General features: G+C 43.9%; 1 protein-coding gene across 3 annotated transcripts; it reads left to right on the plus strand.

Annotated features, from left to right (window-relative positions):
• The first annotated feature begins 3593 nt into the window (after window positions 1-3593).
• On the plus strand, window positions 3594-47455 carry LOC147447944 (ricin B-like lectin EULS3). Of its 3 annotated transcripts, XM_086523843.1 has the most exons (4): window positions 3596-4476; window positions 42956-43078; window positions 44488-44540; window positions 47000-47142. In XM_086523843.1, exons 1-4 carry the CDS (start codon window positions 3742-3744, stop codon window positions 47007-47009), a joined length of 921 nt encoding a protein of 306 aa, XP_086379969.1. In that variant the 5' UTR covers window positions 3596-3741; the 3' UTR covers window positions 47010-47142. The 3 variants fall into 3 exon arrangements, with proteins under 3 accessions (XP_086379968.1, XP_086379969.1, XP_086379967.1); XM_086523841.1 differs by lacking the exon at window positions 44488-44540 and having other exon boundaries at window positions 3599-4476; window positions 47000-47455; XM_086523842.1 differs by lacking the exons at window positions 42956-43078; window positions 44488-44540 and having other exon boundaries at window positions 3594-4476; window positions 47000-47455.
• The last annotated feature ends 24634 nt before the right edge of the window (window positions 47456-72089 follow it).

The raw sequence follows: 72089 nt of genomic DNA on the forward strand, positions 1-72089 counted from the left end.
CTAACACACTTCATTAGCTCTCACAGATCTACTTCCTACTTACTGTACTTTGCATTACACAGAACTAACAACCTTAATACTAATTCCTTATGGAAAAAGAAAAAACACAGTACCTTTGAAAACTCCATTAACAAAGAAATACACAGTAGCAACATAAAATCCTTCTTCTCAACACACACACCCTCCTTCCTTACCTTTCCTACAATTGAAATTGCACCACAAAAGAAGCGCAGAGTGCCATTCAAGCTTAGTGTATGGCATTCCCCGACAGTGGCGCCAAAAATGTGTGCGTATGTCGCACGTGTCAATGCAAGGAACTTGCCGATACACTGTGTGCGAGTCACAAATGGCTCCAAGCACACAACAAGACTAAACTAGTAAGCTCAAAGATGGCGATGGTGTGTCACTCACAGCTCTAGGATTCCTGTCGTGGAGGATTCCTCACCGCGAAGAAGAGGGAGACGCCGCTACGCCGCGCTCAACCGCCTCGCCGCCGTCGTGCCGCTGCAATGCTTGATCGCACACACTCTCTCTCTCTCTCTCTCACACACACACACATACACACACACACACACAAGGAGATGAAGAAGAAGAAGATGGAGATGGAGCAAGAGCACTCTTCAATTGCACAAATGAGAGAATGAGTGAATTTTAGGTTTAGTTGACTTTTATATGAGCTTGCCCCATTCACACTTGGGCGCCCATGCTTAGCCAACTAATCCCTTGAATGTTCCAATTAGAGTGCGTCTCTCATCGACGATCACTCTTACCCTTTTCCTATTGGACCGACAAGCCCGTGACTTGACTCTACCAAGTAAATAATACAACGTCCGTCGTAGGTTACAACGTCCGTCGTAGGTGATAGTGTGTCCGTGAGCCGTGAGGGTTAACAATTAAATCTACTAATTTATCATTGGACCCCTTGGGTGGCCAAGCACTAGGCTTTAGGCACATCATGAGGAGGAATTTAACAAGTGTCCCTTTTGTTTTCTCTGTACCAAGCTTGCCTTGTGTGAGTGTGTATGTGTGTGTTCTCTCTCATCCACCCTCTTGTAGGGGTCACTCCCTCATTGTAGGGATAGATGTTGACTTTTGCACACCTTACCCTCAAGCACCTTAGTCAACAAGCATAACAAAGCACCTCAAGCTTGTGTGGTGTTTCCACAAGCACCTCAAGCACCCTAAGCTTAGGCCGGGTTCCCACCTCGAGCTCAGCCCTAACTTACCTAAGGTCAAAGGACCTTTTAACACTAACCTTTGGAGGTCTTTAATGAAGCTAACCCTAAGGTCTTTAAGCTCCATTAGCTAGCCTTGCTCTTTGACAAAGCATCTCTCATTTGGACCCCTTTACCATTGGCCTCGTGTTGAGATAGATTAAAAAGCACATGTCTATATTCTAACCCTTGTTTCCGTTTATTCTCCCACATTGATTGATCAATTTAATATGAGAAAAGCATTTGGGTTAGATATTAGATTTTATGACATGACATATAGAGAGGCAGAGCCATGGTGTGTGTGTGTGTGTGTGTGTGTGTGTGTGTGTGTGTGTGTGAGAGAGAGAGAGAGAGAGAGAGAGAGAGAGAGAGAGAGAGAGAGAGAGAGAGAGAGAGAATGCCCATAACCTCAACTGGAAGAGATCTAGACTCAAGAAGTAGGAGCATATATGGTGTTTGTGTCTTAACTTTGAAAGTTTGTAAGAAAACACTTTTGGACATTCTCAAACTCTTTCCAAGTAGACTTTGAGATGATCCTGCCCCACACTTCAACTCCATAAAGAAGAACCGGTGTCACCAATGCATCAAAAAGGTACTTCGGAAGAATCCAACACTTGATGTTTCCCGCATTACACATGTTCTCAAATGCATAATATGTTCTCTTTCCCGCTTCTAAACGACGCATAGCACATTCATGCCACTTGTGATTGGACGGAACCTCAAGACCAAGGTACTTAAAGCTCTCAACAACTTCAAGTGTCTCATGGTTGTACACAATGCATGGCTTCTCCTTATGGTTGGTTTTCACAAGCATAACCTTTGTTTTGAATTCATTAACAATCAACCCACTATGCAAGCAAAAGTTCTCAAGGACAACCATAAGCTTTTGTGCATCTTCTAAAGTGTGTGCTAGAAGCACTACATCATCCGCATACAACAAAAGCATGATTACCCCATTGCAAATAGTGACCTCTCTGATGCCTTCTTCTTGCATAAAGTCAAGTACCATTTGTTCCTATTGATCGATGCATAGAACAAAGAGAGTTGGTGACAACGAACATCCTTGTTTAACCCCAATAGTGCTTATTTCTGAAATCCCTCTTCCCATGCGCAATTGACATACCACCTTCTCATAGATTCGAAAAACCGCAAGCATAAACTCACTTGGAACTTGGAGTTCTTCCATCCTTCTCCACAAATTGTTTCATGGAATCATATCAAAGGCTTTCTTAAAGTCCACAAAACAACAATACAATCGCTTGCCTTTCAAACGACTTTCCTCCATGAGAACACGAAGAGTGACAAGATGATCAATGGTGCTATGGCATTGACAAAAACCCGCTTGTCCTTTTGCACACTTTTCATTCGCTTCAACCCAATCACTCAATTTCATCTCCATTATACACCCAAACAACTTTGCAATAAGAGACCCAATCATTATAGTCCGGTAGTTGTTTACATTCTTTACATCCCCTCGTTTATGCAAAGGCTTGACCCAATTAGTACTCCAATCATAAGGAGAGAGAGAGAGAGAGAGAGAGACGTGCATCATGTCTGCCTACATTCCAAGTATGTGCTTACCTTTCTCTAAGGTTATGACCATCCATCGGGCCCTTCAATGTGATTTGATGGACTTTATTCAAAAAAATGTTAGAGAGGGTTGGGCAAGGTGCTAGCCCTCTCAATCTTTATCTTGAAATAAATGTGCTGTTGAAACTAGTGTCTGTGCAGAATCAATTGCTATGGAGTTGGTTTGCTAATGATGAAGTGGATGGAAACATTTCTTGCCCTCCTTTCTTTGCGTTTGAGCACCCAATTGATTGTCCTATAATACAAGATGAAACAATTAAACCTCACGCAACAATGCCCAAACCTCATAGGATGAGAGAGAGAGAGAGAGAGAGAGAGAGAGAGCGAGCATTCCAACTATCTGCTCACTTACCTTTCTCTAAGGCTGGGTTCAGATGAGGGTGAAGGCCCTCCCTGCACTTTTGTGCCTCCACTCGCTTGGTTCACATGATACGACAACAAAACAAAAAATTAAAATTTTCAGAATTTTGACAGCCAATCAACAATGGTGTAGTGGAAAAGCTCTTGGCTCCAAGGGTGTGGTCATGGTTCAACTCGCACGACTGCAATTCACGCTGAAAAGTAGGTGGAAAGCTTGGACTTCCAGTCGGCCAAGGTTTTGGTAGGCTCGAAAGTCGGCTTCTCTTTTTGGTCCTATTTGTGATGGCCACATCGCAAGAACCCCCGTTCCTAAATTTCTGCCGCTGTCCCGTATGAACCATCCATAGGACCCTTCAATGTGATTTAAGTCATAGTTGCGAACAAGTATCTTGATTTGGAGAATAATCCTACGCATCGTTCTCAATGTGTCCTCAATGATTTCGTGCGGCGTGAGCTTCAAAGCTCAAACTCCCGGTTTTCACGTGTCAGCTTCGACTATTCTGCGATTCTGCCCCCAGTTCCATAGGCCAGACTTCTGCCGTTTCGAGCAACCAAGTTGCCTCATCTGATATCAGCTATGTTTGGCCATGGCCCTGGCGATCGTCATCCTCCAGAGGGGTTTCCCTATCATCATCGGCAAGAGCAAAGCACCACGATGCAAGGCAGGTATCAAGATCCTCCACCTCATCTCCACCATTTCCCTCCTCAGTACGACCCCTCTGCATTCAGTCATTATCCTCCTGCACAAGGACCCCCCTTTTGGCCTCACGATACCCCTCCGCCGCCCCCTGATGGACGTCCTCCTGGGTTTGCACCTCCATTCCCATCTTTTTACCCCCCTCAACATGAATCCTCTGGCAGCTACTCACCCGCTCCCCCTCCTGCCCACTCCTCTCCCTATCCTCCTCATTATGTCCCCCATTCATCTTCTTTTGGAGAGCATATGCAGCACCAACAAGGGCATACACAACCGCACTTCTACTCCTCCGTATCGCAGCACCATCGTTCCTCAGAATTCAGGCAGGTCTCCTCTTTTGGAGAGCAAGATGGGAGCCGTTCAGTAGATGCACTCAACCATGTTTCCCGTAACAATGTTTCCTTTCCACACCACGCCAGAGCCATTGAGGTGGACAAGCCCTTGATTCTACAGCGGGAGGCTGTGCTGGCAGATGAGATTTCACCGCCTGCCAATGTCGAGCTTCCAAACGGTCAGCTTGTGAGGGTTTTCTGCAAACATGATAGAGGCTTCAATCTAGCTGTGAAGGACAACAGAGTCGTAATGGTTGAAGCAGATACACAAGATGAGTTCCAGGTAGTAGATCTTTTTAGATACAATGTTGTCTGATTGTGATGAGCATGTAAATGCTCTCACAAGCATAGAAGAGTATATGATCTTGAAATGCTGTGCATATATATGTGTGAATGGGGTATGTTGATGGAGATTTTGCATGTGTTGCTACACACCAGAGTAATATAGCGACACACTAGAGTTGTGGGTTTGTATGTGCAGTTGTGTCTTTATTTGCATCTCTTCAAAGGCTTTTTGGTGTGTGTGTGTTGCAGATGTAACCACTCATGGGGTACATATATTCTGTGGCTTTGTGTATAGAAACGTGGACACATTGTCTTAGCGGCACCATCTGACGTCTTGTGCGTCTCTATGTGTATGTGTGTGTGTGAGCGCGCACGTTTCCCCTCAATGTCAATAGCACTAGGCACAATATCGTAATCAAGTAGGGCTTATAGCCTCGCCTCATTGTCATGAAGCTCCAGTGACTCCCTCGTGTGTGTGCGATATGAGGATAGATTACGCCCTGCAGTTATTCGACCATTATCCTCTTTTGTCGTCTTTGTACTTTTTGGGCAGTCTCTTTGTGATTGGCCTCTTCCTAGGAAACATTTGTTGCATGTTAACAATGCCCATCTTACTCATGAGGTTTTTCGACACATGGTTGCCGACATTATTCCCTTTGGGACACATGCATATTGATCTGGATGCTGCCTGGTATCGCTTTATCATGAGGGTACAAAGTGTTATTTGTGACTATGACACGCATTATATGCAGCGTACTTAGGGGGATGGTGTTGATGCGAAACAGGTTTGTCAATGAATGCAAGAATTTGTTGATTTGCGGCCCCTGTTTGACTCTGAAATGGCGGAGTTATGTGTAGTTTATGTGCGTATTCAACAAAATGATAAGTGAAAAATTGCTAAATGACAAACACTCGCATGTCAATAGGCTTTTATGGATAAAGGCTGCGCTTTGAAGCAATTTTTTAAGTATCTGCATCATACAAGGGTCTCACAATTAATTAAGTGGGTTATGCTTCCCTTGGGTGCTTTGGCTTCTTCAAAGCAGGAACTTGCTTATGTTGTGGTTTCACATTATCGACAGGTGTTTGCTGTTCATCTCAGCCATCTTTGGCTGCTTGCGAAGTGTGTCAATTGTTGCTTTCTTATGTTCATCTGATCCTGTCTTCGGAGGATGCACAATGCCTTGAGGATCCTTTTTACTGATTCTGAATTGCATGGTGCATTGCTTGCATTGGGTTGTCGGCGATCTCCCCGTTGGGACAGACTTATTGTGGAATTCTTCCTCTCCTTTCAGGATGCCCTTAAACAACCCCTGCTTTTCATGTTAAATGCGGCATTGGAGAAACAGGATCTGCCATGATCATGGAAAGAGTGTTTACTTAAGTTGTTGTCCAAGCAAGCGGTTTGCGAGCAATTCTTTCATTGGCGGCCCATAACTTTGATGCTGGTGGTTTACGAGATATTGGCTGAAATGTTGGTGCATTGCATTAAGAACCATCTATTTACAGGACTTCATTAGGCTCAATATGGTTTCATTCCTCGTTGTCAAGTCATGGACAATTTGGCTAATGTTATGATCGGCATGGAGTATGCTAAGTACACGAAAGCAGGATGTGCTGGTCAGGCAAGTTGATATTATAAAAGCCTTTGACATTGTGCAATGGGACTTCATAGTTGCCACGATGAGGTGTCGTGTTTGGTCTTAGATTGGCCAATGGTTTATTTCTTGTATGCTTGTAGTATGTCTTTGAGGATCTTGAAAGGTAAATTAACAGAATCGTGGCCACTTGGATGTTTGGTTAGGCAATGTTGTTCTCCTTAGCGCTTCGCTGTTGTCACTCACTCCTTGTTGATGTATCTTGATCATTTGACCTCTACTCATTGTGAGGCATAAACAACGAGTGATCCGCATAAGCCTGTCCAATGAAGGTATGACCCGAGGGTAACTGTAAACCATGAAGACGCTCCGCAAACATCGATGGCACGAGAATCGAGATGGATACAAAATGAAAAGTGCATGCCATAAGGGTGGCTTTTATAGCCATGGAGGTGCAGCCCTTGAGGCTTGAAAGCTTCAAAGTTTAAAAATATGGCTGTTGGAGAGAAACTGATAAATAGAAACGGTCAGTTTTTAAAATTTGAAAAATGTTGACCCTTGACCGATCGTCCTCTATTGTCCCCGAGACGTTCACGTTGCGATCCCAACTGATATTTTGATTGTCGTCCGTTCCAGCACGTCCCCACCCGTCCCCGTCCCAGATACGTGCGTCCCTCGTCTCTAGGGGTTGTCCCCTGCGTCCCCTGTTACTATGCAACAGAGTGATGTTCGAGTGATTATGGAAGCTTTGAAATTGTGGTTGGTCTTAAAGTCAACTTTCATAAATCGAAGCTTTTGCCACTTCATTCGTGTGATTGCATACTCTATTGTGGCCAGGTGAGAGTGTTCCTCCATGTGATCACCAGGCATTTGGGATATCCAATTGAATGGAGTGTCACTCCCACGCAAAAACTGGCTTGGGTTATGCAACGCTTGAATGTCAAATCACATTACTGGAAGCTACCTGCTTGGCCACTGCATGTTCGTCTACGAATCATTCAGAGTATCTCAATAGCATATGTTCAATTCTTTTTGCCAGCCATTTTGTCTCATTTGTGGCGAACTCAGGCACACAAAAAAGGCTTGCGTTTGATGTTGATGGCAAAGCTTTGTACACCCAAACGTTTGGGTGGTTTAAATATCTTGGACTTGCGTAGGCATGTTCTTGCTAGGAAGGCTATGCTATTGCCTATACCTGCGTAACAATCTCAGTTTTGGACTCTTACGTTTGTACACTGGACTCAGCATGTTGTTACGCTTTCATTTGGTCACTGGTAATCATCTATTTGGGAGGTTGTATTAGGTAAGATGGACGGGCATTTTTCCGGATGTCCGCTTTCTTCCACCTTGCTCTGTGCTTGAAAAGAGGTTACGATTCATCTATCGTGAAATGCTCGGAGGGAAGGAAATTCGCTTTGTCTAGAGAGTCTTCATTGGAGCCGGGCTTTCTCTCTTTGGTTGATCGCTCGCCTCGCCAGGCGTACTTCCTCTCTTGTTGTGGCATTTGGGTTGAGGATGTGGTGGATGCAGCTGGTTTCACTTTGGAGTTTCCCTTTGCCGCTCATCGATTTGGATTGGGCATGCATTATTGCCAATTCTGGAGAGAATTGCAATAAATGTTGGTTTTCTTTTTATCCATTTCTCCTTTGCCCGATGGTGATCGCATGTCTGACTGGAATCTTCGGGAATGCCCTTTCAGGATAACATTGCTGGTCGAATTTATACTCTTCTTCTGCCTCAACCTTGGCTTGTTGATCATTGTAACGCTCTTTGACACATGCATAAATCTGATATCTAGTGGAGGAAGCTTCTATCCTCCCTATGGAAAATCCATTTGCCTTTGAAGGAGCGATTGTTTCTTTGGCGTTGTTTGCTTGGTGTGCTCCGGTGGGTACTTTTCTTAGGACGCGTCATATCCGCCCTTCATCTGTCAGGTGCACATCTAACCCTATGTGTACGTGGACAAGCTACTTCATGGCAGTTCAATTAGCTTAGGAAGTGTTATGGCACTTTTGTGAGTCTGTTCGCAGACCGTGCATGTCCAGACACTTAGAGTATATACATATCCTCTAGTTGCACACAACATGATCATCAGATTTCCATCAGAATCCATCAAGAGCATTTTTACAGTGCATAGACCTATTTTCCCTATTTTAGCCAATTTTCACTTATTATTTTTAAGTGACTTTTGTTGGGAAACTGGGTAGGGCAATTTAGCAAGCCAGTATATAAGAAACCCTAGCGCTAGCACTTTCTGGTAGAGGAGGCAGCAGGGACCAGACATCCGGCAATGCACTTTCTCAACAAGACCCCCTGGCATGATCACGTAGCGTTTTCAACCAAAGAAAAAGCCAGCGTTTTCAGCTTTGCAGATCAGCCGAGTGTTTTGCATTTGCAGCAGCCTGGCGACAACAGGATACAACAGATCACTAGCGTTTTTGCAGCAGGTCAGGAATTAGTCCTAGCGTTTTTGCATTTGTAGAACATTCTAGTATTTTGCAGATTTGCGGCGATAGATTCAGCCATAGTTTTCAGCACATAGACCCCGCAGTAGAAGTCCCAAACCTCGCAGATCTCACCTCTCCGCAGCAGATTCTCACCGCACGGTCAAATCCATCTAAGTTTGCAGATTCAGCCCGGAAAACGCAGATTTCAGCATCTGCGTTTTCAGCGCGTCGTCGTCCTCATCGTCGTTGACATTGTCGGCAAGTCCAAAACATATTTGTGCAATCAATAGTAGACCACTCTCGCCATAGAGAGTGGGGCCTTTGGAGGAGGGTTTAACAACATTCTGGTGTCGTATTCTTCTCTCTATATCTCTCGGTCTCAGCACCTTCACTCACAGTGTTATCCCACTTTGTTTGTGATCACTTGCACTCTCTCACTAAAGGAACGTAAGGCTCTCCCTTGTGTAAGTAAAAGGAACCCTTGAGCACAGTTTGGAGCACTCAGCTTGAGCAAAGTTTAACATTTACTTCTGCAGCACCTTACATTGGTATCAGAGCTTTGGCAGTGTCTGTATCACTTAAGGAAAGAACCACATAATTTTTTTTTGCTTGGTGCGATCGCACGTAACCCAAGTCCACTTGGGCGTGTCGATTCCTAATCGTGTTTTTGAAGAGTGACAAAAAACCCCAAGAAAGAAGGGCTTGTCCAACATCCCCTTGTTTCTCTTTTCACTCATTGAGAGCGGACCGTGCACTTAGCAGCCGGCCAATTGACGTGAGGTGGGAAAAAGCAACCTTGGTGTGAGCGCAAGGCCGCAAAGGGGTGCGCCCGCGAGAAAGAGGAGCTTGGCTAAGAGAAGATCCTTCTCTAACACAGATTGCAAGCTAAAGGAGAACCTCAAGTGTAAGGTGCAGCGGAATGAATGTTGTATTTTCTCAAGATTAGTGATCTTTATTGCTCAAGGTTCCTTTTAGTTCTTAGGGAAAGAGAGAGCTTTCCGTCTTATGGAGAATGCTATGATCACGAACAAAGTGAGTGGATATTGTGCGTGCAAGTGAATGAGAGTGAGAGAAGGAGAGAGAAGAGATACGACACCCGAGAGGTTGTAAAACCCTCTTCCCAAGGTCCCACTCTCGTCCGCGAGAGCGGTCTACTTTGATTGTACGAAGGTGTACAATGTGTAGGCAATGGACTGATGCAATGGGACTATGCCGATGACGACGACGGTGATGACGACGACTTAGCGTGAATTTGTGATCTTCTATTGGCTGAATTCGAGGTTGTCTTGGTGGCTGAAAATGACTGTTTTCTTGCTGTTTAATGGTTGAATCTGGTGGTTGTGTCGGGGTTCATCCTAGAGACAAAAACGCTGAAGTCTTGTACCTGCTAGGCTGCGTTTTAGGGCAGATTTGCACCTGCTGAAAACGCTGCAAGGGGCTGATGTATCAGGCTGGAAAAACGCTACCAAAATGCTGAACTATGCTGGCTGTCTAGTGTTAGTAAAAACGCTGATGGCTGATGTGTTGCTGAGGTTGAAATCTGTGATGATGCTGCTGGTCTGCAATCCCAAAAACGCTGGTCCTTTGGGGCTGCTGCTGCAGGTCAAAAACGCTAAGGGCTGATGCCTGTGGGTCGCGGGAAAATACCAAGGATGGGGCTGATTTGTAAGGGACACAAACGTTGGGAAGTGGAGGTTGTGGGCGATGACTGCAAGAGGGAAAACTCCAGAGATGGGGGCTTGCCCGGCGAGGATGGGGATTTAAACGCTGGGGGTGCTGGGGGGTACTGCTGAGAAGTTGCCTGTTGAGCGGGAAGCTCCTACTGCCTCTTCTGCCAGAAAGTGCTAACTTGGGTTTGCTTATATATTAACTTAGCAAAATTGCCCTACCTACTTTTGTTGGAAAGTCACTTAAAAATAATAAGTGAAATAACCAAAAATAGGAAAATAGGCTAAATGCACTGGAAAATTCCCCTGACTGAATCTGATGGATCTTAAAGTGAATACTAATGACCATGCTGTGTGCAACCGGAGGATATGCATCTACACTAAGTGACTGGGCATGCACGGTCTACGAATAGACTCACAAAAGTGCCAGATCACTGCTAATCTAGACTTGACTGAGCTGACTGAACCCTGCTGTGGTGTAGCTTGTCCACGGACACATAGGGTTGGGATGTGTCACGTGACATCCCCTCCTTTTCAAAGTGAGGTACTGGTACCGAATTGTATGGCGTCGAGGGAGATCGCCAACAGCATCCGGAATCCTGGAAGGGACTCTTCGCCTGCCCACTCTGATGTGTGGGTTGTGCGGTACTTGAACTTCATAAAGGTCTGCAACGCTTGCTTCTGTGGGCCGTGCCGAAAGTGACTCAAAGTCTTCTGTGGCTCCTTTGATGCTTCAACTTTGTCTAGAGTCGTGCTTTTTTTGTCTTCAAGAATCTCCATAGCTGAAAATTCCTGAAACCATGTCCAACACAAAACCATGAACATACCCATTTCATGTAAAGTGAAGGAAAAAACTCTTGTCTTCTCTAAAGACTGTGTATGCAATGTAGATGAACATAGAGACGGAGTGACAACCCGTTCATCAAACACATGCAAACAATGCACTCGAATCTTTTCTGTTTGATTGAAATCAATCAACTGTGGCAAATCACAATGGAAATGCCCATGCTTGGTGCTCATACAATCATGTGCTCTTTCGGAAACCGTGTCATGCCAAGGAAGAGACATGGAATGTGACTTCCTTACATACAAATTTTTCAGCTTTTCATGAACAATCCGCATACATTCGTGCTCATCCATGAGAGAAACGTGCTCAACATACAATATGTCATGCCTAGAAAAAGGGATCACATAACGATGTTGACTAAAATACAGGAAACCTTACGAATGAAACACTCGAACAATGCGTGCGTATCAATCATGCGAACACATAATACTTCCTGTGAAGGTTCTTTGGACCAAGGCTCGAGAGCCAAGATCGCTTCTTCGGGATCTATCGAATCTTCTTGTGGGGGATCTGTGGACCTCGACTCGAAAGCCAAGACTGGTTCTTCATGATTGATCGAATCTACAACGAGGTTAGCTTCGCTAGGAAAAGCATCCACTAACACATCATCCTTGTGAACAATCACATCATCTTCATGCAACTCATCATGCTTGTGAGAAATCACATCTTGATCATGCAAATCATCATGCTTGTCATTGGCATCCAAATTGTCACAAAACGGGAGCGTACACGAGCACTTAGAAATCTGAAAAATAAAATACTTTGCAAAAGGGAGAGAAGGGAGAAGACCGACATAGTATTGGGGACCAGAAGATGGGTTGGTCCCCCCTTGTTAAGAGTATTCTTTTATTCAAGGAGAATTCTTATACAAGCACGAGAACCCGAGGAAACCCCTCCGTTCTGTAATCTTAGACCCGTAGGTCGTGATTTCCCGTAAAGGGCTTGGGCACACGGCCGTTCCTTCCCGTAAGGGACTTAGGCGCGAAGGCGTACTTTCCCGTAAGGGACATAAGCGTGAAGCCGTACTTTCCCGTAAGGGACTTGGGCGTGAAGCCGTACTTCCCGTGTAGGGCCTTCCCGTAAGACGGGAGATTCCTGCAAAGCAAACCACACAAGGCAACAATTCTCAATGCGTATCAACACCTTATACCTGTCGCTCCTTGCTCGGAGAATCGACCTCTGTACTCAGTCGTAACACTTGCAAATTCCGTCGCCAGCCGCTCCAGAATCCCAGCGCTAGTGCTTCTTGCTGCTTCCGGCTTGCTGAGAAACTGAACACTGGCTGTCTTTTTATAAGCCCTGGCACTCGGCAGGAATAGAGGCCCAAAAAGCAGAGCCTGGTGCTTTCTAGAGAGAGGAGAGAGAAATCGCAGCTTTCAGCCCATTGCGTACGTTTTAGCATTGGCTTTTTTTTATAAGAGCCTTGCTTGCTTTATTTTATTAATAAAGCCCTGATCACTTAAAAAGTGACCTGCCACTTAATAAAATAAATTGTGAACGTGTTCAAACTTTAAAAACTCACTTAGTTAATGAAATCAATGCTACACGAACACATTCCAGGCGTCCTCGGGTGCAAAACACGACACAGATGCAATGCAGACACAGACTCCTCGCGGGAAAACATCTGTCCTCCCGCGATTGTTCCTGCTTTTCGTAAAAAGCTTCATTGAACCCATCTTTATTCTTGTGCTTGCGTTCTTACGCGTATTTTCTTACTCAGTTCGGATTTCCTCCTTAGCCTACGGGATGCCCCCTTACTGATGCACCCGTCACCCATCATGTGACGCATCAGGGGCACTCGCAACCCGGCCCTTTCCACCGAACTTACGGAAACTCCTTCGCGATGTTTATCGTCACCCATCAAATGACACATCAGAGTTTGTCCGTTCTTGATGGCAGTTCCTGTAGCTACAATCTTTTAACAGTTCTTAGTGCACATAATAAAATATCCTAAAAAAGAGATTAATTATTAAAAATAAGAAAATAGTCCAATTAGCAATATCCCTCTGGCTTCTAAACAGTTGACCTCAACTGCAGTGCTTGGACATATACCTCCAGTATCTCGGGATAAGCTGCTAATTCCTCCTGCGTCATCCACTGAGCATCTAAATTCGAATAGTTCTTAAACTTAACCAAATACTTCCGTGTTATCTTTCCAGACTTGAGGGGCCGCTCCTGATGATTTACTATCTGCTCCGGTTGGAGTATTTCTTCTGTTTCCTCAACCTCAGGAGGTTCCTCAACACTTGGCTGACTCGGAGGCGGTCCCACATATGGCCGGAGTAAACTGACATGGAAGGCATTATGGATCCTCCAATTAGGCGGTAGCGCTAATCGGAAGGTGACATCATTCACTTGCTCAGTGATCTTGAACGGCCCATAATAACGGGTAGAAAGTTTTACCACCTTCCCCTTATGAGACGCTTGTTTCTTAAGTCTTGCCTTCTCAAACTTGAGTAAGACTAACTGTCCGACTGTTAAGTCTAGATTCCTCCTGTGCTTGTCTGCAGCTTTCTTATGCTTTTCCTAAGAGCGTAGAATAGCTCTCCTAACTTGCCCGTAGGCTGTGTCCAAGTCCCGGACAAATTCATCTGCTGCAAAGATCTTATCCTTAGTTAAAAGGATCGGTGGAAGCAAAGGCTTACCATAGAGAATCTCAAAAGGTGCTTTCCCCGTCGATGAGTGTATGGTATTGTTATACGCATACTCGACAAGAGGCAAATATTTCTCCCAGTTAGATTGCCGGTCTGACACATAAGCTTTTAACATATCCAATACTGTCGAATTGGCTCTCACTTTGCCCGTCCGTTTGAGGATGGTAGGCAGATGAAAAATTCAACTTCGTACCAAGATTATCCATCAAGGCACGCCAAAAATTTCCTGTCATGCGAGGATCTCGATCACTCACAATAGACTTAGGCATTCCATGATGCTTAAAGATCTTTGCTAGAAAGACCCTAGCCATATGATCTGCTTTGATCGTTTTCTTGACTGGTATGAAGTGTGCTTGCTTGCTAAACCTGTCCACAATGGTCCAGATCGCGTCATTTCCAGTCTGAGTTCTAGGGAGGTCCATGATAAAGTCCATGGCAATACTTTCCCAAGGTTCATTAGGCACAGTCAAAGGTTGTAGCAACCCAGGCGTCTTATGCCGATCATACTTCACTTTTTGGCAAACCAAGCATTCCCTGACATACTTATCAATGTCTGCTTTAAGGCTAGACCAAAAGAAATATCTTTCCATTGCTAAGGTCGTAGGGAGAATACCCCGATGACCCGCATAAGGCGAAGCGTGTGCTTCATCCATGATCTTCTTTCTTAACGGTTCCGCCACACATATGGCTTGATGGTGGTAGAGATAACCGTCCCGGATGGAATAGGGAAACTCATTCTCTCCACGATGTAGCTTTCCCCAAACGGTGGAGAAGTCTGGATCATTCGGATACAAATCCGGTAGTGCTTCTATCTTGATGATACACCGAAGTGATAGCGTTCACCCTTGGCCGCCTAGACAATTCGTCCGCGACCACATTCTTACTCCCAGCCGTGTGAAGGATTTGGAAGTGAAACATAGACAAAAAGTTTGCCCATCTCATCTGCTTCTCAGATAGTTTCCTTTGCGTAAGAAAATAGCGCAAACTCTGGTGATCAGTCTTGATCACAAAATCCGCTCCTAGAAGATAGTGCTTCCAGTTGGATAAGGCGTGAATCACAATCGTGAGTTCCTTTTCGTAGATTGATGCATGCAACTCTGCATCCTTAAGCCGTCTGCTTTCGTAGGCCACTGCATGGCCTTCTTGGTTTAGCACTGCTCCGATGCAATCGCCTGAAGCATCGCAGTGAACCTCAAATGGTTTCCTTAAGTCAGCCACTATCAGAATAGGTCCATGGCTTAGCAAGTACTTGAGCCGATCAAAAGCTCCTTGTGTTCTCGATCCCCATCTGAAAGGAATCTTCTTCTTTGTCAAATCATGAAGTGGTCTTGCTACATGAGCAAATCCTCGGACAAACCTTCGATAATACGAACATAATCCTAGGAAGCTACGTACATCATGTACCGTAGTGGGAATAGGCCAATCTTCTACCACTCGGATCTTGGCAGGATCCATACTCACTTGATTGTGAGAGACTATATGGCCGAGATAGTGCATCTCTGAGAGAAAGAACTCGCTCTTCTTTGCATTCGCATGCAACTCATGCTTTCGCAATTCTTGAAACACCAAGTCTAAGTGCTTCCGATGTTCCTCTTCTGACTTAGAGAAGATGAGTATGTCGTCAAAGAATACTTCCGTAAAAGCTCGATACGGGCTGAAAATGCGGTCCATCATGCGATTGAACGTCGCAAGAGCATTGGTCAAGCCGAAAGGCATTACCAAAAATTCATATAGTCCAAAGGTTGTGCGGAAAGCAGTCTTATGGACATCCTTAGGGGCGATCCGTATCTGATGGTACCGACTCTTTAAGTCTATGTGACTGAAGACACTTGCACCGTGCAACTTATCAAGTATATCATCAATCCGAGGGATCGGAAAGCGATTCTTGACTGTGATCTTGTTTAAAGACCTATAGTCTATGCACATTCGAAACGTGCCATCTTTCTTCTGCACCAGTAGAACTGGAGAGCAGTAGGGTGAAGCACTTGGCCGTACTAACCCTTTCTCTAGAAGCTCGTTGACTTGCTTCAAAATTTCCTCTTGCTGAGCAAGACTTACCCGATAAGGGGGTTGATTGGGAGGCGAGCTACACGGTATGAGATCTATGCGGTGATCTTCTTGGCGTATCGGAGGGAGTTCATCAGGAAGTGTTTCCGTGAAAAAATCTTTGTACTTTTCAATAAATTGAAGACGATTAATTTCCAGACTAGAGAGAGAGTCCCTACTAGTTTTATCCTTCTCACGTGCAAAAATCAAGTAAGCAGAAACACACGTCTTCATTTCTTTCTTAATGGAGATATGGCTTACAATTGGGAACTGCCAATCTTCTGCATCAGCATGAATCTTTATTTTCTTACCCCCATGATCAAAAGTGAGGGTCTTTTCCACATAATCGGGAATAGGTGTCATGTGGAAGTGCCATGGCATACCCAAGATGATATCACATCCCTCGATGGGTGCCATCAAAAATGATTCGCGGTCCTTGTACTCGCCAATCCGAAGACTAAGCTGTCCTTGCACGGGAGTTGCATTGGTTGTCAACCCCTCGAATGCCGATCCGGATGTAACCGGTGTGCCAAATTGAGCCGGTGTGAGGCACAATACCTCGTAGAGGCTTGTTATTGCCGTTGCTGATTTAGCGGGCAATCCGGTGTCATATGTCCTTTCTCGCCACAGTTGAAGCATCTTCCTTCCTCTATGAAGGTTTGAAGTTGAGTAGGAGAAAGATACTTAGTTCGCTTGCCATTGCCCTCTGGCTTCTTAGAATGATCATAGTCCCTAGATGGAGGACGTTTTCTTCCTTGGCTCCCTTGGTCATCGTAGACCCCTCTTTGTCTTGCATGGTAAGTGCTATGCTCCATTTTTCTGGGCTTCCCAGTTGAGTGCAAATCCTCTGCAATGATTGCTGACTCCATCATCCTTTGAAGAGTATCATGCGGATACACCTTCATACTCTTTCGAAGCTGCGGTTGGAGACCCGCTTCGAACTTTCTTTTCTTTTCCTCGTCGGCAATCTTCATGAAGGGAGTGACCTTCAGAAGAACCGACCAATACTTGTCCACATAAGTCGTTACTCTTTCATGTTCCTTCTGGGCAAGCCAGTCCCATTCCTTCAGTATGTCCTGCTTGAAGTCAGGTGGAAGAAATTGTTCATAAAATTCAGATTTGAAGCTCTCCCAAGTTCTGGCCTGAGAACCTTCCAGAATCTTGGCTAGCCACCAATTACTTGCCGTTTCCTTGAGGTGCATCCCCACATGGCGTAATTTGGATCTTTCTGTAAAGTGCCTATTGGTAAAGGCAACTTCAAACTGTCTGATGAAGGACAATGCTTTGGAGATGTCTCTCCGTCCGTTGTAGGTTTCGAACTTGATGTCCTTGTCGCCCGATTTGAAGACTCTCATGCGATGTTGAGACTTGCGACAATGCTTCTTGAATCGAGGCTTATCTTTAGGTTGATGTAGGGTAGTAGCAATAGTAACGGCTTCCTTCTTCTAACGAGATGATCGAGAAGTAGAAGTATAATCTGGAGAGTAAGATGGAGATGAGATAGAGATGTTCTTGCTCTCGTCTAGCAGAGAGAGCGCTTTTTCCTGGCCTTTCCTTGAAGTAGGCCGTTCATTCTGATCCGAAGATCCTTTGTGGACCTCGGCACGTTCTTCTTCTCTTGCCTCCTGTGGTCTCACGCCAACAGTGTTGTCTAGATGCTTGGTTGCATCAGTTCCATTCGTTTTCTTCATTCCGCCCAAAAGCTTTTGGACGTCTGGCAACAGTAAGATTTGTTGCAAATCCGCAAGCTGAGCTTGCACTTGTTGAAGCTCCTCTTCAATGCTTCTCCCTTGGCCCGACATGGTTCTTCCCGTTCTTCCCGGAATCGTGCTTCTTTGTAGAGAAAGAGAGGAGTCCGAGCTCTGATACCACTGTCACAAAACGGGAGCGTACACGAGCACTTAGAAATCTGAAAAATAAAATACTTTGCAAAAGGGAGAAGACCGACACAGTATTGGGGACTAGAAGATGGGCTGGTCCCCTCCCCCGTTAAGAGTATTCTTTTATTCAGGGAGAATTCTTATACAAGCACGAGAACCCGAGGAAACCCCTCCGTTCTGTAATCTTAGACCCGTAGGTCGTGATTTCCCGTAAAGGGCTTGGACACACGGCCGTTCCTTTCCGTAAGGGACTTAGGCACGAAGCTGTACTTTCCCGTAAGGGACTTAGGCGTGAAGCCGTACTTTCCCGTAAGGGACTTGGGCGTGAAGCCGTACTTCCCGTGTGGGGCCTTCCCGTAAGACGGGAGATTCCTGCAAAGCAAACCACACAAGGCAACAATTCTCAATGCGTATCAACACCTTATACCTGTCGCTCCTTGCTCGGAGAAACGACCTCCGTACTCAATCGTCACGCGAACACTTGCAAATTCCGTCGCCAACCTCTGCTCCAGAATCCCAGCGCTAGTGCTTCCTGCTGCTTTCGGCTTGCTGAGAAACTGAACGTTGGCTGTCCTTTTATAAGCCCTGGCACCCGGCGGGAATAGAGGCCCAAAAAGCAGAGCCTGGCGCTTTCTAGAGAGAGGAGAGAGAAATCGCAAATTTCAGCCCCCTGCGTAAGTTTTAGCACTGGCTTTTTTTTATAAGAGCCTTGCTTGCTTTATTTTATTAATAAAGGCCTGGTCACTTCATAAAATAAAGTGTGAACCTGTTCAAACTTTAAAAACTCACTTAGTTAATGAAATCAATGCTACACGAACACATTCCAGGCGTCCTCGGGTGCAGAACACGACACCGATGCAATGCAGACACAGACTCCTCGCGGGAAAACATATGTTCTCCTGCGACTGTTCCTGCTTTTCGTAAAAAGCTTCATTGAATCCATCTTTATTCTTGTGCTTGCGTTCTTATGCGTATTTTCTTACTCAGTTCGGATTTCCTCCTTAGCCTATGGGATGCCCCCTTACTGATGCACCTGTCACCCATCATGTGACGCATCAGGGGCACTCGTAACTTGGCCCTTTCCACTGAACTTACGGAAACTCCTTCGCGATGTTTATCGTCACCCATCAAATGACACATCAGAGTTTGTCCGTTCTTGATGGCAGTTCCTGTAGCTACAATCTTTTAACAGTTCTTAGTGCACATAATAAAATATCCTAAAAAAGAGATTAATCATTAAAAATAAGAAAATAGTCCAATTAGCAACACAAATCATCATGCTTATCATTGTTATTCAAATCATCATGCTTAGCAATATCATTCAAATCATCATGCTTATCTTTGTCATCATGCAAATCATTGTGCTTATCATTGTCAATCAAAACATCATGCAAGTCATTGTCAATCAAATCATCATCATGCTTCACACAATCATGCAAAATCGTGTGATTCATGCTTTCGAGAAGAAGAGACTGAGAGAGTCTCCTTTTCCCAAATCTCTTGCATTGGTGCCTGAACTTGAGAAAAGAGTCGCAACATCTCTTGCAGTCGTGCTTTGTTCTCGTGATAAAATTCTGCTTGGCTTGCTTGGTTCTTTGCTTGTCTGCGTTCCATTTCTGCTTTTCTTTCTTTGAATTCATGATCCAATTTCGCTTCTCTTGCTTTGTTCTCTCGATCAAATTCTGCTTCTCTTGCTTTGGCTTCCAAGCGTGCTTGCTCGCGCTCACGTGCTATGGCTGCCATTCTTTCTTGGTACTTACGCTCGATGGTTGCGATTCTTTCTTCGCTTTCTAACTTCTTGTCCATCATCCTCTTGTCGAAAGCCTCCATAGGAGTTAGTGCAATCCTTGTCGTAGATGGGGAAGGGTCAGAAAAACCTCTTGGTGGGGAAAATTCTTCTTCGCCTCTCTCATGCTCATCACCTCCAAGCGAAGTATCCATTCCGCTTTGAGTGATGACCAATCTGCAATCGTGGGTTCTTGTGGGTTCTTGGGGTCTTGGGTTCTTAAGTCCGCAAGGAACTTGGGTTCTTGAGGGTCTTAGTTCTTGGGTGCTTGAGTTCTTGGGTTTCTTGAGGTTTCAAATCGCGTTGGAGAAGGATCTTCTCTTCACCCGAGTTCTACCCTTTTCTGCAGGCGCACCCCTTGGCGGCCTTGCGCTCACACCAAGGTTGCTTTTTCCCACCTCACGTCGATTGGCCGGCCGCTAAGTGCACGGTCCGCTCTCAATGAGTGAAAAGAGACATAAGGGGAGGCTGGACAAGCCCTTCTTTCTTGGGATTCCTGTCACTCTTCAACAAAACACGATTAGGAATCTCCACGCCCAAGTAAACTTGGGTTCGTGCGACCTCAACAAGCAAAAAAAAATTCTTGTGGTTCTTTCCTTGAGTAATGCAGAACACTTCCAAAGCTCTGATACCAATGTTAGGTGCAGCGGAATGAATGTTGTATTTTCTCAAGATTAGTGATCTTTATTGCTCAAGGTTCCTTTTAGTTCTTAGGGAAAGAGAGAGCTTTCTGTCTTATGGAGAATGCTATGATCACGAACAAAGTGAGTGGATATTGTGCGTGCAAGTGAATGAGACTGAGAGAAGGAGAGAGAAGAGATACGACACCCGAGAGGTTGTAAAACCCTCTTCCCAAGGTCCCACTCTCGTCCGCGAGAGCGGTCTACTTTGATTGTACGAAGGTGTACAATGTGTAGGCAATGGACTGATGCAATGGGACTATGCCGATGACGACGACGGTGATGACGACGACTTAGCGTGAATTTGTGATCTTCTATTGGCTGAATTCGAGGTTGTCTTGGTGGCTGAAAATGACTGTTTTCTTGCTGTTTAATGGTTGAATCTGGTGGTTGTGTCGGGGTTCATCCTAGAGACAAAAACGCTGAAGTCTTGTACCTGCTAGGCTGCGTTTTAGGGCAGATTTGCACCTGCTGAAAACGCTGCAAGGGGCTGATGTATCAGGCTGGAAAAACGCTACCAAAATGCTGAACTATGCTTGCTGTCTAGTGCTAGTAAAAACGCTGATGGCTGATGTGTTGCTGAGGTTGAAATCTGTGATGATGCTGCTGGTCTGCAATCCCAAAAACGCTGGTCCTTTGGGGCTGCTGCTGCAGGTCAAAAACGCTAAGGGCTGATGCCTGTGGGTCGCGGGAAAATACCAAGGATGGGGCTGATCTGTAAGGGACACAAACGCCGGGAAGTGGAGGTTGTGGGTGATGACTGCAAGAGGGAAAACTCCAGAGATGGGGTCTTTCCCGGCGAGGATGGGGAGCTCCTGCTGCTTCTTCTGCCAGAAAGTGCTAACTTGGGTTTGCTTATATATTAACTTAGCAAAATTGCCCTACCTACTTTTGTTGGAAAGTCACTTAAAAATAATAAGTGAAAATAACCAAAAATAGAAAAATAGGCTAAATGCACTGGAAAATTCCCTTGACTGAATCTGATGGATCCTGAAGGGAATACTGATGACCATGCTGTGTGCAACCAGAGGATATGCATCTACACTAAGTGACTGGGCATGCACGGTCTACGAATAGACTCACAAAAGTGCCAGATTACTGCTAATCTAGACTTGACTGAACTGACTGAACCCTGCTGTGGTGTAGCTTGTCCACGGACACATAGGGTTGGGATGTGTCACGTGACATCAAGAACCTCAAGACTCCAGAACTCAAGACCCTCAACAACCCAAGAACCACAAGAACTCAAGTTCCTTCTGAACTTAAGAACCAAAGATCTCAGTGTATGGTCATCACCCGAAGCCGAATGGATACTTTGCATGGAGGTGATGAGCATGAAGAAGAAGTTTTCTCACCGGTCTCTTTGGGCACCTCAATAGCATCCCCTTTCCCATCTACGCCAAGGATTGCACCAAATCCTATGAAGGCTTTGGTCAAGTCGATGATGGACATGATGGCACAAAGAAGCGGATCGCGTTGCCTTGGAGCGTGAGCACAAAGCACGCGAAGAAAGAAGAGCGGCCTTGGAGTTAGAGCGTGAGATACAGAGAGACCTACGCTTGCAAGAGTTGGTTTCAGCCATTAGCGTTTGCAGATATCAGCCATTAGCGTTTTCAGATTTCAGCCCGTCTAGTCGTCGTCCTCATCGTCGTCGACATCGTCGGCAAGTCCATTGCATTGTAGAGATTTGTGCAATCAACAGTAGACCGCTCTCGCCATAGAGAGTGGGGCCTTCGGAGGAGGGTTTGACAACGTTCTGGTGTCGTATTCTTCTCTCTCTATCTCTCAGTCTCAGCACCTTCATTCACAATGTCATTCACTTTGTTTGTGATCATTTGCACTCTCTCATTAAAGGAACGGAAGGCTCTCCCTTCCGTAACTAAAAGAAACCTTGAGCACAGTTTGGAGCACTCATCTTGAGCAAAGTTCAACATTCACATCCGCTGCAGCTTACACAGCACCTTCACTCACATTGTTACCGCACTTTGTTTGTGATCACTTGCACTCTCTCACTAAAGGAACGGAAGGCTCTCCCTTTCGTAAGTAAAAGGAACCCTTGAGCACAGGGATAGTCACTTTTTCTTCAAAAAGTGCAACGTGGATTGTTGTGGGTGAAAGCAAAACACAAAGCTTGTCGTTATGGCAGAGAAGAGAGACCAAGTACCTAAAGAGGGATCTTCCTCACATGGCACAAAGAAAGTTCCTTCAACTCTTTAAGAAGAGGACAGGTTGTTTAGAGCTCAACTGCGTTTAGAGCTCAACTGCAGTTGGCTAGCAACCCAAGGATAAAGGAGTTCTTACAGGCTCCGACACATGGTTTTCAATCTCCTATACAGGGCTTGACTGAGCCGTAGCAGGAAAAGGAGATTTCCAATTCGCAGAGGACTCATGATGCTCGAGGGAAAGCCCATGTGGTTGAGCAATTAGCGGTGTCCAATGATCCAAAGCAACTTGCTTGAGCTGGACAAGAACCTTTTGTGAATGGTCAAGGGAGTAATGAACAGGCTATGCGTCAGACCGTGCCATTACCTAATACTTATCCTGGTTATTTGGAGGTGGTTCAGTGTTTCAAGCTATGGCTGGACCTTCCACAGGTTATATGCCAGGGAATGTGTTTGGGACAACGCAAACAGGCATGGGTAACCCTATGTACGTGAACATGGGTGTCTAACCAGGTTTTTAGGGTGCCTATGGCCAATTTCGAGTGCTTGGAACACAATTTGGTATGGCTGGTTTTTCGCAGCCATACGTACAAAATGCAGATACGACAGGTAAAACAGTTGATGCGAGTGCTAGAATGAACAATCATGGAGCACCACTGTTACAAGCACCTGTTTATGACAACGTGGCTCCTTTGAGTCAGCCTAAAGATTACAAGAAGGTGGTCAAGGAGTGAAGTTTGAAACTTTCAAAGAAACTAGGATCAATTGAAGGCTTTGACCTTCATACAACAATTCGATGTAGCTTATGCTGGAGGAAACTGTTGGGGATTCAAGCCCTTTGTTTGGTGTCTTAGCCTTTTAGCCTGTGGGAATACCCTCATAAAGCATGCAGGGAAAGGTTTGTTAAAGGTTGAGTTTTGCATGGCACGAAAAACCCTTTATATTGTAAGGCTTCTACACAATAATCATAATCAACAATAGCGTTTTTTACTGCTCTCTCTCTCTCTCTCTCTCTCTCTCTCTCTCTCTCTCTCTCTCGTTGTGTTGCATCTCCTCCACGCCATGGCTCCCCACCGCTTGCATCCTCCATAGCCACAGTTCCCAACACATGGTATCAGAGCGAGGTCTGTGTTGCCTCTCAAAAGGCGATGTGGGCAAAATCATAGGCACTGCAGGCGGCCATACTCTTAGAGGCGGCGTTCTAAAACGCAGTTGGGTTTCCCTGCAAGAGGTCGAGGAGCTCGTCTAAAGGCCACAGTTGGCACTCGCAGGCATACATGCCCCCTCTCAAAACGCTGTGCTTCTTAGAGATAATTCTGCAAGGCGAAATCAAGCAGGTCGGCATCTGTAGGGAGCAATTTTGTGAGCATATTGAAAGGCAAGCTAGGTGGACGTGGTTGTTGGTTGTCTTTGGCAAGGTGCATATCAAAACGTTGTGTAGCATCTTGGCAACGGCGTGCTTCTCAACAAGCATCTCAAAACGCCTACTGAGGCAATTATTTTGCAAAGCTTGGTCTAAGGTGCATGCAACCCATTGAAGGGCTTCTTAAGTCAGTGTGTGACTCGACCAAGGTTTTGACGACATCTCAAGACTGTAGCTTCTCTTTACAAAGATTTGTTTTTGAGAGAACGGTTCGACAACTTTGTAGAGCTTAAAGATTTCAAAAGGGTCTGCATATTGACATTATTTAATGCAAGATATTGAAATCAAGGTTAGTAAAAGAAGAACAAATATGCGACTCCACAATCAAAGTTTATCAATCACGAAAGCAAGTGAAGAACGTTCTGCTTCAAGCACTCGATACATCTACACATCTCACATGAGTATCTGCTTCGTGACTACAGTACAAGTTTTTCAAAACCAGTTTAGTGTCATAGATCTATGGTTTTGTCCATTGTCAACATCATTGTCCAAAGCCTTGTTTTAGATTATCAGTTGTCAGTTATTGTCATGCTTTCAGTTGTCCTCATGCCAAACTTTTGTATGGGTTATAGACACTGCCACAAATAAATAGTGGTAAGACCACCCTTTTGTTGTTTGGTCGGGGTCTGGTATGTCTCACACTGATGGTTGTTTGAGGGAAGTACACACATACCTATGCTATTGTCAAGGGGGGGACTTCTACTCATGGTTTCAGGTGATTGGACTTTGCCATGGTCTATCTCGAGTCCATTGTCAGTGGTTTGGGCGGGGGGTTTGTTGGGAACTGTGGTATGGAGGATGCAGGTGGTGGGGAGCTGTCACAAAGTGATGACGTGGCGGACAGCAGAAACCCTAATTTCTGCCAGAAACCCTAAAATTCCTGCAAACCCTAATTTTTGCCAAAAACCCTAAATTCCGGAAATCGCGGAGGCGGATTATTAAAAAAAAAAATAAAAAAATAAAAAAAAAAAATTTGGAAAATGATGAGCGACGCGAATTTTGCTTTTGCTTTTTTTTTATAAAAAAAAAAGAGAAAAGACTCTCTAAGAGAGAGAGAGAACTGATGCTTTTGATTTTAAAAGCTTTTGGGGCTCTGCTTTTGGGCATCCCTTGTAACCTTTAAATTAGTGGTGAGGGCCTCACTTCTCAGAGAGCATCTGGACGCAGAGTCTGAGAGTGAAACCCTAACCGCTCTCTTGTACTTTGATGATTGATTAATACAAAAAGAAATACCGAAAGGGGCGCCAGTCTTTGGGGCCAATATCTCTAGGCACGGAACTCCGCCGGGCCAGTGCAAATCTATTGTGATCTGTGAATTGTTTTGAAGTGGTTATTTGGTGCTGTCGCGGTTGATTCTTGACTTGGAGTGTCCAAGTTTGTTACAGTGGTATCAGAGCACGGCCGATTTCTCTTCTACGGGAAATACGATCCCCGAATTTTTTTTCCCCGGCACCTATGGCTTCAGGCAATGATCAGTCGACTCCCTCTGCATCTGGAGATGCGGGCTGGGATCACAACGAAGATTCAGACAGAGAGTATGGCCCGCCTCAGCCTACTCAGGCGGAGCAAACAGAGATGGAGCGTCGTCAATTGATTGGCGATGCAACAAAGATGATGCTCAATTTTGCCAAGGACCCGAAGATGGTAAAATATATGAACCAGACCTCTTTGAAAGAGGTACAGATGGAGTGGCAGAGAACCACAACACCACTCCCGAAACCCGCTCTCAAGAAACCTTCTACCTCCAAGAAATATACGGAGAAGGAACTGGAGAACGTGGTTGATGCACGGATTGCTCAGCTTTTCGACGTGCAAAAGAAAGGCAAAAAGCACGGCAAAAAGCAGAACAAAGGTACTGACTTCCCGGGATATTTGGGTCGTCAGTCGACATTCGACAAAGCAAAGAAACGGAAGAAGCGTGTTCGATTTGAAGGAGTACCCAGTTCTTCTTCTTCTTCTTCTGACAGTTCTTCTAGCTCCTCGGATTAGAGCGAAGAAGACAGAAAAAAAGCAAAAAGCGAAGCAAGACACAAAGCTTCGGAACGGGCAAGAAAAAGGCAAAGAAGGCTACATCTCGCCCAGAGACTGACAGTTCTACTGAGGACTCGTCTACAGACAGCTCAGATTCCGATGACGGAAAGTTTTATGCGAACAAGAAGAATTTTTACAAAGCCAACCAGTATGACTTTCTCGAAGATAACAGCAAGAAAGTCCGAGAGTTTAAGGAAGGTGGCCACTCGATCAAGTTTGATACTTTTCAGGATACTCAGATGCTTCGAAGGCTTTGTCTTTTATACAACAGTTTGACATCGCTTTCGCGGGAGGACGCTATTCAGAGCACTCCAAGATTCGGAGAGCTGCCTCTTACTTTAAGGGGAATGCTCGTACTTGGTGGTCCACGCTTCTATTAAGCAAGACTGTGCCAGTTACATGGCTGAAATTCAAGAGGCTTTTTATTTCTTCTTGGTTGACTCAAGAGTTTGAGCGAGATATACGAGCTGCTTGGAACCATCTCCGGATGACCAAGAGCGATATAGTGAATTCTTATTGTGAAAGATTATGGAGCTCTTTTCTACCCGCCTCTTCATTCAAGAAGATCTCATTCAGAGAACAGATTGAGCAGTTTACCTTGGGTCTACCTACAGAGATCCGAGATCACTGCTTGGAACAGAAGTCAGCTTCTATTCAGGAGTTGATGAGTCATGCGAAGCGGGGCTTTGCCATTCACTCTGGCAGTCTGACCTACCCCACAGATGAGGCCATGACACAACGAGCCGAACAGACTTCTAGGAATGAAAGTAGAATGAAAAAGAGCAACCCAGAGAAAAAAAAGGATGCACGACCCAAGCTTACTCCTGAGGAGAGAGCTCGCTTCATCAGAGAGGGGAAGTGCTTTGGATGCGGGGAACATGGACATATTTCCGCGAAGTGCCCTGATAAGGCACAGAAAGAACAGAATGATAAAGACGACGACAGGTCTGAGAGTTCGAGAGCAGCTGAGGAATGTGGCAGAAAAGGCAGATAGAAAAGTAGAACTGGTACCACATGGCGTGGGACTTGCACCGAATCAAATGAATGAAAGTACAAACTTTGCCGTTTTTTTTTGGGGCAAAGTGAAGGATGTAGAAGCTCTTTTGAAGGAGCCAAGGCCAACTTCTTTTCACTTGGAATTGGCGGCTCGATTTGGAACTGCGCCCGACAGACTGACGCCACTGGCGGAGGTAGTTCGACTGGCACCCGGATGGGATGTTGCCATTACACCGAGCATTGGCAAACTTCGTTTGCAATGACAGGGGTGTTCAGGGCACGTGAGTGACGTTCTACTCGGGATCCCTTGGTACCACAAGAACTACGCCGTGGTTGACTACCGGGCCGAGAAAGCGACTTTGATAAATGAAGGGCTTAGAGATTGTACTTGATGAACTTCAGTTTTCTTACTCATTCTTTTGGGAGAACTGAACCATGGATAAAAGTTGAATATGTTTTGACCTGAAGAAAAGAACGCCAAGATTTTTTTCTCCACGCTCATGCCGATTGCTTTTGAGAGGGCCTGAAGATCATACCATTGATCTGATATCTGGAAGCACACCACCGAATCGGCCACCTTATTGTGTGAGCCGAGTACAGAATGAAAAGATTATGAACTCAGTGAAAGACCTCTTGGAAAAGGGTCTTGTCCAGCTTAGTACTTCACCGTATTGCTCTCCAGTGTTGTTGATTTTGAAGAAAGACAGATCTTGGAGAATGTGCATCGATTATAGCACTCTCAACGAAATCACCATCAAGAACAGATTTCCGATTCCTAGGATCGATGATATACTCGACAGGTTACAGGGATCCTCGTGCTTTAGCAGGATTGACTTGAAGAGTGGATATCATCAGATCAGGATAGCGCCAGGAGATGTCTACAAGACAGCTTTTCGGACGACTTTTGGGTTATTTGAGTTTTTGGTGATGCCTTTTGGCTTAACCAATGCTCCTGCGACATTTAACCGGATGATGGACAGGATTTTTCGAGAGTACAGGCTATTTGTTGGCACTTTCTTTGACGACATCATTGTTTTCTCGAAGAATGAGGCAGAACACAGAGATCATCTGCTTCAAGTCTTTCAGGCATTACGAGATCACACATTAGTGATTAATGCAAAGAAAACTGAATTTTTTTTCCTACCAGAGATACACTTTTTGGGACACATTGTGTCAGCGGCACAACAGGAGTGCAAATGGACCCGGCCAAGATAGAGACTATCCGTGATTGGCCCGATTTGAGGAATGTCCATTAAGTTAGAAGCTTCTTGGGACTGTGTTCGTACTACAGGCGGTTCATACGAAAGTTTGCAGAGGTTGCTTCCCCTTTGCATATCTTGACACAGAAAGGAGTACCTTTTTCGTGGGGACCCACAGAGGTGACTGCCTTTCAGACATTGAAAGAGAAATTGACTACGGGACCTATTTTGACTTTGCCGGACTTGCAGAAGTCATTCGAAGTATATTGTGATGCTTGTGGTCGTAGTCTGGGTGCAGTCTTGATGCAAGAAGGCCATGTCATAGCTTACGAGAGCCGTTTGTTCTCTAGGCCGGAGATGACAGCACAGATTTATGAGAAAGAGCTTTTGGCGGTTATCCATGCTCTTACTCAGTGGCGGCATTACCTACTCGGAGCGGATTTCATTGTCTTTACAGACCATCAGAGTTTGCGCTACTTCTTGTCACAGAAGCAGCTTTCGGAAAAGCAGATGCGGTGGGTGAACATCTTGTCACAGTTCCACTTCCAGATTGTCCATGTGCAGGGACAGAAGAATGTAGTGGCAAATGCTTTGTCTCGGAAACCGTTGGTTCTGGCTATTTCCGCGATACATCATAGGAGCTTCGAGGATATGGTCGATCAATATACCACAGATACAGGTTTTGCAGATATTTTCACACGGATACGGGATGGGGAGACAGTAGCTGGATACTCCCTTCGGGAAGGCTACTTGATGAAAAAGACTATGTTGTGCGTTACACAGCCGTTGAGGGAAAAGGTTATGACTGATTGCCACTGTCCACCTTTTACGGGTCACCGCGGCATTGCTACCACCACGAAAGGGGTAGAGAGATATTTCTTTTGGCGGAGACTCAAGAAGGATGTGGAAGAGTTTGTGCGCAGTTGCTTGGTATGCCAGAGGTCAAGTTTGACAGGCATAAGGCAAAGGGATTGTTACAGCCTTTACCCATACCCACCCGCCCCTCGGAAAATATTGAAATGGATTTCATTTTTTTTTGATCTCCCGAGAATACAGAATGATCACGATGATTTTCCGATTACATGGCACGTCTGAGACGATTCTCTCCGACAGAGACCCCAGATTTATGAGTTGGTTTTGGAAGGCAATTTGGGAGAACATTGGCACGCGGTTGCAGTTCTCGTCATCGTTCCACTTGCAGACTGATGGGACTTACCTTTGGTGGAATTTGCCTACAATAACACGATACACTCTTCGACGGGGAAGACGCCATGAGAGATTGTTGAAACTGCTGTGAAGGTTCCATCCTTCCTGAGCACGAAAGATTAGAAATTTGAAGCGGATGAATATTCGCGAGATTTGGATACGGCTTTTGCCAAGGTTCGCGAGACTTTACAGAAGTCTCAAGAACGACAGAAAAAGGCAGCGGATCGCCATCGTCGCGACTGGAAACTGAAGGAGGATGATTGGGTGCTCTTACTTTTGAGAAGGCACGCCTAAGAAAGAAAAAGGGAAAGGAGAGGCTTTTTCCAAAGCTTAGTATGTGATACTACGGACCTTTCCAGATTACTGACAAGATAAATGATGTCTCCTTCCGATTGGACCTGCCAGATACTTGGAGGATTCATAATGCATTGCATGTGAGTCTCTTGAACCCTGTTAAGGGTGATGTGCCTGATGATGGGGAGCCTGATGAGCAACCCGAAGTGGAAGAAAACGAGGAGATCCTTGTTCCTGAACAGATTTTGGCACATAATGATACGAAGAAAGGTAAAGTCCGAAGGCGGTTCTTGGTTAAGTTCAAGAACTTTCCTGCATTTGATGCGAAGTGGATGGAGGAGGAGGACCTAGCAGATACTCCTCGGATTGTGAAACTTTACCTCGATGTTTTGGTTTAGCATAGTCTACTCCAAACGGAACCCAGAAACTCAGCTTGGCCGAAGATCTGGTGCAGTGGGATGCACAAGAGGGGAGTCGCTCCACTCCTTTGTCAACAGATGCCTCGATTTTGATACTAAAGTCACTGATGTCTCTTTGAGCTTCAGGGATACTGAGAGCTGACAGTATTCTGCTGGATGACTTTATGAAATGGAATTCCTGATTATGATACTGATTTGTTCTTAACTTCTTGTGAGTGCAGGAACTGATAGCCGAAATGACTGCAGCATTTTGGTCTGATTGATCTCGAATAGACATGGTTGCAATAGGGGTTAGTCAATCGGACATCGATGAGGTCCCGATTGGACCTAGATGTGATTGCTAGCTACATTGCCGATAAATCATGGTCTAAGATCCGAATGAATGTTGAATGTCATGTGATGTCCTGTGATGTCTGGTGATGTCCTGTGATGTCGTGTGATGTGACTGTCGATTTTGTACATGTGCTAGATGTGTGTTCCTAGTACGTAGGTACTAACAGTCAGTGTCTGCTAAGACGGTTTATGGCTTTTGTCGGTTTTGCAGGCGTAATCGCGGTCGATTACAATGCTTTCAAGAGGGGGGTATGTCACAAAGTGATGACGTGGCGGACAGCAGAAACCCTAAAATTCCTGCAAATCCTAATTTTTGCCAAAAACCCTAAATTCCGGAAATCGCGGAGGCGGATTATTAAAATAAAAAATAAAAAAATAAAAAAAAAAAATTTGGAAAATGATGAGCGACGCGAATTTTGCTTTTGCTTTTTTTTTATAAAAAAAAAAGAGAAAAGACTCTCTAAGAGAGAGAGAGAACTGATGCTTTTGATTTTAAAAGCTTTTGGGGCTCTGCTTTTGGGCATCCCTTGTAACCTTTAAATTAGTGGTGAGGGCCTCACTTCTCAGAGAGCATCTGGACGCAGAGTCTGAGAGTGAAACCCTAACCGCTCTCTTGTACTTTGATGATTGATTAATACAAAAAGAAATACCGAAAGGGGCGCCAGTCTTTGGGGCCAATATCTCTAGGCACGGAACTCCGCCGGGCCAGTGCAAATCTATTGTGATCTGTGAATTGTTTTGAAGTGGTTATTTGGTGCTGTCGCGGTTGATTCTTGACTTGGAGTGTCCAAGTTTGTTACAGGAGCCATGGCGTGGAGGAGATGCAACATAGAGAGAGAGAGAGAGAGAGAGAGAGAGAGAGAGAGAGAGAGAGAGAGAGAGAGAGAGAGAGAGCAATAAAAAACGCTATTATTGATTGTGTAGAAGCCTTAGAATATAAAGGGTTTTTCTTGCCATGCAAAACTCAACCTTTAACAAACCTTTCCCTGCATGCTTTAAGAGGGTATTCTCACAGGCTAAAAGGCTAAGACACCAGACAAAGGGCTTGAATCCCCAATAGAAACTTCACGGAATCTTCAAAGATACGCAAGGTTGCCACTTTCTTGAAAGGGAATGCGCTTCAATGGTGGACCGCATTGTTGAACCAGGGTCAAGCCCCAACAACGTGGGTCCAATTCAAACAGCTTTTTGCGCCTGCATGGTTGACAAACTCTTTTGAAGTGGATGTGATGACAAAATGGCACGAGTTGAATGCTAAACAGTATGCAAATCTGGAAGAGTATAATAAACAGTTTTGGGCCGCACTGTTGCCAGTAACCTCTTACAGGTTTGTGCCATTGTCAGAACAGATTGAGAAGTACTGTTGCGGATTGCCCAAGAAATCCAGGGACTACTGAACAAAGACTACTATCATGAATATGTTCAGTTGATAGAGGATGCAAGGGTGGCCAATAGTCTATCGAAGGGAGATTCCGATGGATTTAATAGCCACAAGAAAGGGTCCCAGGGTAAACAGTTTTCAGCCAAGGGCAATGTTGCAGCAAAGCCTTTTGAGCCTCCCACAAAGAAGCCCTCCAATGAAGAAGCTGATACGTCCAAGAAGCATCTAAATCTCCTTCGGGACGAAGATAAGGACAAAAAAGGCATTTTTTTGGCAAAACTTTTGAAGAAAGAAAAGCTCTTAGGGAGGCCAAGAAATGCTACATTTGTGAATAGGAAGGACATTTTGCAAATGAATGCCCACAGAAGAAGTCACAGGATAAGGATGACAAGTCAGACCATAAAGGGAAGAAGCCAAAGCCGAGTGCAGAACTTGTCCCAGGTTTGGTTGGAGACCAGCCAAACATAGATGCCACGGAACTGTGCAGAGCTTGGGGCAAAGTTAGAGACCAGACAGTGCTGGTTTTCTTTGATCCAGGAGCCCGTGCAAATTTCATATCACCAGAATTGGCATCAAAGTTGGGCATTCGTGTAGAGGAGATGGGTATGACAGGGGAAGTAGGTTTGGCATGCCTAGGTCATTCAGAGCCTGTTACTCCCATTTTGGGGAAGCTTCGTCTGCACATTCAGAGCTATGTGGATGCAGAAGAATTTCATATTATGCCACTTGAGGGCTGTGATGTGTTACTTGGTATCCCATGGTGATACAAGTTGCATGCTATGGTGGATACTCACAACAAAAAGATTACCCTTGTACATAGAGGAAAGACTAATGTGCTTGATGTAAAGCTTAAAGGCGAGTCTGTTCCAGTTGTTTTTGCTTCTGCTATTTCATCTGTAATAAAGAATCATCTTTCTGCGTACTTGATCTTTGCAAAAGAAGTACTTGAAGTTGTATCTAATTTGTTTACCTTAGATAAAAAACAGGTCAACTTTTTTGAGTGGGTTCAGTGATTGTTTTTCGGACTCTTTGCCAGGGGAGTTACCTCTTGAGAGGTGCTCTGAGTAACATCCTCCCGCGAAAGCGATATCAAACTGTTGTACAAAAGACAAAGCCTTCGAAACATCTCTATATTCCGAAAACGTGTCAAATTTAATTGACTGTCCACCTTCCTTAAACTCTTGGAGTTTCTTGCTTCTGTCTTCGAGAAAGTCATACTGGTTGGCTTTGTAAAAATTCTTCTTCTTTGCATAGAAGTTGCTGTCGTCAGAGTTTGAACTGTCTGTAGACGAGTCCTCTGTAGAACTGTCACTCACTGGGCGAGATTTAGACTTATTTGCCTTTTTCTTGCCCTTTCTGAAGCGTTGTTTCTTTCTTCTCTTTTTGCCTTTTCGGTCTTCTTCGCTCGAGTTAGATGAGCTACAAGAATTGTCATGTCACGTGACACATCCAACCCTATGTGTTCGTGGACAAGCTACAACATGACCAGGGTTCAGTTCAGTCAAGTCAGTCTAGAATAGGAAGTGATCTGGCACTTTCGTGAGTCTGTTCGTAGACTGTGCATGATCAGTCACTTAGATTAGATGCATATCCTCCGGTTGCACACAGCAGGATCATCAACATTCCCATCAGTCTCCATCAAAATCCATTAGGGGAATTTTCCAGTGCATTAAACCTATTTTTCCTATTTTTGACATTTTTCACTTATTATTTTTAAGTGACTTTTGTTGGAAAGCAAATAGGGCAAATTTACTGAGTTTGTATAAGTAGAAACCTAGCGCTAGCACTTTCTGGTAGAAGAGGCAGCAGGAGCACCTTGCTCAACAGGCAACTTCTGAGCAAGACCGACCTCACGATAACTCTAGCGTTTTCAGCATTGCAGAAGGCCTAGCGTTTTTACATCAGATCAGCCAGCGTGTTTGCACTTGCAGATTCACGGCGACAGTAGACAACAGAGCAGCCCTAGCTCTAGCAGATTTCCACCGCAGAACCCCAAATCAGCCTAATGTTTTTGGATCAGCCAGAGACCTAGCGTTTTTGCAGATCTTTGCGAGACAGAAGCAGCAGTAGCACCAGCGTTTTCAGTTTTTAGAGTCAGAATTCAGCAAATAAAGATTTGCAGATTTCAGCCCTTAGCATTTTCAGATTTCAGCCCGTCTCGTCGTCGTCCTCATCGTCGTCGACATCGTCGGCAAGTCCAAGCATTGTAGAGATTTGTGCAATCAATAGTAGACCGCTCTCGCCATAGAGAGTGGGGCCTTTGGAGGAGGGTTTTGACAACATTCTGCTGTAGTATTCTTCTCTATCTCTCAGTCTCATGCACCTTCACACACATTGTCTATTCACTTGTTTGTGATCACTTGCACTCTCTCAGTAAAGCACGGAAGGCTCTCCCTTCCTTAAGAACAAGGAACCTTGAGCACAATTCGGAGCACTTATCTTGAGCAAAGTTCAACATTCATTCCGCTGCACCTTACATTGGTATCAGAGCCCTCATAACGGTAAGAACGCTAAGAATGGCAAGAACGGTAACTCTTCTAACCTACCTTCCAATAGTCTTTCAGAAAAGAACTCTTCCAATGAACCTAAGGGTAAAGCTAACACAATTGCTAAACCTAAGCTCACTCAGTTGAAAAGGCAGCACAAGGAATTTTAGGAGGATACATCACGTTAGAAGAGCAAAGCACCTATTCTAAGTAAGTCGTTGTTTTCATTGTCACATTAAGGATCACATAAAAAGAACATGTCCTAAGCTTGACTCTAATGAATCTAAAGAATCCACAACACCCTCTTCCTCTGTCAATGCAATCAATGACAACACGAGTGTGCCCCAAGTTTCTGATGACCCTCCCATTGATGAGTCTCTCATTAAATGTTATGGTCATATGACGGGGCAGCGTTTTGTCATATTGTTTGACCCAGGCAATATGCATGATGTGATTAGTCCCTCTCTTGTTGAGAGAGCCCGCCTGGAGGTTAGTCAGAAACCTCCTCTTGAGGTCTCTGGCTTCGCTTATGGTATGGACTCTCTCATCACGAAAGAGTGCCTTGATGTGTTGTTTACAGTTCAACAAGCTGCTTTCCGAAAAAAATTTGTAGTCTCTCCTCTTTTAGGATGTGATATGATTTTGGGCATTGGATGGTTTCATGAGCATAACCCTCTCATTGATTGGGCGGAAAATACGTTCACTTTCAATGCCAAAAGTGACTCTCTTATTGTCATTCGTGGAGAGCAAGTTGTTCATTCTCCATCTCTCATTTCTAATGTGCAGGCGAAGATTGAAAGGATTCAGGAGAAGGAGACTCTCCGAGTCTCTTCTTTGCAGGATTTGCATGATGATAAGCATGATGAGTTGATTGATAATGATACGTATGATGATTTGTATGACAATGACAAGCATGATCAAGATGTGATTTCTCACAAGCATTGATGATTTGTATGATCAAGACGTGATTGTTCACAAGGATGATGATTTAGTTGATGCTTTTTCTAGCGAAGCTAACCTCGTTGCAGATTTGATCAATCACGAAGAATCGATCTTGGCTTTCGAGTCGAGGTCCACAACACCCCCCCCCCCCCCCCCCCCCCCCTCCCCAAGGCAGATTCGATCAAACACGACGAACCAATCTTGGCTCTCGAGCCTAGGTCCAAAGAACCTTTACAAGAAGTACTATGTGTTTGAATGATTCGTCAGCACGCATTGTTTGAGTGTTTCATTCATGATCGTTTCCTGTATTTTAGTCAGCGTCTTTATGTGATCCCTTTTCCTAGGCATGCCATATTGTACGTTGAGCTCGTTTCACTCATGAATGAGCACGGACGTATGTGGATTATTCATGAAAAGCTGTAATGCATTCAAGGAAGTCGCATTCTATGTCTCTTCCTTGGCACGACACAGTTGTAGAAAGAGCACAAGAAAGTATGAGCACCAAGCATGGGCATTTACTTTGTGAATTGCCACAGTTGATTGATTTAGATTAGCAAGACAAGAGTCGAACTTATTGTTTGCGTGTGTGTGGTGAACGGTTTGGCACTCCGTCTATTTGTTCATCTATATTGCATGCACAGTCTTTTAGAAAGACAAGATTTTTTCCAGTCACTTTACATGGATTAGGTATGTTCATATTTTTGTGTTGGAAGTGGTTTCAGGAATTTTCAGCTATGACGATTCTTGAAGAAGGAAGAAGCATGACTCTAAATGAAGTTGAAGCATTGAAGGAGCCACATATGACTTTGTGTTGCTTTCGGCGCCGCCCAAAGAAGCAAGCGTTGCAGACCTTTATGAAGTTCAAGTATTGCACGACCCACACATCAGAGTGGGTCGGCGAAGAGTCCTTTCCAGGATTCCGGATGCTATTGGCGATCTCTCTCGATGCCGTACACTTCGGTACCAGTACCTCACTTTGAAAAGGAGGGGATGTCACGTGACACATCCAACCCTATGTGTCCGTGGACAAGCTACAGCATGACCAGGGTTCAATTTAGTCAAGTCAGTCTAGAATAGGAAGTGATCTAACACTTTTGTGAGTCTGTTCGTAGACCATGCATGACCAGTCACTTAGATTAGATGCATATCCTCCGGTTGCACACAACAGGATCATCAGCATTCCCATCAGAATCCATCGGGGGAATTTTCTAGGTGCCTAGTTTTGACATTTTTCACTTATTATTTTTAAGTGACTTTTGTGGGAAAGTAGGTAAGGAAAATTTACTAAGTTTGTATAAGTACAAACGTAGCGCTAGCACTTTCTGACAGAAGAGGCAGCAGGAACACCTTGCTCAACAGGCAACTTCTGAGCAAGACCGACCCCACGACAACTCTAGCGTTTCCAGCATTGCAGAAGGCCTAGCGTTTTTGCATCAGATCAGCTAGCGTTTTTGCACTTGTAGATTCACGGCGACAGTAGACAGCAGATCAGCCCTAGCGTCAGCAGATTTCCACCGCAGAACCCCAAATCAGCCTAGCGTTTTTGGATCAGCCAGAGACCTAGTGTTTTTGCAGATCTTCGCGACAAAAGTAGCAATAGCACCAGCATTTTCAGTTTTCAGAGTCAGAATTCAGCAGATAAAGATTTGCAGATTTCAGCTCGTCTCGTCGTCGTCGACATCGTCGGCAAGTCCAAGCATTGTAGAGATTTGTGCAATCAATAGTAGACCGTTCTCGCCATAGAGAGTGGGGCCTTCGGAGGAGGGTTTTGAAAACATTCTGGTGTCGTATTCTTCTCTCTCTATCTCTCAGTCTCATGCACCTTCACGCACAGTGTCTATTCATTTGTTTGTGATCACTTGCACTCTCTCAGTAAAGCACGGAAGGCTCTCCCTTTTTTAAGAACAAGGAACCATGAGCACAGTTCGGAGCACTCATCTTGAGCAAAGTTCAACATTCATTCCGCTGCACCTTACATGTCAGATGAAGAAGAAGAAGAACTGGGTACTAATGCAATTGAACACGCTTCTTCTGTTTCTTTGCCTTTTCAAATATCGATTGACGACCCAAATAAGCGGGGAAGTCAGTGCCTTTCTTCTGCTTTTTGCCGTGCTTTTTAGCTTTGTTTTGCGCGTCAAAAAGCTGAGCAATTCGTGCATCCACCACCTCTTCTAATTCCTTCTCTGTATACTTCTTGTGAGCAGAAGGTTTCTTGAGAGCGAGTTTTGGGGGTGGTGTTGTGGTTTTCTGCCACTGCGTATGCACCTCTTGGAAAGAAGTCTCGATTATATATTTTGCAAATTTTGGGTCCTCTGCAAAATTGAGCATCATCTTTGTTGCATCGCTAATCAATTGACGACGCTCCATCTCTCCACGCTCCGCCTGAGTAGGCCGAGGCGGGCCATACTCCTTGCCGGAATCTTCGTTGTGATCCCTTCCCGCATCTCCAAATGCAGGAAGGGATCTTTGCCTGAAGCCACAGGTGCCGCGGAAAAAAAATTGGGATCGGATTTCCCGTAGAAGAGAAATCAGCCGTGCTCTGATACCACTGTAATAGACTTGGACACTCCAAGTCAAGAATCTACCGCGACAGCACCAAATAACCACTTCAAAACAATTTACAGTTCACAATTTATTCGACACTGGCCCGGAGGAGTTCCGTGCCTAGAGATATTGGCCCCAAAGACTGGCGTCCCTTTCGGTGTTTCTTTTTGTATTAATCTGAGTTCAAAGTACAGATCACAACAAAGTGGATGACACTGTGAATGAAGGTGCTGAGAGAGAGAGAGAGAGAGAGAGAGAGAGAGAGAGAGAGAGAGAGAGAGAGAGAGAGAAGAATACGACACCAGACGGTTCTCAAACCCTCCTCCAAGGGTCCCCCTCTCTATGGCGAGAGAGGTCTATGCTATTGATTGCACAAATCTGGTACAATGGTCTAGATGCAATGGACTTGTCGACGATGTCGATGACAATGATGACGACGACGAGGACGGGCTGAATTCTAACACTGTGTCGGCGAGGACGGCAATGGCGACAATGCGAAGGCGATGTGCGGAAAACATAGGTGGTGAAATCTGCGGACAGCGGATTGAATCTGAAAACGCTGGCTGATCTGACGGTACGACGAGGATCTGCTGCGGGTAGGTGAGATCTGTGAGGCTAGGGACTTGATCTGCTGTGTCTAAGTGCTGAAAACTGAAAACGCTGATGAACTGGGGCTGATATGTCGCCAGAAACTGCAAAACGCTAGGCAATCTGCAAAATGTAAAAACGCTAGGCAATCTGCTATCTGCTGGTGCCAAGTGCTGGGATCTGGAAACGTTGGCTGATCTGGGAAGTCCAAAAACGCCAGGTTTGTCTTGTGGCTGAAAACGGTAAGTCTCCTGTTGGTCTTGCTGAGAAGGTGCACTGCAGGTAGCTGGAACCTCTTCTGCCTCTTCTGCCAGAAAGTGCTAGCGCTAGGTTTCTTTTATACACACTTGGCAAATTTGCCCAACCTAGTTTTCCAACAAAAGTCACTCATTAAATAAGAAGTGAAGAATGGATAAATTGGGAAAATTGGTTCTATGCATTGTAAAATGCTGATATTGAATGTCATGCTGATGATCATGCTGTGTGCAACCAGAGGATATGCAACTACTCTAAGTGCCTTGACATGCACGGCCTGTGCACAAGCTCACAGAGGTACCAGAACACTTCCCAAGTTGACCTTAACCCTAGACCTGAGATACCTTGTCCACATGCACATAGGGTTAGATGTGCACGTGTGTGTGTGTGTGTGTGTGAGAGAGAGAGAGAGAGAGGACGGCTATGACTTCTCTTACCTATCGTTGCACGCGACACTACCCACCCATATGGAAGGAAGTAGTCATTGCGGATGGGGTTTTCTACATAGGCCGCCATCTCGTCCTTGGTGATCCACACCCGCAACGGCTCCACCCTCCTATCACACTTTTCCTTCTTTTCACTTGGGGATTTGTCTATCATGTTTTGGGTACCCGGTTCGGCTTCACGGTCATTTTTGCATAGATGGAATTGCTGAGGGATGTTGGTGACTTGGAGAAGTGCTTGGTGTGCACCTTTGTCCTCCTCATGCTGGTGATTTCTTGCTGCTCCTGTCTTCGTTGTTGCTGGTGAAGCAGCAGCCCCCATCCCCTACTTCAGCGAGACAGCTTGCGACTTGCTTGGCTCCAGTTGCTTTGTATGGTGTTTTGTCACAGCTGCAGGCAAGGGTACTTCCCATCTACGGATTCTTTTGTTTCTTGGTTTGTTTTATTGGTTTTATTTTGGTTTGTTTGTCTTGTTTTTTGCATCTTCCTTGTTTCAGTGTGTGGGTGAGTGAAGCTGGCCTTATTTCACAGTGATGACGTGGCAAACAACCGGTTGATGTGAGAGAGAGAGAGAGAGAGAGAGAGAGAGAGAGAGAGAGAGAGAGAGAGAGTTGATGATGTGGTATTTCTGTACAATGTTGACGTGGCACTCTCAGATTTCATGCCACAGATCATGGCGGGAATCACAGGCTGACGTGGCAGCTTTTTGGCATCAGTTTTTGAAAGTGTTGACTCTATGAGCATTGGGAGCGCTGGTTTTGCTTTTGGGCTTCTATTTTTAGATGAGGAGCTTTGGGGCAGTCAGCTTGTGTTGATGTGTGTGCCTTCTGGATTTAGGAGATCACCACGATAGGGTGCTCCGAAGTTGTTGGTCGACAGCCACTTGAGGAGTGTGATGCGCTTATGGGGATGCCTTGGCATCACAAGCATGATGTAGTTAGTGGCCCACTCAAAGGCTAGGAACCGTTTTTCATTTCTCGTATCCATACCCTTTTCTTTTTGCTTCGCATTTGGCTTCAAGGCTTCCCAACTAGCAAAGGCAAAGATGTGGTTATTGATGTAAAGGTAAAGGGAGAGTCTATCCCTAGGTATCTGTCACCAGCCAGTGGCAATTCCATTTTTGTTTATTTCTCTTTCTTTGGGGAATTTCGTTTGTTTTACCTTTTGGAAACACCCCTCTGGAAATCTAACTGCCCTGCATTGCATAGCCAGTGTGGAACTGTTCAGAGAGAGTCCAGGCCTGAGGGCTAAAGAGCACTAAGGTTGGACAAGGACTATGGTTAGCCAAAGTGGGGTCATTGGCCAGCCAAAGCGGAATCCTTTGCTACGTAGGCTACATTTCAGTTCTGGGTGTGGTTGCAGTGTACAAAGAGGGTCAGATGACCTAGAAGAATGTAATGGCAGAAACTCCTAAATTTTAGGGACTGCTATTTTTGGACAACAAAATGTCTTCGCGCCATTACGTGCAGTTTGACATGGGGATCATTTTGTTACTCTGTGGCCAAGTCAACAGAGGTTGCAGGTGAGATATTTTTAGATGCGAGGGTCTAAAGCGGGAAAATGCACAAATGAGTGACACTTGGCACTCTGAGGCCAGTTTACCACTTAAAGAGAAGGCAAAAACGTGATTTTTAGGTGTGAGCTCGTTTTTGAGTGCCATCACAGGTGGGAGAGCTTCAATGGAGTGCTGGCTTACCCTCTATGTACAGTGAGGTGCAGGATGTCATGACCTGCACACCTCTCACTGCTCTCTCTCTCCCCTATGGCAGTATGTTATGCCCCACTAGTGGGCTTTTCAATTGACCAATGTACAGTTGTGTGGGTTCATGCGCGATTGCCGAGGCAAGAGCCTCTTGCACAGGTACTGGATTAGCTAGCGGCTAATCCCCCGCAGGTACAGGTGATTCGGAGAGGTTTCACGTGCGAAATCTCGTCCGATTCAAAGGGCAAGTAGCCCTACAGGTGCGGGAGCTCGAGGACTTGCTACGGATGCGACCGGCACGCGAAACGGAGCCCGGAATAGTGAATTACAGCCTGCTGTGTATTTTTGCAGGTTTAGGGTTTTGGCCCTAAACGGACCCTAATACCCCCAGGAGGTTCGGGGACGCAAGGGGACCGCTGTACAAGTAATCTGGCACATTTTCGGGGCAAAAAAACAGAGAATTCAGCGTGCTGCAGATTCTCGCCAGGTTTTGCTAAGTGCCCGTATGCGTCTGGAAAGTCGGTCAATGCTTGGGAATACTGACTGTGAAGTGTCCTAGTACAGTTATGCTACCGAAATCGGGCCGGAACAATTGAAATTTAGCCAAGTTTGTGCGGGGCAGCTTGTAGGGAACCACAGCTTTTATTCCCTCTTTTAAAGAATAAAGAAATACCGAAAGGGGTGCCTATTTAGGGGCCAATATGGTTTCTGACTCGCATACAGATGCTAGAAACAGATGCATTCTAGCATTTGTATCCCATTCCCCTCTCTTGTGTCATTATAGCACAGGTAGAATAGACGACTAATAATGGGTGAAAGCTAAATCAAGGTTTGAAGTAAAGTCTACCGCCCTTTTTGAAGTTAACAGGCCGGTTACAGTATCATCTTCGGCCATCTCTAAAATAATGAAATAAAGTCTTTTTGATTGCTCAATCTTTTTATAACCTATGGATGAATCCGAGAGTTCCATTTTTTTCAGAGCTAGAGTGAGAGCGTCAAAGTTTCCTTCAAGCTCATGCGATTGTTTCTTAGAGGTTTTATCAGGGGAGCTACCTCCAAAAAGACTAGCAGATCAAACTATTGACTTGATTCTAGGGAGTACCCATTTGAACCGAGCGCCTTACAGAGTAGCCGAGCTCAACAGGAAGAAATCATGAGCCAAGCGTCTTGTCCGCCTTGTATGTGAGGTGTGTGAGCCCGCACCACGCTAGAGCTGCCCTTGATGCAGACACTCCACCCGATGTGCACAAGGGTGTTTCGCCAGTGCTGCTCCCTGCCCATCGCTGCTGTTGTGTGTTTATGTTGCCGTCACCGCTGTTTTAGTTGGCTGCTGCTGCATGCATTTGTATTGCAGCCTAGCAGGGCCAGCTCAGTTCGATGCAGCCTCTGCCATTGGCCACACCTCCCGCATTTGTTGTTGCTGTGGTTGCTGTGGCCAGCGGATCAGTTGCAGCAGACCAGTCTTTCCATAAAGTTTACAGGCCTTCTCTTTTCTTGTTTTTGGCCATTGCACCTGCTGCCCGGGCACAAACCCTACTCGCTGCGGCAATGTTCTTTTGCTCATTCTTCCTCTGCCGTATATTGCGCAGCAGTGGCATGCGTTTGGACACTGCTCTTGCATAGGAACAGAGTGCAACAAGCACACTCAGCTACTGCATTTTTGGCTTCCATAGACAAAAGGAAGATCCGGGAGTCCTATGAGAAGTGAAATCTATTCAAAGTCTCGACCGGAGAAAAGTAAGGAAGACAAAAGTCCACCCCAAAACAGTAGATGGCTCAAGCACCCTTTGATCTCATGAATCATTGGCATGAACTTCAGGAGAAGCCTAGGTAATGAATCAACTAGTTCTCCTTTGAAGTTAGAGAATTAGGGCATGAATCCATCTCTAGCCAAAACTTCACTGCCCATTGGAGTGTGATCCCTCAAAAGTTCATTGGAGGTTCCAACTTCTTGTTTATTAGTTTGGAGTAGCTAGATTATGTGGACAGCAATGATGATGTTAGCTGGAGCCACAACCAACAGTAATGCACTTGAGCTTCCTTGGATTGCGTGCACATCGTGGCTCTGAGAGTCAGTACTGTGCATGTGGATGCAGTGGTGCCTTGGTTCTTGGGACGGTTACCCTTTATCTGCAAAGGGGGGTGCCTTGGTCTTCTCTTTGGTAGGTGCACTCCCCTGCATTTATGCTGTAACTTGTGGGAGTCCTCCATTTATGATTTGTTGTGGGGCTGCCCTGCCTAGGATGTAGGCACTATATATGCCGGGTGAGCATTTTCGCTCGTGGATATTTTTGTTTAATTTGCCTCCAATAAGGTGTGCATGGCTCTGTGACACCTATTTTCTGTTTGTGTGCATGAATGCCTGTGAATTGTCTCAAATTTTTAGGAGCTTTATAGAACTGTCAGTTTCTATGCTCATGTTTTTCCTTCTGAGTGGTAATACCTTGTTCTACTTATTCTTTTTGCAGCAATGGATCAGAGATGACAAGTATAGCATTCGGGTCCGAGACAATTTTGGCCATCCTGCATTTATGCTGATTAATAAGGGCAGCGAAAAGGCTCTGAAACATGGAATGGGGAAATTAGAAGAGGTAATTCTTATTTCTTAGTTGCAGGTTCAATCTTCTTAATGACTTGAAAGAGAGGAGTGTATGGCAGTCCTACCGGACATCCGCTGGACGGGGGCCTTTTTCTACCAGGCGAAAATCCTGGAGTACCTGGGTAGGATTCAACACGGTCTGTGAGTTACAAGGGTTTGTCCCTCTCTCTCAGCCTTGGTCCTTAAGTGCATCACTGAATTCGTTTGGTGATTTCCCGACGTTACCCTCGGGTGGCGTGACTAACAAGGGAACATGGACTGACTAACATGGCATGAAAAGACTTTTTACTCCCCCGAGGGGGAAACTTGCTTCCATTCCCCGTTGACATGCCACGATACGGCATGGAGGCGCTTTTCCCCTTGTCGGCAAGTCCGCAAGATAACTTGTCTTTGACTCGTTTGCGTGCACGCGAAGCAAAGGCAGTTCCTTGCTGGCTTGCCAGCTCTAGCCCAAAAAAGTAAAAGTAAAAAAGTGTATGGCACATGGCTTATAGAAAACTTTTATCCCAAATTTGGCTTTTTGGGAACACATTGTGAGCTTAGCAGTGTAGAGCCACTCTTATACATTAGATTGCATCTCTGACATTACCGTGTATCTTCAGAGAGTCAGTGACACTGAATTCAAGAGAGCTGGTGACTTTGAGTGAGCCTTCCTTAGCATTATGGCTCAGTTGTATCACGGTTAATGTCAGTACCCGCTTTTGAGGCTTAGTCTGTTTTTACTGGATCTGCCTGACCGCACTCATAGATCGCATTTGTTTTTGTTTTTTTTTCAAAAGTTCTATGTATAGCATTTTGTTTTTTTTTCCAAAATTCAGGATTGCTTTGTGAACTAAATTCCTGCTGGCGTTTATTGCCACTCAGTAGTGAATGTCTTAGACTACTGGTATGTATGTCTGACCTAATAAGTTGCTTAATGGTGCTTACCTGAGCCCCTCTTAAAGTGGAAGGGAAGGGGTACCACCTCAAGAAAGTGTGTGCGCCAAAGTTATTGATGCGTGGGTGGCATCCATTATTCTGCAATGCTTACATTATGCTAGAAAAGAGTTCAAGAAGTAGGGAGGAGCCTTCCAGCTTCTAGTGAAATGAAAGGGCTCCCACTTCACGAAAGTGTGTACTAGTTATTGATGCTGTGTGTGGCATGCATTATTCTGCTGTGTGTTGATTATGCTTGACAAGTTGTCCTTGAAGTACGGTGGCTTCTAGTTGAAATCAGCCAAAAAATGTAACCTCTTCTTTTAAAGTGCATTTTTTATTCAAGAGGGCTTCAGGCTTTTCATATGTTAATAGTGTGTTTGTAATGTGCTTAGTGTTATGGCAGCTCCTGAGACATGCATAGACGTGTTTGCTCTGCTCAAACGATCCAAACAGACAATTACAGCTTGCTGCGTGTATTTGCAGGTGCGGATGAATCAAATGAGATGCAGTCCATTAACACACGCCGCCTTCATGTGGTGAGCTGCGCATGCAAAGTTCACACATTCAACTCCGTTCTAGCTGCTTGCACCCGCACGCAATTGTACACTTCTGCTTTGTTTTCACGGGAGAAAACTCTCTTGTTTCACAATCGTTTCGCGATGGAACTGTGCGTACTTGTGGAAGATTAGCAATTAGCTAATCCGGTTCTTGTTCAGAAGGCTTTTGCCTTAGCAAACACGTAAAACCCACAAGACTATACATAGGCATCTGAGGAGCCCAACTAGTGGGGCATTACCATATGTGTAAGGGGGGGAGAGATGTACAAGAGCGGAATCATTACATCACATGAAACAAGAGAGAAGGAAAGCTTTCTATTAAAGCTGCAGAACTTGAAAATCCACTCACACGAGTAAAAACAGCCTTCACCTCTTTTGGGCGCCCCCAAGCTGGGCATGTGCTTGTGGAGAGGTGAGGTGGCTCTCCTTCAGCTATGTGTCCACTATGGCCGGTTCAATTTCCAAACTCCTCCCAACTTATAAGGTTGTCAGTGATGTGCCGAGTGGCCCAAATTCCATTTAGACGCACAAAAGCTTCCATACTCATCAGAATTCAGTGCTAATGGGTTCGACTAGTCCCCGACTGACAGATCTAGATTGTTGATGTGAGGAACCCGTTTGGGTGCACTATTCACACTGGCCATGCAATGTCCACTTACACGTTTTCAGGGTTTCGGGAAAAACAAGCAAAAATAAAATAACTAAAAATATGTAGTACATATTTGAAGAAGGCAACTAAAAAATACACATCTTGGTGACAGAGACTTCATAGTGGAGCAATTAAAGCAGTAAAAAAAATCTAGAGCTTCGCTCGAGGCTCCTGAAACTAAATCTGTGAACATATGCTTTCCAATCCACCCAATGCCGCATAGGCTCTGGTCAGTCTAGTGTCTGCTGCTCTCCTCAATGAAAATGCTGGTCCACTAAAGACCACCCCAAGGTAGGTGTAAGCATCTATGTACTCCACTGTCTCATGGCCGTATGTGAATGCAGGTGCTGATTCCCTGATCCACCATGGGGTGGTGTTAAACACCGTAACCTTGGTTTTACCAAGGTTAACAGAGAAACCACCGTCGTGGGAAAACCTACGCAAAGCATCCAAGTGACGTTGCATCCCCTCCGGAGAGTTGGAGATCAACACAATATCATCAGCATATAACAATAGTGGAATCCATGTCCGTGCCAACTGTGCACCTCTATCACCATCCCTCTCAATATTGTCAGAAACCTCATCCACATGTGACATACATACCAAATATAGTAGGAGAGAGCGGGTAGCCCTGCTTCACCGAATTTGCCAAATAATAGCAAGCACTTTCTTTTTGTCTTGAGGCCTCGAGTTCAATGTTGAGATGAATTGAACTAGAAATATCAAACTGAACTTGAAATAATATGTAGACGAGAGACATAGTGGCGGAGTCCACTCTGAGAAGTACTGGCCCTTGCACCCTTGGCGGTATTCCTTCATTTTATTGATGAACTGTTGCATTTCAACTGTTTGGAGTGATGATACTCCCAAGATTTGATACAGTCAGAGTAGCAATCTGAGTGCTAACGGCACCCTGGTCTCTTTGTTATATGCACTTGCCTCCAAAAGCAACTAAAAATCACTAGTTACTTTCCTTTACATTGCTAAAAGTGTATAAATATCATTTGATAGCAATAACTGGTGCCTGGAAACACACTCACTTGCTTTTATAGTGTCGCCCAAAAGCATCTCCCTAGTGAAAATGTGCCACATTAGCTAGTCTGTATGTTGCTGCTATGTCAGCATTGTACGGCTTTGAGATTCAATCTGCATTTGGCATTGCGTTTTACATGGTGGTACACTTAGATCTAGGCACTGCTTAGATTGATTTGTACAGTGGTCCTATGCCACTTCATCATTTTGGGACAGTTCCCATTGTTGGCTATAGATGGGGTAACGGGTTAGAGACGGAGGATGGTACATTGTCGGGATGGGTATCTAGCACTTGAGAAGATGTTAGTGTGAACATGGCTAGCGTGGTTGATCCCTCCCGAAAAGGATGCCACCAGCCTCCTTTGTAGTGACCACCATTCTCAGTGCTATTAAAGAGCCTTGAGGCTAGGTAAGCATGAGGGCACCTTGGGGGTTGAGACTTGCTTTGTATGGCATGTGGAGTCTTAGAGGTGCTTGTCTGTGTCCTCAGGCCAACCTGGTGGCTCCCTTGTGTGAATGCCTTTCGAGTCTTTGTAAAAATTTCCTCTGAAGTTTCATTTAGTTTGTGTGTTGCTTATGTTTAACCCTCCTGTAAGTGTTTGTTCTCTCAGTCATTATTTTGCGCGGTGCTTTTTGTCTGAGGTTTTTAATGCAACCTCTTGAAGGCTTTTACCGTTTTAAACCTTCTTATAATCTCTAGTCTTATTTTCATCGAATGAAGTCCAGCAAGTGAAGGAGGCTAATGTCTTGTTTGCAGGTACAATTGATCAATTACACGCCAGGTTTACAAGATGATGATTTGTTTTGGACAGAGAGTCAGGATTTTGGTGAAGGGTTCAAGACAGTAAGGATGGCTAATGATACTCTGCAGAACCTGTCAGTGGCCTGTGGCAACAATATCGAGAATGGCTCTACGCTGATACTTGATACATGGCATAAGAAAAACACCCAAGTGTGGAAGATATTCCCATTGTAGGTTATCAGCAGATAGACAGTGAACCTGCCTGTGTGGGGGTATTTTATTGCATATTATGTATTGTATGATGCGAATGCTTGCATTTGCAACAGGACTTGTTACAGTGTATAGAAAAATGTATGCAAGTTCAGCTTTGTGAGATTTCTAGCAAGAAGTCTTTTTCCTTAAACTGCAGAGCTTCCTTTTTATAAAGATGTAAAATTGAAACTACTAATGAAATTTAGCAATTTTATAGGATTTTAAAGCTTCTTTCTCAAGTCTTTTACTGGTTTTCCTTCGCAGCTCACGTGCTGACACATTCGCACACCGAGGTGCACAGTTCTGCCCCCCCTCCCCACCGACTCTTGATGGGAGGGAATAGGCAAGCAGTGTCCATCCCCTCATAAAACAACCTTCCGATGGCTCCAGCCTTTGCCTTTCGCCATCAGGGGTTGCATACTGAGCCATACAAACTCAACCATAGCCGTGAAGATTGTGCTATACTTACCTTCACAATTGGAAGTGGCCACAATAGATTGCTTCTTGCTCAACCATGATATGCATGAGCTGTGAAGTATGAAACAAAGACCACTTGTGGACATCCGTGATGAAACAAAAAATTCTGTGATGAAGTATATTGATACTCTTGAAGCATGAAACAAAAACCACTAGTGTAGCACCGATTGTCGGATTACTTGAGTTTTGTGTCTTCTTGATGCTTTTGGATGCAATTTTTTGTCCGTGTCTTGTCTACGTGTAGTTGTACCGGGACAATTTCACACATAGCTCGTTCCTTTTTTTTTGTTGTCGTTGTTGAAGCTTGCCATCTTTGTAACTTATTGTATATTGGTTATCCAGCCAAGCAATTTGTCACCCAATTTGATTGACAAACAATGTGACTTTAATCTTGACAAACATGAATAATCCTTTTACCACATAGAACATCACTTCAACGATTCACACATAGCCCGTTCCTTGTTTTGTTGTTGTCGTTGTTGAAGCCTGCCATCTCTGTAACTTATTGTATATTGGTTACCTAGCCAGGCAATTTGTCACCCAATATGAGTGACAAACAGTGACTTTAATCTTGACAAACATGAATAATTCTTTTACCACAAAGAACATCACTTCAATGATTCACACTCTTCCAAATGACTTCCAAATGAGCATTGTTGCAATTGATTCATATTCAGAATAAGGAATGCACAGAGAGAATGAGACATAAAATAAGACAAATAATCCGACAAATTGTATTTGACATTCAGAATTCCGGAATGGATACATAATAAATGTGTCTTATCTTTTACAACTTTCGTAATTGATAATCCTCTTCACATGAACAACCAAAACGGCCTCCTCAAGATTGGAAATTCACCATACTAGACTAAGGTACATACATATGTCAAAAAGTAATCCTCCCAAGTATTAGCCCTTAAACACCTGGCATACCTCGGTGGTTTGAGCCAAAGGTTGACTTCGGACCTACAATCCCTTGATTTGTAAACTAGATAGGAAAAGAATCTTGCAAAAAAAAAAAACAAATTCAATATAAATGCCATTAGAATATCCTTCTCTTTGAGAATTTGCAAATCCTCCGACGTCCATTTGCAATATAATCCTCCATTGTTTTTTGATCGATCCGTCACATTATTGACTTTCTACTTATTTGACTTCTTGCCTTGTCATTGAAAAAATGCTTCACATTTTAAAACACGCACCATACTTCCTTGTCAAGTTGAATGAAAGAAACTTGACTGTCAAATCAGACAACACTTGCAGAACACTCGAAAATTTCGCTTCATACTTACTCCTTGATGTTACCATATATATGTGGTAGTGATGTGTGTGAACATACTAGGACCGTCGGGACATTTTTCCCTCTTTAGGAGGTTTTTTCCCCCCGAGCATTGTATATACACCCATGGGCTATTGATCTTTTCATTGCAAACTAAGTAACACACTCTCTGTTGTGTGCCTTGAGCTTCCTTCGTCTTCTCCAAGCTGTGCGTATTTTTCTGCAACCCTAATTCTAACAATTGGTATCAAAGCAGGTTGCGTCCTCCTAGGCTTAGTCGCCAGCTGCTCCAGCATACACCTGTTCACTTTTTTCGATTACAGTGAGGTTTGGCGAGCGTTCGCAGGCCGACAAATATTTTGGGAATGCTCGTAGAGCTCAGTTTGCTTAGATTCTAATTTGGGCACATTTTGGCCTCCGTTTCCACTACAGGCAAGTCTGCACAGGCAATTTCGTCATTTTGTACAAAATTTCTGTCAGTGTCGTTTTTTGCATAATAGGTGCCTTACAGTCTTCTACGGTTTGTGCTACATAGCACGTGTTGTTCCCGCTCCGTTTCTCCTATTTTCGAGCAGTTTTCACATCAGGTGCAGCATTTACCATGGCTGACAACAACACAGATATGTTCAAGATGTTTGCTGCTGAGGACAGGTTGGATGGGGACAACTACCCTATGTGGGCTTATATGATGCAACATGTGCTTGTGTCAAAGGGCGTCTAGAACATTATGTAGGGCATTTATGTACGTCCTGGTTTTGAGGATGTAGGCGATGTTGAGGATGTTGTAGGTGCTACAAGGATTGCTGCTATTAGAGTTTTTTTGCCTATGGCAGAACAAGCTCGTTGGGATGTAAAGGATGCGCAGACTCATGCATTGATTGCATTGTCTGTGAAGCGCACCATTGTTCCTCACACCCGTTCAGCAAAATCTGCAAAACAGGCTTGGGATATTCTAGTAGGTCTTTATGTAAGCCGCAATGAGGCTAAAATTGCTTTGCTACGTAAAGAGCTGGAGTCGAAGATTATGCATGAGGAAGATGATATGGACACTTTCCTTGCTAGTGTCAAGGATATCAATGAGCAACTTATTTCTGCACGTGAAGTTATTTCAGACAGTTCCCTTGTGCAGACTGTTCTCGATGCCTTACCAGATTCTTACCAGACTTTTGCTAGTACTTGGAGACTTATGATCCAACGAAATCCATAAGTTGTCAAGTTTGATGCATTATGTACATTGCTATTGCAAGAGTCACTTTCCAGAAAAAACAGGACTAGACGACGTGCAGTTGAACAGGCTTTTATTGCTTCTCAAAGAAAGGGTGGTAACAACAATGCAGCCACTTCTTATGGTTCTGCTGCGAGTGGCAAAACTTCTGTTCCTAATGCTTCTGCTGGCAGCTCTTCGTCTGGCAATTCTGGTGATAAGGACAAAAAGAAGATACGCTACCATTATTGTAAAGCTAATGATCACTTGATCAAGTCGTGTCCTAAGTTGAAGGCCAAAGAGGCTAAGAAGAAAGAGGGTGGTTCCACTACAAATGCAATCATTGTTGAGTTTTCTATGAAAGGAGACCGTGTTACTGATGTTGATGCAGAATGGGCTTTTAGCGCAAAGTGCACTTACAATCCTGCTGTCCATGATGCATGCTTGTCAGTTGCTGCAGATCCACATGTATGGTATTTCGACAGTGGTGCTACAAAGCACATTACCTCACATCGTGAATTGTTTACCTCTCTCGAGTTTGTCTCTCATGGAAATTCAGTCACTTGTGCCAACAATGCTTCTTATCCGGTTCAGGGAGTTGGAAAGATTGTGCTTACTGCTGCAAATAGCAGTTCCTTCACACTTGTTGATGCACTTTATGTACCTGGGATCAAGAAGAATCTTTTGTCTGTATCCGTACTTATTAGACTTGGACTTGTAGTCAAATTTGTGGATGACATATGTACAGTTCATGATCTCAGCTTTGGTGATGAAATTGTTGCATCTGGCCTTTTGTGCCGTGGTCTGTATAAGCTCACTTTGTATGACAAGTGTGGACAAAATTTTGCAAATGCTGTTGCAGATTCAAGGGCTATTTCAGATGCAAAACTTTGGCATGCACGTTTTGATCATCTGAATTTTGCCAGTTTGCTGCGTTTGCAGAAATCTGATATGGTTGCTTCTTTGCCGCCTCTTGAAGCACCTGTCAAACATGTTTGTGAAGGCTATATTTTGGGTAAGATGCAGCGTTCTAAGTTTCCAAAGGATGGTTCAATTCGGGCCACATGCAGGTTGCAGCTTGTGTATAGTGATGTTTGTGGACCCATGCAAACTCCGTCCTTGGGCAATTACCTTTAGTTCGTGACCTTCATTGATGATTACTCCAGGCATGCATGGGTATTTTCGCTTAAAGCGAAGTCCGAAGTTTTTATGTGCTTCAAACAATTTCTGGCTATGGTTGAAAATGTCTCAAAATGTACTATGGGCACCCTCCGTTCCGATCGAGGGGGGGAGTATATGTCTCATGAATTTAATGCATTTCTGGCTAGTCGTGGGATAAAACACCAATGTACAATGCCTTATACACCTCAACGAAATGGTGTCGCTGAGAGGAAAAACAAGTCACTGACGGAAATGGCACGATGTATGGTCAAAAGTCAAGCTTTACCGCATTCTTTTTGGCTTGAGGTCATCATGTGTGCCACTTATGTACTTAACAGGTGTCCTACGAAAGCTTTGCAGTCTATTACTCCATATGAAGCATGGCATGATATAAAGCCTTCTATTGAGCACATGCATGTTTTTGGCTGTTTGGCATATGCTTTGGTGCCACAAACACAGCGCAGAAAATTGGATGATAAAGCTGTCAAATGCATTTTTGTTGGTTATAGTGCTGAAAACAACAGTTATAGATTATATCATCCGCAAACAAAGCGTATTCTGGTTTCATGGGATGTAGTGTTTGTGGAAGATTCTGTTCAGCCCTTGCTGTCATGTACTAGAGACAGTAATGTAAGCTCACATGACATTTATGACACTTTGTTGCCTCTTTTCAGTGGTGGAAATACGAATGTAAGTTCCAATGAGGCAAATGTACAGCCTATGGGGGTCTCTGAAAATATTATAGATCAGCCTATTACTGATGCAGATGTACACGGCGTACTTGATGAGGAAAGGGCTGAAAATGAGCAAGCTAGAGGTATGCCAAAATGGCTAGTGCACACTTTGCGTGACAGTAAATTGGATGCACCTTTGTCTATTCGTACTCGTTCAGGCTCTCGCCATGCATCTTATGCATCATATTGTTATGCTTTGGCTGTGTCTAGCTTACATGATGTTGCGGAGCCTCTGTCTTTTGATGAAGCACAGGATTCAAAAAATTGGATGGCTGCCATGCAATTAGAATATGATGCACTTATAGAAAATGACACATGGACTTTATGTGATTTGCCTCCTGGCAAAAAGGCCATTGGTACAAAGTGGGTTTACAAAGTTGAAACGCAAGCTGGATGGTGAGATCGATCTCCATAAGGCTCGATTGTTGCAAAGGGTTATGCACTGCAAAAAGGCATATATTATGAAGAGACTTTTGCTCCCACTTGTCGTATGACTATTGTGCGTTTTCTATGTGCATTGGCAGCTCATTTTCATTGGGATGTACATCAATCAGACATTGTTACTGCTTTTTTGAATGGTGACATATTTGAGAAAGTTTATGTAACACAGCCTCGTGAGTTGAAGGCTTTGTATGAGTTGAAGCAATCTCCTCGTGCTTGGTATGAGAAAGCTGACACTCATTTGGTTAAACGAGGCTTTCGTAACAGTCCAACAGAAAGCACATTGTATGTAAAGCGTGAGGGTGACGTACTTCTCATTGTGGTTCTTTATGTCGATGATTTGCTGATCACTGGACCAAATGAGAGACATATTGCTGAATTTAAGGCTGATTTGAATGCCACTTTCAAGATGAAAGATTTGGGACTGTTGCATCAGTACTTGGGTATACAGTTTAAGCAGTGTGATGGTGGTATTGCCTTGTGTCAGAAAAGTTACATAGACACATTGCTATGTAAGTTTGGACTTGAGGATTGTAAACCTATTGCCACTCCCATGGAAACAAATTTGAAATTGAGTCTACATGATGCTAGCAATCCTGCTGATGTCACTCTTTACCAAACTGCTGTTGGCTGCCTCATTTATGTATGCAACACGAGGGCGGATATTCAGTTTGCAGTCTCACAGGTCAGCAGATTTATGCATAGCCCAGGGTCTATGCATTGGCAGGCTGTCAAGAGGATTTTCCGCTACCTTAGTGGCACTTTACATCTTGGCTTGTTTTATGCTCAGGGGGGATCATTGCCACCAGACTTACATGCTTTTTCGAACTCAGATTGGGCTGGTTGTTTTGACATGCGAGTGTCCACAAGTGGTTTTTGTTTCATGCTTGGTAGTTCATGTATATCATGGTTGAGCAAGAAGCAACCTACTGTGGCCACTTCGAGTTGTGAGGCAGTCTTCACAGCTACGGTTGAGTGTGTATGGCTCAGACGCCTTATGGCTGATTTGGGTGTTGGACAGGACACTACCAACACTATCTACACTGACAGTCAGAGCGCATTGGCAGTTGTGAGGAACCCCATTTTTCATGCTCGCACAACACATTGAGGTGCATTACCACTATGTCAGGGAGAGGCTCTCAGCAAGAGAGATCAGCTTGGCTTATGTGCCAACACAGGACAACCTTGGAGATCTTTTCACAAAGGCATTGTCTTGCGAGAAGCTTGAAGCTTTCCACAAAGCTTTGGGCTTACTCCCCTTTGTGGACAGATCATGTCCTCAGGGCATGGCACTTCCCTTTACTCATGTGCCAACTCTTGTTCACTGCATCACTCCAGGGGGGATTTGTTACCATATACATGTGGTAGTGATGTGTGTGAACACACTAGGAACGCCACGGCATTTTTTTCCTCTTTAGGAGGTTTTCCCCCCCGAGCATTGTATATACGCCCATCACTCTAGGTCTATCGATCTTTCCATTGCATACTAAGTAACACACTCTCTGTTGTGTGCCTTGAGCTTCCTTCGTCTTCTCCAAGCTGTGTGTGTTTCTCTGCAACCCTAATTCCAACACTTGAATCCAATTTGATTCTCCAAACTTATTTTGACATAATTTGACTCGTAAAACCTTCTTCACATCCTTCAAATATCTGCACTTGACATCCTCCAAGTTGAATGCTATCAACACAACTTTTTGTCAGATAAATTTGAACCCAAATCCGCCAAGTAATCAAGTTGATCACCAACTTTCTTCACAATGAAAACATCTTGAAAGTTAGACTGAACATTTTTTATCCATGTCAAAGATTTAGATACATCAAAACCAGAGTTTCGATCCTTGATAACTTTTGTAACTTCCCACATAAGAGTTCCACATTCCACTGAATCCTTCTCTACATCCGCATCTACAATTAGCTCTGTTGCCTTTCCATCACATTCCTTTCCACGCTCTTTATTATCTCCAACATGCTTATCTTGAGCTTCAAACAACAGATAGGTCCTCTGCATCATCCCTTCCTTCCTTGTTGCTTCCACTTGCATTTCCAATTCTGCAACCCTTGCCTTTAACTTAATATTTTTTGCCTTGACAACATGCTCTCCTACAGCTTTGAACCATACTTTGTATCTGTCAATGGGCATTGCCAAATGCTCTTGAAACAGTCCTGTAGCTTGGTTCCAAATCTCCTCAGTGAAGTCAAGCACCTCCTTCAAATTGATCTGATGTTTATACACTTTCGGATCCCAAGCAAATACATCAATGAAATCTTGCAACAATTGCTTAGATACTCCTTAAATCTGTCATCTAGATTGACACTGAATTTGACAACTTTTGGGTTGATTTCAGATCCCAGATTGAAATCTTGCAAATCATCCTCTTTTACTCGTGAAACCTTCTCCATCAACATATCATAAACAACTCAACTCTAGTGATTGCCTCGTTTGGTGTAACCTCCCCTTCTGAAATTTCCAAATCCTCCTTCAAATTAGACCTATGTGACTGACTTCTAACTCTTGAATTGAATTCTGATTCACATCTCCTTCTTCTGACTTATCAGACGACTTCTCAGAGTCTCCCTGACAACCTGCAATATCAGACACCATAAAATGACTTTTTGCTTGAATCTGCAAACCATCGCAATCAATATATGTCAGCTCCTCTAAGGTTCGTTTAGTGCACTGGGTTCCTGATTTCAAAATCTGTTTATGGAATTCATGTATCAATTCCGCAACATCGTCCAACTGCAAATACTCATGTGTGGATATGTTTGATAGAAATTCCACAGTCAAGATATGTCTCTCAACTTCTCACATGCTTTTTGTAACTGCCCAATGCTTTTCCTACTTGAACATGACTTTCGCATATCCCCTCTATGAGTATCCAACCATTCATATGCATTCTCCAAGTCATCCTCAAAATCAGCTGACCTTTGTAATGAATTCTTCATCCCCCCCCCCCCCCCCCCCCCCCCCCCCCCAATCTGATGCTATATGCACTTACGGATTATCTTATGAAACTTTGTGCATAGATCAACCATACATCATTTTCTACATGCATCTCCCTTCGAGCACTCATCAACTGCACATGGAAAATCATCCACCTGAAGCTTCCTACTCATGCAAATTCCACACTTCTTCTTCTTCTTTTTACCCCCCATTATGATCACGCCATTAAAATATAACAATCATATTCAGCCCTCAAGAAAGGTGCACTACACCAATTCGAGACCCATTGAATTTGTTAAACGGAGAGCCACGGATGCTATATCGGGACCTGTGATTAAAACGATTGAAATATTTTAAGCTGATGATACTTTGTTTCTTCTTGAAACCCTTCCTATACAAAGTTACTTTCTGGTTGCAAATCAGATTCCATCTCTGGAAATCAAATTTCTCCTTGTATTCTGATCACCTTCCTCTTTCTGCTTCACAAACCCTTCGCCTTCTTTCTGAGTTTGTTAATCTTCTCTTTATTGTAAACCTTGCCTTCTTTTTAGTCACCTTAACCGTCATAACTGGTGCTCGGAAATCTTCTATGCACCCGTCAATCCCACTGGAGAGAGTAACTCGACCATGAACACCCGTCATAAGCACCGTGATCGCTAGTGTATAATGCTTACTCAACCAAGAAGTTTGTCACCCACTAGGACTCTGACAAACAATGTGACTTCAATCCTGACAAACATGAATAATCCTTCTACCACACAACACATAACTTCAAGGATTCATGCACTTCCAAATGAACATTGTTGCACTTGATTCATACTCAAAACAAGAAATACATAGAGAGAGTGAGACATGAAATAAGACAAATTGTCATAAAATCTAATATCTAACCAACCCAAATGATTTTCTCATATTAAACTGATCATTTAATGTGGGAGAATAAACGGGAACAAGGGTTAGGATGTAGACATGTGCTTACAGATCTATCTCAACACGGGGCCAATTGTAAAGGGGCCGAAATGAGAGATGGTATGCCAAAGAGCAAGGCTAACCAATGGAGCTTAAAGACCTTAGGGTTAGCTTCATTAAAGACCTCCAATAGTTAGTGTTAAAAGTCCTTTGACCTTAGGTAAGCTAGGGCTGTGCTTGAGGTGGGAATCTGGCCCAAGATTGAGGTGCTTGTTGTGCCTGATGACTGAGATGCTTGAAGTGCTTGATGATTGAGATGCTTGAGGTGCTTGTTGTGCCTGATGACTGAGATGCTTGAAGTGCTTGATGATTGAGATGCTTGAGGTGCTTGTCATGATTGAGATGCTAGGGTTGTACTCGGGTTGGGTTCCCATCTCAAGTACAACCCTAGCATCTCAAGCATGACAAGCATCTCCTCGACTAAGCACCTATGGCTATCACCAGTGATCCCCTATGCATCTGAAATGACCACTCTCCAAGCAGTATACAATGTCCACTACTGTACAACTGACGCACTGAAATGAGACTCTGGCTGAGTCCTGGTACCTAACGTACATCTCATAGCGTAAGCAATGCACCGCTAGGTAAAGACATGCATACATCTCCAACACCCTCTACGTCATATGTTGAACCATCAACAAACTGCACACAACCAAGTCTCCCACTAGAGAAAGAGAAAAAAATAACGACGTGGCGTCATGTGAAGAACTACATGCTCGTCTAGTAGAAAACGCGTAGACAACGTGCTATCCCAAGACATAAAGTAGTCTGAAGGCAAGCTAGACTCAAAAGTGACATGCCCATCACATGCATACTCTCTAGTATCTATTCTCATAGTAGCACCATGCTTTTGCCTCTTACGCTGCATCATACGCCTGAAGCAACGACGCCTAATATGCCTATCGTGGTCACAATGTCAACATATCAGTCGCGATCGTAAGCGAGAACCGCCGCTAACCTGAAGCATCTCCATATCCATGCCAAAACTATGGCAAACAATGCTCGAGAGCACAAGAGTCTCCCACCCAAGAGCAAACCACTGTTTCAAGCAAAGAAGGTGAGCAAACGGTCAAGCTCGCTAGACGATGCAATAGTCAAAACTCAACCACTATCAAGAGTAACAAGAAATGTACTTGTAGAGTAACACAAGCTCGTGTATGGCGGAAAAATATGGCTGCAAATCAGTCCCAAATTCAGCTCTCAAATAGCTGACGAAACAGGTCACAATTATGCTGCAAATTAGCTTACAATTGATCCATACATAGACACCTGCAAAGAGGGAATGATGGATGAAAAATTCAGCTCATAAATGACCCTCAAACCTATCTGTAAACCTGTCAATGTGCTATGTCGTAATCGGTATGCAAGCCAAAACATTGCATAAGATGTCTTCAACTGCAAATGGCAACACTTGTGGGAGTACTAGACTCAACCTGAGCTGGGAGTCAAAACTCAAAGCTCCAAATGGTCGGCACTGACAACTAAAGACCAAAAATGTAGAGCAAAACACACCCGCGATGTATCACCCAAAAGGAAATACATTGCATGCAAATCCTGAGTGCTACAAGCAATCGCAATCTTGATCGCACCGATGATGCGCATAAAACGGTTACAAAACCAGTAACCAAAGTGACTGCACGCTCAAAACCACGAGCAACCAAAGCGCATCAAACTGCACTCCAAATGCACGCACCAATCTCCACACTTTGCATACATCATTGCAAACACCTGCATATCTAGTACACAAATTTTTGCTCTACCTGTGACTACCAAAAAACATGCTCGATGCATACATTGCCGAGCTCAAACTGCAATCACATGAGTCTCCCTGAGCATCAAACCTATATCTGTACTTGCATACTTTATACCTGTATCCAAAAAAGAAGATCTCCCTCCCACCTATGAGCAAACTTGCAGCCAATACCACTCTTACATCCGAGAGCAAACCATGTGTGGAATCCTCGACACACAATAAACAGTTGCTGCAACAAAAATTTCAGAGGTCAAAATTAGTCTAAATGGACATCACCATTGCGTTTGAAGCATGCCAAAACCCCAGGTTACACCTTATCCTTGTATAAATCTCATTCCGTATACAAAAGTTACGCAGAAAACACTGTTTTGGAGCCCGAAAAATGACATGCAGAAATGAAAATCTGCATTCTTCCTGCAAATATGGCTGCAAAAAAACATACATAGTTGTAATACACCTTCCTCTCAACCTTGGGAAGGTCCCTCAAGCTTCCATGAGAACAGATATGGTGGTTGCTCACCGATCTCAAGCTTCTACCAAAAACGAGCTCACCATAGCCGAAAGCTCACGTCTTTGTAGCACTCCATCTGTTGCGAAGCCAAAGCTTTGATACCAATTGTGAAGGAATGGATCAAAGGCGTGCATGTGTGCATCGAAGGTGGAGAGAGAAGAGAGGGAGAGAGTGAGCACGACACATGGATGTGGGGTGGAGCTCCCAAATCTTCCTATATGAGCACACAGTGTGAGAATGAGTGAGAGCTCCTTATTCTTTGTATGTATAAAGAATGAGGAGATAAATGTGAGCGGCCAAACACTGACCGGCGGACACGGGCAAAGCATGGTGAGGCACACTGTCTTTACCTAACAACGTGGACATCCAACAACCTTGCTTGCAGCAGGTTACAATAGGAACATCAGCTGGCAAGAGTAGCTCAAGCATTTCAGCCCTCGTGAATTGGGAACAGCCTCTATAGAGGCGTCTCTACCCTAGGGGGTGGTAGAAGCCCCCTTCCTGATGAAGATGTAGGGGAGGTGCGCAATCAAAATTGCGAAGCTGCAGGTAAGCAACATTTATTATGTTCGATGGCCCCCCATAGGCGCCTCTAGTGGGCCTATGGGGGAGAGCCCTCTAACCCCACAAGGTGGGAGAGGTGATGGCTCCTCGAGGGATGGTAATATATGTGTGTGTGTGTGTGTGTGTGTGCGCACACACACATATAATGTGTGTGTGTGTGAGAGAGAGAGAGGGAGAGAGGGAGGGAGGGAGGGCGTGTCTAATCATGAAAGAGAAGGGGACTTGGATTCCTTTGAAAAGAGGACTCGGATTCTTTTGACAAGAGCATTTTAGTTATTAATAAATCATGCCAACTTGGTTTGTATGCATCAATTTTATGAAAAAATAGTCATGTAACATTCTTTTTCTCGTCACTTTTAAACACTTTCATTGTCATGACCTTTTACGTCATTTTGCCTCTTTTTTTTTTGGAATTGCTTTAAATTAAGATAGTAAATAAATTACAAATTCCCCTAAGGAAGGACAAGGGAAATCCTATTTGTGACAAAACAGACCAAGGGAAAAGACGAGTTAAGGGGGTACATAATGCTGATAGAGTTATGGGGATACATCGTGCTGATCAATAACTGTAAATCAAGGATAATCATGAGGGCTCATACAAAGAAAAGAACCTAGCTCCATCTTTGCCATCTAATAATCTTTTGAAGCTCTATAACCTCTAAGATTGAGGCTTCCGTAACCATACCATGGACATCCTTCATAATGTCTATAGAACCAATAGACAAAGGAACTACAAAAGGAGAATGCCCTTGACCGTTATGGGCTTATTTTCTCTTCAACCAGATATACTATAGGTGTGTTCCCCTCACGCATGTCCACCATAAGGGTATATCCATTAAGTTGCATTCCTCAAGTTTCCTTGACCATTATGGGCTTTGTTTCTCTTCAGCCAGATATACCATAGGTGTGTTCACCTCAAGCATGTCCATAAGGGTATATCCATTAAACTGCATTCCCCAATAGGAGGGATCTCCAATTAATCAATTTTTTTGAAACACCACAAGCCGTCTATAGCTCCCCAATGAAAAGAAAATTAAATTTGCAATGTACAAATAGGTGTAGAAAAGATTCCTCATGACAATTAACATCTGGGACAAATTCCACTTGAGACCCCTACTTTTTTTTGCTTTAGTTCCTGTCCAGAATCCTTGATGAAGGATCGACCATGTTAAATAAGTATGCTCGATTGCTAGGAGTAAGCCCAAACACATTTAAATCTATATATCCACTGTTTGTCAGTCCAATGAATGCCCATCTGTGATTGAACTTATTCATTAAATTAGGATGAATCTTGACAGTGTCCAATTTGCAAAAATAAATGTGGAAACAGATTTGAGAAGTAGAGATAAATTGTCCCTTCTACAGTCTATCATTGAAGATCTGACATCTCTCTGCTATTAGGGTTGCAAAGCCATGCGAAATATAGAATCTTTGGATGAGCTCTTCTATTGAAAGAAAGACCCCATATGTGAACATGTCCTTCCAATACCTGATGCCAACTTTTAAGCATTTGTGAGCCTTCTTGGTGATCTCCCACACCTTTGAGTGCTCAAACCATCCAAACCATGTAGAGTCTTGCAACCAAAAGCAAAGATAGTAGTTCCAAGCTTCTCGAGAAGACTAGTGGGCCTTTTGGCTATTCCAGGCATTGCAGAATTTGCAAACAAGAGTAGATCCTCTAGGGTTAAAGTTAGCATTTGAAGTTAATAATTCTTGACGAGAAAGGTTTGTTCATGCTCTATAACCCTGTAGGTGGAATTGACTGGTTCTTCTTTTGATCAATAAAGCCAAGAAGCTAAAGGATGAGGCTTCCCTCATTATCCATTTGCTGCCAGCTTAGCATCTAACTACTAGGGGGTTATTTCTGGGCGAGCATTTTCCGGCGAGCGCTTTTTAGGAATCAGGTGATCAGATTCCTAAAAAGATTCTCCCTTGGTCTTTGTGGACTATCTCTCTCTCTCTCTCTCTCTCTCTCTCTCTCTCTCTCTCTCAAAGAGAGAGAGAGAGAGAGAGAGAGAGAGAGAGAGAGAGAGAGAGAACTATAGGTATGGAAGCTAGACAAATTGTTTCAAAAACAATATAGACAGGGGTACTTAAAACAAGAACTCCCATTAATAATAAAAAAGTTAGATTTTATTAAACTTGCATTACATAAACAAGAAGTGTTCATCTGTTGGAAGGCCCGGTTTTAGTAGTTGATGTGCTACCTTCGATTGGCATATTAAGATTCACCACGTTGCTTAGCTGCTGCCTCATTTCCTCCTCATCCTCCTCTGTGATGAGCCCAATTTTCTTCCAGCAAGAAAAAGCAAGTTGTCCCGTCTCGTTCAAATTGATTAAGCTCCGCATATTGAGTTCCTTGCGGCATTGATAGAGGCGATACACGTTGATGGTTGCCTTGAGAGCCTGACAAAACCAGTCGGCTCCATACAATGCCTCTCCATTTGGAATGGCTTCCATGGCATCCCAGACAGACTTTATTTTACTCACAAGATCGTTGGACATAGTGAAAGAAGGAGAGGTGTGCTAGGAAGCTAGTGGACGCTTTCACAAAAAATAACTCAAGTTATGGCAATTTATAGCCACTGTGGTAATATTATATTATTTTATACACGATTTGACACATAAACAACCAGTACTCAAACATGAAAAAAAGTTGCAAATGAATGTATCCCAATGTGACCATCCTAAGATAAAATTAGAAAGTAGTACAATTTTTTAGATAAAGCATACTAAGAAGAAGTGAGCATTGTCAAATGCTATGCATCCATGCCTGGATAAGTCCGACTTCGACTTAGTGCCCTGAAGATATCAACATCTGCCAGGATTGGTTGATGGATAAAGATGTTCTCATTTTGTCTTAGCCCTAGCACACGCAGATAAATAAAATATAAATGTTTACATGCAAGATATGGTTTTTGCTTTGACACCCGTTCCATGAAGTCTGGGCATGTGCACGATGGCTGGTTGCTAATACAAACTTTGTACATCCCGACATGACCATCTTCACTGTTCGTCTCTAGTTTGAAGACCTCACTAACACCATCTGCTGCACATATCTCTTCTACGACCTTCGCTCTCAGGGCTAGTGCTAGACTGATCTTGCGAGCAGCATCCTCGAAAATGGAAGTGCGATACCGTATACGTAGACCATCTCGCAATGTGGCTCTTGCACTGCCTTCAGGAGTGGATGCATCTTTTGACTTGAAAGGAGAGTTTGTCATATTTTGTTCTTGAGCAACTGGCGTTACATTACATACTCCTTCTTTGCTTAGCTCCACTTGATACCCCCCTTCATGCAATATTTGCACCTCATCCTCCGATAGGTTGGTGCCCACATGCATGAGCGAAGTGTGTGGTGGATGAAGAGGCTGCGGCTCAATGTTCTGGTCTACTATATGACAATGCAAGACATGATCCGGACAAAACCAAAACCATTGACGCACCACACCATTTGGATGTTTTCGATATCCTTCAAACGATGGGGCTGGTATACCAAGGCTAGAACCTGCTATACTGCATCCACACCTGTGTCCGCCTCTTGGTGTGCCGCTACATGTGACCCTACTACCTTGTGGAGTTCGACGTATGGCCCACATTGCCTCATTGACCTTGCGCTCAACTACATACTGCCCACTAGAACCTATACTTCGTTTTGGGGTTTGTGATATCCCTTCTTCTGCAAAGTTGATCTTACGTGGTCTTCCACACTTCTTGCAATCTTTGGTGACCGAGTTGTACTCAGGCCTATGTGATGCATCATCTTCCACGTTGATAACCTCATTTGGCTTCCGTTTTTGCCTTGATGTCTCCTTATCTCCTGTTAATGGAGTTGGTTGTTTATACATTGGAGTGCCCTCAGTAGCAGCATTCACTGCTCTAATCACTTGGCTAGGACGTTTTTCATGGCGTTCCGTAAGCTTTTGTATTGATGGAACCTTCCCAATGTGTTTTCCATGGCTGTATGAAATGGCCTTTGTGCTCTGTAAGATGGAATTTTCAAGGTCGGTTGTACATGCATCATATAATGATATGCGTTTACGAAAACCCTCCCCTGCTAGCCAGCTGCCATGCTTGCTCTCCGCAAGGTTAGTGCGTGGAGTGTTTGGTCCATCAAAGCTACTTTCTACGCATGTCATAATGCCTCCCCAATGTGCAATACGAATTTCCCACCAACTAAGCCATGAATCCATGTATGGAATGTTACAGTCTATGCAATGACCGTTACGCCAACATTGGCGTATCAGACGAGCCTCTGCTGCTGCAGCCTCTTTTGTTGGTGCTTGCCTCCACTTCTCACACATTTCTTTGTGTGTGTGTTGAGAAGCTTGCCCCACATACTTCATTGTGTGTTGATTCAAGCTTTGCTTCCAATGGAAAAGACAAGAACGCTCTCAGCCGCTCATTGTATTGGTCTTGTCACCACCATTGAAAACAATTCGAACTGCATTCCAATTTGCTTGAGTTTCATCAGCCATGTAGCCAAAGAAATTTTCTTTGTCACACCCACATGATATCATTACATCATTAAGGCACTCCCAAAACAAACATTGCGTTTCCATGTCTTCCTGTTTCATTTCACAAGTTGCAATAGTCAAAAGGTCCTGCATGCTGCAAACAAATTGTTTTAGAGAGAGTAAATGGAAAGCCACAAAGCTCTTAAAATAGGCCATGTACCTTGGATCATAGACATGATAGGCCATAGTCACCCAATCGTTAACACGTCTGGTGTGATCAAATTGGATCCACGCACGTCGAAGATCACCATCCCGGTCTTGTCTCATTCGGTTGACTAGGTCCACAACGGATGTCGGACCAATCGTGGACATTTTGAAGACATAACATTTCTCCCCCTCCATACCTTGACCAGGAAACCGGCTTCCATGGAAAAACTCATGTGTGCAGTCTCGCTTCAGTTTTAGGAGTCCATCAATGCCAAAAGATTCTTTGTCAACCCCTCTACGTAAAATAGATACTGACCTCCGAAACCTGTCAATGTTAAAAGTGTTTAGATTAAAAAATAATTTAGCATAGAGTTTTGCATCGAAATAAGAATCTACAAAATGCTCATACCAGTTATCTTGCACCAACGGACCCAACTCCTCAGCGATTGCAAATAGCTGTTGCTTGCCTAAAATACCTTCGTTGGTGTTGTTGCGAAGAAGTGTTGTACTTATAATTTCTTTTGCCAAACACATTTGAACCTTCCTGGCTCTTGCGTGTGGGTCAACAATCAAAATCCTTTGCACCATCAGCTTGGTGTTGTCCGTTAGTGTTTTGGATGTGTTGTTGCGCACATCGTGTCGATGTGTGCCACGATGAATCATGACTCTAGTGGCAGTCTCATCGGATGGCATGACATAGTATACTACACAATCACATGTTGCAATACAAAAAGCAATTGCCTTACAAAAATGGCATGTGAGGCTCTTATCTCCAATCTTACAATATTCCCCAGGTCCAGTTGCTTTTTGTATGTACCCGTTGAAATGACTTGTATTGGGAATATGGTAATTAACCAAGCGGACACATTGTTCATTCATGCACTTGAGAGATCCTATGCAATGACTAAGACGCACTACACCTGCAAATACAATATTGGATGTAGTAGGCTTCGACCACAAATGAGGATCATACTTATGCTCCATCGCATCCATATGGTGCAACTTTCCCATGGTAGGTGGAAATTCTAGAACGAGATCGCCATTGTAAGACCTTGGAATCTCTGTAACTTGTTCCACTACTTTGATTTGCATTAACAGCTTTGTCAATGTGCCCTTCTTCTCGGCCTGTAAGAGCTTTTGTCTTGTACTCCTTTTGAAGCTGTTTAAAGGCAAAACTCGAGGGGGGTACATAGATCTATTAACTCCTTCGGACCGAATTGCATCTTTGACGGACTATCCACAATGAAAATAGGAATCATGCTAGGTAAGCCGGCATACTGTGTTTGATGAGATACGTTGACTTTGTATTTATGTGAAAGCTGCTCATCCAATACATAGATGAATTCACCCAAATTGTTGAGAGTCCTCTCAAGAGGCAAATTCATTTCAATATCACCTACTTCGATAAAAGCATCTAAAGTTGTAAATTGCATTGGAGAAATTAATTCTAAAAGAAATGATTCAGATATTATGAATTTACTATTGTAAAAAGGATAAGAAAACTCTTTACCCAAGAAATATAAAGAGCAAGCCATAATAATATGCTAAGCAAATAATTAAGCACAAGATCACATTGTATAAGCTAAAAAAAATTGATTATATACTCACGTATAATAAGTAGCCGTTATAAATTTAAAATTAATATTATTTTATTAAATTAAAATATTAATATTAAAAAATATGAAAATTTTAAAAAAATTTACAAAATATTTGTTTGTGACTATGTGTGTGATCACGGGCTGGAGCGTTTTGTGTGGACGAAAGCAAGGCACTAACGCAAGATGGTCCTTTTGTTGTTGCATTCGTCTAGAAAGAGGCAGGCGTAGAAGAGAAGGGTTCGTAATTCCACCAAAATCAGTAGAGTTACAACCCACCCAAAAAAGTTTGTTGAAGTCATGTTAACCGTTGCCAATGTGAATGTCCTCTTGATTGAGTACGTAGTGTAAGCTTTGTTTTATCTCTACGAAATTTGAGAAAATGATTCTCTGTAGTAGGCGTCCCCAATTTTGAGCCCAATTTTAATTAGGTATGCTAGACAAGGTTAGGCAACTTTATTTATGAAATCCATCTACTGGTTGAAAAACTTGAGGGGGCGGGATGAGACGGGGGCGGCCGGAGGCCGTAGGTTGGGTTTGGGGGAGGGGGGGGGGGGGGGGGGGGGGGGGGGGGGGGGGGGGGGGGGCGTGGGCACAAGAGCGGAGGCAGGGGCGGGCGAGGGCTGCAGGTTGGGTTTGGGAGGGGCCCAGCGACAGTACACATGGCAGGACACGTGGCCACGTTACTGCCTCCGTGGCAGTGTGGGTGACCATGTGGCGAGCCACGTGTACCATCGGTTGGCGACGGTACACGTGGCCAGACCACGTGGACACGCAACGGCCACCTGCGTTGCGTGTCCACGTGGCTAGCCACGTGTGTGTGTGTCCACACACACACAGACGCAAAAAGCGTGTGTGTGTGTGTGTGTGTGTGTGTGTGTGTGTGTGTGTGAACACACACACCAACTTAAACGCACACACACACACACACACACTGGCGTATGTGTGTGCACCACACACATACACCTCAGTGCACCGTGTGTGTGTGTGGCGCACACACACGTGCACCTGCGTGCAGCGTGTGTGTGTGTGTGCGCACACACACACGTACACACGCATGTGCACGCGCACACACACACACACACGCACGCACGCACACACACACGCTGCACACACACACACACGCACACACGCACACACACACGCGCACACGTTGCACACACACACACGCACACACGCTACACGTACACACAAAAGCACATGCACACACGCGCAGACATGGCAAAACACACACAGAGTCATTAAATTTTTTTATTAAAATTAAAATTAATAAAAAATTAAAAGCTTTATAAAGTGACCTTCTCTTCTTCATTTTTATTCTTCTCTATTCTCTTGTGCTACACAGATCTCCGGTCTCTCTCTCTCTCTCTCTCTCTCTCAAGTTCATCTCAAACTTCCAACCTAAAAATTCTCATACATCATCCTATATCTATTTCTTATACATTATTTTTCTTTCTTCCAACCATGAGAACAAGAAACCAAACAAAAAATACTGGTGCAATTGATGAGGTGGATGTTACTACCTCACAAGAAGTACCTCCGTTAGGCACACAGGATACCCAACAATCTCAGGCATTCACTTCTTTGGATCGTATTGTATCCATTGTAACTGGAGTGGCTGGGACATCACAATCAAGCGCCGGACCCAGTCATCTTGTGGAAACAGGTACCGCTATTGAGAATGTCAAAGACGAAGTGTTTGGAAATGTTGTTGACAAACACATTTCTTTGGGTTGGGTGGATTCTCACAGAGTACCATACGATGGGAAACTTCCACGATTGCCTCTTTGTCGACTTCTCTCAAACCCCGCCATCCGCACGCATGATGACCATGTGACCGATTTGCAAATCTCTATTGCAAACAAAGGCTACCAACCAACGATGGCAAGATTTACTGTTAGTGAACGAATTCCTGGGGAGGATCACAAACAATTTACACACCGTGGTCACGTTGCGAGGGATCTTGCAATGTGATATGATTTGGACGAAGAGCTTCGCCAAATCCCGGAGCTTAGTCACATGGTCGAGAGGTACTTTGTGGTTTGGGATGGTAATCACCGATTGGAGGCATGGATGCGGTGGATGAACGAGAATGACATTCCAATTGAGAAAGCGCCAAAGGTGGAGTGCGTTCTAGTTGACTTTCAGCCACATGAGGCAGCGGAGTTTCTATTGGTTTTGGGTATGATCAATAGGTGAGCCCTTTGTTTTTTTGCTAATTTAAATGCATCTTACTTGTAAACTATATAAATTACAATCTATTGTTAAACAGGGCCAGGAGGATTTCAGTGCCTCATACGACTGCTGATGATATTTTCATGATGAGAAAGCTAGGGTTGGCGGACCCTACATCACTTCTGCAAAAATTTCCCGAAAGAGCGCGTTTGGCAGCCGAAAGTGCTTTGAATTTTAGAGGTCCAAATAAGTCTAAGTGGCTAAAATTGTCAATGGATGTCCTTGCGCAACTACTTTGGAAGGTATACTTCAAACCAATTGTATATGAGAATATGTTTTGATTACGAAATTTTATTAATTGTATTTTGATTGAGTCTTTTGAAAATAATAGGAAGAGTTCGATCATATGTTTAGTAGTAAAACGGAAGGACTGCCATCAAAAGGGAGTTTTGACTACGAGTTGGCACCTGACGCTTACGAGGAAAGCATCAATCCAGCGCTTTCTCAAACAGAGCAATACTTTACGTGCAAAGGGCTAGAGATAGCCACCATTGCAAATCCAGTAAATGGCAGCGATTTCTTCCAAAAATGTATTTCATTTACTGGTTGGGGCGAGAAGACCACGAAAATGACACCCTCGAGAGTGGCAAAGGTAGCGCGCGCACGCATTAGCCCAACAGAGTAAGTAATAGTCGTTTAAATCATTGGATATATTTCTTTTATTATTATGTAACAATAAAAAATAAGTCTCGCGTTTCCTTTGATAGGAAGTGCCAATTGCTTGCTTTGCTCCAAGCCGGTGATGCATCCTTGAAGGAGAAGGGCATCGGTTTGACGAAGAAGGCCTGGATCCAGTGGCTTCGATATCACGGGTACTGGTGGCAGTTGGAAAGGTTAGATTTCTCAAACATTTGCACCAGCTAGAAGTTTGTTATGTAACTTGTGACTTCTGCTGCAGGAGAGTGCTTGAGATGGCCGAGAAAATGGAGGCCGAGAATCATGATGTTGCTATCCAACATGAGAAGGCTGAAGGTAGGCATGGTTGCACGCTTGCCCACACATTATTGACATACAGACGCAAGCACTTTGAGAAGGCCTTCAAGAAGTGGAGTGCTCGGATCAAATCCACACATGAACCCGAAGAGCAACCCCATTTTGCTTGTACAGCACGACACTTGTTGTACAGGTTCGACATCTTTAATTGACAAATTAAGACTGTAGTAGGATACACTAATCTTGTTCTATGCAAATGAAAACTTTGTGGTCTGTCTTGTAGATGGTGGAGAGATGCTCTTGTCTTTCCCATTCCCGAGCACCCCAGTGATGCATGGTGCAAGTCGGAGAGAGAGGAGACGGGCTTATATCCTGACGAGTGGATTGATGACTTGCGGCCAAAGGGAGCGTGGCTCAAGTGTCCTTGGTGGCTGGACTACCCGGACAAGGAGTACCCACCCGAAGAGGAAGAGCTATACATAGGTATGCCTCTATGTAGTTTTTACCTTTGCCATGAAGCAATAGAATATGGGCTCAATAACTCTTCTTCTTTTAATTAATAGCGGAGCATAGTGCGTCACGGAAGAAAGCGGTTGTGATAGAGGATGCTCTATCTCCAAACACATCAAAGAAACCAAAGAGGAAGAAACAGACCTCAAGGAAAGACTCGCAAGCACAACAAGCTGACAAGCAACGTGGGAAGAGAAGGAAGAGGGCTGTAGTTTCGAGCGACAGTGAGAGCGAGCATGTGATTGTGGAGTATTTTGTAGAAGTCAACGATAGTGCTCATAGCCTTGGTGCTATGAGTCACAGTGTACCGACACTATCCTTCACTCCTAGACCAGTGGGGGGCATCCAGGAGTCCCCTCCATGTTCACCATCACATGGTAGGGCTGCAGAGGACTTATCAGACATGGCCTGAGTTGTGGGAGATAACCATCCAGGTACGTGAAAATGCTTAATGTTGTGTTGTTCTCTTTAGCATTGCTTGAAAGATATATTTGATCTTATGTTGCTATATACAGATATGCATGTAGAGCCACACCACCTTGCAGTGCATGCTAGTGCCAAAGAGATTTATTGATGCTTAAAAGTACTATTTCACATTCCATTCTGCTTTCAATTTATACCGTTTTGCTTTTTTTTGTTCCTAGTTTCTTTTTAGCACTTAGGAGTAGGGTAAGTAGCACCTACCGCCATCAAATTTGGACTCCAAGAACATAAAAAGACCATAACTCCAAATCTAAAATATTTGATGATAAGAGCCTAAATTTTGATCAAAACTCAAAAAAATTCTACCGAAGAGTATCAATAAACTCATAGGAAGCAGTCTGAGAAGTTTCATCCAGTTCTGTGGTGGAACATGGATCACAATCCATATTCTTGAGAGACTGTTTGAGCAAAAAGTGAGACTATCAGACACATACTACTTTCAAGTAATTGAAACCAAAATTCAGGGTCAAATTGAAACCAAAACCACACTCAAAACAAAGAAATTTAAAAAAAATCACTAAAAGCTCGTGAAATTGAGTAAATTTGGGATTTTTTAACTTTAGTTATCAAAACTCAAAAAGTTTTGGGCAATAGCATTAGAATAGCACTGACAACCAGCTAACAATAACATTAGAATAACACTAACAACCAGCTGACAATAAGATTAGCAGAGCAGTGACAACCAACTAACCAAATTTCATATCAAAATGAGGTCAAACATGGATCGGGATCCATGTATCTCATCATGATTTTGGCTGAGATTTGACTCAGTACGTAGCTGAGACTATTTGAAACACTTTTCCCAAAAGGCACATTGGAAAAAAAGTATAAAAAGTTGGTCAAATGAGCACAAATTAGAAAATAGTATAAAAACCGCAAAGCAAATTAGAGAGAGAATGCTCTAAGCCAATGAGGGGAGGGCTTCCGTTACGGAATCTTATTTTGGGGAATTACATTTGGTTTTCTAAAATGAATTTTCTTTGAGCCACAATCTGAGGTAACTCTCAAGTACATGTGTCTTTTACCTCAAAGAGGTCTCTTTAACTGACCCCAAAGACTTTTTGAATCTTCTGACGGTCTTCTTTTACCTCCTTTTCCCACCCTTCTTTGTCTCACCTCCCCTTCCCTCCTCTTCCTATTGTCCTCTCTTTGCCCTCATCTGCTCTGCATCCTATTCTCCTTAAGCAATCGAGTCCACCCGATCCAAACGCCCTAGCACATCATTGAATCTATCATCACTTATGCCACATTAGATAAGCACAACCAATGGATCCAAAAGGATAGTTGGATTATAATGCAACGGAGTAGGAGAAGAAAATCCTCATCTAAGAACCCATTCTTGTCATGCTAGAAAGAGAGAGTAAAAAACTTCCGACTTGTTGGATCTAGGAAGACAATGAAAGAGGTTTTGGTGCAGCATGTTTACATGCACAAGGAGCTTCACCTACAATCCAAAATCTCAAATCTTCCTCTACATAGAACTAATTGTTTCACACTTCTCTTCTCATTTGGGGATGGTTCTCTTCTTGTTTGTTGTTTAGATGTACACGGTAGATTATCTTTTGTACTTGATTGTCATAATTTTAGTTTGTGGTTCTTTACACGATTGTTACTATTTTGGTTTGTGGTTCTCTACTATGCTCATTACAGACATGTATCCCTCAAGCATAGAGGAATGGCAACCAATGGAGTGTCATATATATTTTAGATGTCTAACATGGATCCATTAAAAAAGAGATTTACAAAGGGAGAACACATAGTTCTCTGGCAAACAAAAGGATATTTTTTTATGGTCGTTTTTATGTCCCAACAAAAATCTATGAAGGATTGGGGCATTGTCACCAAGGTTGCACTACCTAGTTTCAAAAGTGGAGAGTGGCCATTGCCAAGCTCAATAACAAGTAAAAGCTATAGGTGCAAGATCTTTTATGAGATCCAAAAATGTATAAAGGTTAGCATTGCAAGCAAGTTGAGCAGAGTTTTAATGTTTATACCGATCATTGTCTTTCTGAATTTCTTATCAAAGCTTGATGTGAAAGTCTCTAGAACAATGATGTCGGTTAAGTGCTTAGACAGTGAAGATGTGTGGTTGGAGTCAAAAAACAATGAATGGGGTCCTTTGCAAAGTGCAATATGGCTCCATTACCTATAAATACATGATCCATACCCAAAACTTCATCATTTCATTTTTTTATAGTCGATGGCATCATGTGGGGGGGACTTGGTTCCTTTATATCAAAGCATGGTTGTTTTCAATGAGAACCCCATTTAGAACGTTGATGTATGGATGAACAATGAACACCTCACAACATTGAAGATAAGAACCAAACGCTCATTGTACCAAGTGAGGCAGGACTTACACAATCAGGATATAGATTTACCTTCAACTTTTGCTT

This window comes from Adiantum capillus-veneris, chromosome 11 (assembly GCF_014529385.1).
Source record: "Adiantum capillus-veneris isolate H3 chromosome 11, ASM1452938v2, whole genome shotgun sequence".
Classification (NCBI taxonomy): Eukaryota; Viridiplantae; Streptophyta; class Polypodiopsida; order Polypodiales; family Pteridaceae; genus Adiantum; species Adiantum capillus-veneris.

Coding starts and splice junctions, on each gene's coding strand:
- LOC147447944 (XM_086523841.1), top strand. CDS start 3,742: ATGTTTGGCCATGGCCCTGGCGATCGTCATCCTCCAGAGGGGTTTCCC. Junction 4,477..42,955: donor ATACACAAGATGAGTTCCAG/GTAGTAGATCTT, acceptor TTCTTTTTGCAG/CAATGGATCAGAGATGACAA. Junction 43,079..46,999: donor GAATGGGGAAATTAGAAGAG/GTAATTCTTATT, acceptor TCTTGTTTGCAG/GTACAATTGATCAATTACAC.